We start from the raw sequence: 72089 nt of genomic DNA on the forward strand, positions 1-72089 counted from the left end.
TAATGTAAACAAACTATAAGACCATTCAGTGCATTTGTACACCATCTTGCTAATATCCTGTCTTATAAACTAATTTTTATAACTGTCTGGTTAAGGAACATTATGTACTTGCTGAATTCAACAACAAATGTTGTATTCTATATATATTTTATCACTATAGTTTTGTGGTATATAACTTTGGTTTGCTTATGACTAATGCATGTAAATGCAAGTTATTGAGAAAATAAAGGTGTGTGCATACTGACTTTATTTTTTTGTTCTTGCCTATAGATGTGTCATTTAGATTACAAATTCATAACACAATTGAAAAAACACTTTTGAATAAAGACCAAACAGACTTTCTTGTGTCTTATTTATAATTTCCTGTAAAAGCACTTATTAGGAATTGCATAACCTGCAAATATATTTGTGACCGGATGGACCGTCTATGTCACCCTGTCTGTTGTTGCTGGGAATCGGCTGGGCTTACTTTGCCTTTTTTTTTTATTATTATTTTTTTTTTTTTTTTTTTATCCAAAATGTGCCCTCTAACTGCAGTAGGAGGGTCTTGAGCAGCTGCTACCACTGGACTCCTTCCCGGCATCCAGAACCATGTTCCTTCTGGGTAACTGTTGCTACTAGTGTACCCCCTTCCTGGTGCATCTGTGCTGGTACCCTTGACATCTTCCTATAGATCAGGGTTGCTGTGGATGGATTCCCCTGGCCTATCCTACTAGCCACAGCTGCTGGGTAGCAAGCAGAGCGGTGGTACTGGAAAGCTGGGTCCAAACCTCATCACAGCCAGAAACAGATTAGGGTTGGGTCTAATCTGTAGGTTACAGGAAATTACAGCATGGAAGAGGTTGTCAAGCAGGCCTTGAAGCAAGTGATGTTTGTTTAGCTCAAGTGACCTGACAAGGACAGTTCTCACTGGTTGAAGATACCGGTGTTTAGAAAGTCAGATAGAACAATAATGATTAATTTCAGTACAAACCAGTGCTGTTTTGGACACAGCTTAGCAGGGCCTAAGCAACCCCCTGAACTATTTGCTGGCCCCAAGAAGTCGGAGTTATTAGTAGGAGGATGCAATATATTTCCCCAAACATGGATTTAAATGCGATTTATACTTAGCAAGATTTACACTTAGCATGGTAGGTAGGATATTACAGATGTCTACCATATTCAGACACGTTCCTTTCCCTTTATACAGGCAGGATACAGGTAATGACTCCCTGTTGTGTTGGTCACTCACATTGAATAGACTTAATAAGGACTTCCTCTCGAAGCTACACGAGACTCCTCAAACAAATGCTTATTGCATCAGACATATACCTCAGAAAGGAATGCATTTCCTATAAAAAGTGCCACACGATACAACAAAACCAGTACATCTGCACTTATATAAATAAGCACTATTTCTTTTAAATAAACTTATACAAGAAGTTATTTTATAAGTGATCCAGCCACAGTCTCCCATGGTAAAATAATAATAAAATTGGAAGAAAACGAATAATGCTACCACTGAAAAGTTCAGCATCTTTCTATGAACAGAGACTGAGCTTGGAGAGGGCAAGGTTAAGGTGTTGCAAGCAAATAGAATATGGAGGTTTGAAAATGATAACCTCATTGTTAGTATCAAGTTCTTATCAGCATTATCTCATACTATTTGCTCAACCTCGTAGTACTGACAATAAAATTATGTTGTTCATAGGTAGGCAGTTAACTGTTAACAAAAAGCAAACTGAGCTGTTCAAACGTTTACTATTAGCACGAACGTGTGAGACACGGTTTTCAAAGCCTACCAACCATTCACCTAACCATCTCTCCATGCTTGATCTCCTCACTTCTATCTTTCCTTGCCCCATTACTTGCTCTTCTTGCGCTAGATCCTCTCCACTGACTCCCTATTGTGCCTGCTGTCTGTTTGCCCTCCCTTTAGAATGTAAGTTGTTATGAGCAGGGCCATCTTCCCTCCTGTCTATCTGCCTATTCTACTGCTCCATCGTCACTATACTAGCTATGCTTGGAGCTTCTGGAGTCCCGGTATTATTCTTTTATTGTTCTGTACTGTTTTACCCTGTATGATCCAGGGTATGTATTCTCTACAGCACTGTGGAAATCTTCTGGCTCCCTATAAATAAAAGATAAAAATAATGGTTAAAAATGAATTACATAGATGTCCTATAACCTATGACCAGCGCCACTTTGCAAATCACTGTTTCAAATCTCCCCTGGGAAAGCTTGATGAGTAGGCGGCTCTTGGCAGCTGACAGGAAGGGGCTTATTGAGCATGGGTTAGAGCCTGCAGGTGTAGCAGCTCAGGTGGGACTGGATGACAACCATGCTGCTTTTGCATGTCTTTGATAGTACCATGGTTGTACCACCATGAAGCAACAATGCTAAACATCCTTGATCCTTCGTGCAGGGCAAGATGAGGAAACTTTCTTCCCGATGCTGGTCAGAGGTGGTGGCCATATAATTAACAAGTACAAAAATAAATAAATCTATATTCTATTTAAAGACGTAGCATAAGGTACATATCCATATATCTACCTATATATACTATTTTCTATGTCGGCATTAAATACATAAAAGTAAGTACAGTATGCAAAGTATTTAGGGAAAGTTTTTATTGCAAAAGCTATCGTTTGTTTCATTTTGTGCCAAATGGAGAGAAGTTCTGAGTCTAACAAAAACTGGACTTTATGCCAGATTTAGGGCTTCTCACTAGATATCAAAAGCCCTGGCCCACTAAGCCTCTGGCGAAGCTTCTCCATTCAAAGCATGCAGAAGTCTATTGAACAAGGTCAGCCGCGGTACAGGTACCGCTACTGTTCTCTGACTACTACGCCCATCTTGGTATGGTGACAGCAGAGGTTGCCCACAAGTAAAAAAGTATTTATTAAAATAAACAATTTTTTCTTTTAAATACAGTTTTGTTTTCTATTTTTTTAATTTATTTAGATAACTTTAAGATTAATTTATTTTATTTAGTGTATCGTGAACTGCATGTGCAACCTGGCTGACGCATATGCAAATTGACACCCATCTGGCGTGCGGCAAGACTATTGGAGTTTTCATATGATTTACTACTTTTTCCTGTTTACAAAAATTCATGGGCAGGAAAGACTATTGCCAGTGATAGCCATTGCCGGCCCTTCGGTTGTGCTTCCCCACACAAAGCATGGGGAAGCATTTTTAACATGGACTACTACATCTTCTATCTTCTATTTGCTATCCTTCTGGGGTACATGTGAAGACTCTGGGCCTATCTGGACAACTACATCCACTTTGTGCTTGCTGGCCACCGAGGGGTGAATTTCTATAACAAGGAAGTATACCCAGTATCTTCTAGGACAGTGTTGGCTAACCTGTGACACTCCAGGTGTTTGTGAAACTACAAGTCCCAGCATGCTTTGCCAAAATATAGCAGCTTATTGCTGGAAGGGTATGCTGGGAGGTGTAGTTTTACAACACCTGGAGTGTCACAGGTTAGCCAACACGGTTATAGGAGTTCACCAATCACTAATTCAAAGCAATTATCATGTACAACAGTACTTTTATTACTTTACAATACACCTGAATAAAAACACACTTTAAACAAATATCAGGGAGGTTAACACACAACCAAGTCCCTTACCTTTATAGCCTATAGGACTACAGTCACCTTTTACTCCTGGATCCTTCAGTTCTGGACGCATTGCCAAATTTTCTTCCCCTCTACCATCATGGTAGAAATCTGATTCAATGTCCCCCTGCTCCAGCAGTCCACCATTCTATCAGACTCACGGGTTGATGTGATGAGGAAACTTGAGTATGCACTAGTCTAGCAGAAGCCAAAAACGCCAACACTTGGACCATGCAAAATGACAACCTCCGACTTTACTTTTTTCGCTCCACTCTGAACCATCTGCCCACGGTGGGGTCCCTCCTTTTAAACACAATTAGATTTACAACACTCCTGGTATGGGTGGGCTTAGATACACTATATAGACAAATGTATTCAGACACTTGACCATTACACCAATAGGGACTGTAATGACATTGTATTCAAATACATATGCTTTAATATGGAGTTGGCCCCCCTTTTGCAGCAATAACAGCTTCCACTCTTCTTGGAAGGCTTTGTACACTGGGGCACAGTCATGTTGGAATAGAAAAGGCCATTCCCTAAACTGTTGCCACAAAGTTGGAAGCATAGCATTGTCTAAAATGACTTGGTCTGCTGAAGCATTAAGATTGCACTTTACTGGAGATAAGTAGCCTAGCCCAAACACTAAAAACAGCCCCATACCTCCTCCATCAAACTTCACAATTTGCATACTGCACTCAGACAGGTAACGTTCTCCCAGCATTCGCCAACCTAGACTCACCCATCTGACTGCCAAACAGAGAAGCATGATTTGACACTCCAGAGAACACGTTTTCTCTATTCCACAGTCCAGTGTCAGTGTGCTTTCCGCCACTCCATCTGACACTTGGCATTGATCTTGGGGATGTGAGGCTTGCATGCAGCTGCTCGGCCATGGAAACCCATTCCATTAAGCTCCCGCCACAAAGTTTTTGTGCTTACATTAATGTCAGTGGAAGTTCGGAACTCTTCAGCTATGGAGTCAGCAGAGCATTGGCGATTTTTACGCACCATGTGCCTTAGCAGTCGTTGACACTGCTCTGTGATTTTACGTGGTCTTCCACTTTGTGGCTGAGTTGCTGTTGTTCCTACACTATTCCACTTTGTAATAATATCACTTACAGTTGACCGTGGAATATCCAGCAGAAATGATAATTTATGAACAGTTTTATTGAAAAGGTGGCATCCTATCACAGTACCATGCTTGAAGTCACTGAGCTCTTCAGAACGACCCATTTTGTATCACTAATGTTTTCAAATGGAGACTGCATGGCTAGGTGCTTGATTTTATACACCTCTGGCAATGGGTCTGATTAAAACACCTCAATTCAATAATTAACAGGTGTGGCCAAATACTTTTGTCCATATAATGTATATCACTCATCAGGGATGTGGTTGTCACAACGGTCTGGGATAGGGCTGTACCTTCTCATATACCAATACACCCCTGGCAGTTGAGTCCTTGAACTGGACCCCACCTAATCCTTACCCATAACCCACCTGGCTACCTGTGGAGATGTCGCCGGTGCCCGAGAAGCGGGCGAAGATGCCCGCTGCCGCCGTGTTCCTGGAGGGACAGAAGATGCCCCTGGTTCCTGTGCCCAGCAAGAGGGTGAAGAAAGAAGCAAGAACTTACTTACCCATCCAGCGATCCAGCGGCGGTAAGTATGCGTTCTTTTCCCTAGGTTCTGGCAGCGGTGGAAGGATGAGCCAATCAGGGCTCATCTTTCCCCGCTGACCAATCAGCGGCCGGATACGCGAGCCAATTGCGGCTCGCGCCCGGCCATTTAAAAGATTGGCGCCGACACGAGCCAATAGGCGCTCGCGCCGGCTGATAACGTCACGCCGGCGACTATATAAGTCGCCGGGTGGCGCCATTTTGCCAGAAGAGAGTCAGCGGCGGAGAGAGAAGGACGTCGTGGGACGTCCGGAGCGGCGAGTCAAGAACAGAAGCAGCGGAGATCGTCGGCGGGGAGCCCTTGTAAGGGCTGAGAGCGCCCCCGCCTCAGAAGCAGCAGCGGACCCAGCGCCGAACAGGAGAAGAGGCGCCGCCGGCTGGAGGGTCTGGAAGACCCGGAGAAAGAAGGCAGAAGACGGCGTGGCAAATTGAGTATCCTGTGCAGAGCAGGTAAGTACACTCAACGTTAAATTCGGGCACTAGGCCCGTGGCCACGGTCGGGCACAAGGCCCGTGGGGACAGTAAATTAGGGGCACGAGGCCCAGGGACTTGGGCAGTAGGCCCCTATGAGTTAGTGGGCCAGTAGGCCACAATATTGTTGATAAAGGGGACAAGCCCCTGTTAGTAGTTAGTGAGGGGAGGCTGAGCCCCCAGGTGCAAGGGCACAAGGCCCTTAGGTAGGTAGTGGCCTAGAGGCCATAGGAGAGGCCACATGGCCTGGTTAGGGGCTGATTGCCCATAGTCTTTGTCACGACTAGTATAGCGTACCTGCTATCGTTGGCACTACTCGGAGGAAGGCGCGGAGTCTAACGTGCCCCTGGTGTTCACCAGGGACCCCCGCAAGGAGGTATGGACTTGGCTGCAGGAAACACGCAGGTCGCGGTCCTTCCACGAGTCAGATAGCGAAGCACGAGAGGGATATCAGACAGGCGGGTTCAGCAATGATGCGGGTAATGCAGGTACACAAGGAGAATTCAAACGGGGTGCGAGTCAAGCCGGGTCGATAACGTTCTGACAGCGAGGTACAAAGGGAGATCCAAAGGGGTAGTCAAGGCAATCCGGGTCACAATGGTCACAGGCAAACGGCAATAAACTGGAGGAAGGCAAGGGTCAGGAAACAGATAGACACAGGAACACTGGAACGCTGGAGGACAGGAAAGGACCTGAAACTCTGGCACAGGAGGTGAGGTCAGAGGGACTTAAATAGGGCTGCTAACCAATGCCCTCAGCACTAGTGGTGCTGTAATAGCTGTAGCGCCGTAGCGCTAGTCATTAGGCAGCGCCGTAGCGCTCTCTTCCTGCAGCGTCCCGTTGCCTAGCAACGGGGACGCTTCTGGGTCTGGGCCGGGCGGAAGGGGAAATGACGCGTCTGGTTGCTAGGCAACCAGACGTTCTTGTATGGACGGGCAGGCGGCCGCCGAGCGGCGCCTGACAGTATGCCCTCCTCCTTCTCCCCTTGTTTGGAGGAATCTCTTAAGTAACTGAGGAGCGTGAAGGTCCGGTTTATCCACCCAAGATCTTTCTTCCGGGCCAAATCCCTTCCAGTGCACAAGGAACTGTTGTTGCCCGTAGCGAATGCGGACATCCAGGATCCGGCTGATCTCAAACTCTGTTCCAGAGGAGGTTTGAACCGGAGGAGGTCGAGATGGAGGTACAAAGAACCTGTTAAGCACCAATGGCCGGAGTAGGGACACGTGAAAAGTATTATGACATCGTAGAGAAGCCGGTAGCTTTAGTTTAACACACACTGGATTAATAACTTGTGAGATGATGTAAGGACCAATAAAACGTGGAGCCATTTTCATAGATGGTACTTTGAGTTTTAAGTCTTTAGTGGAAAGCCATACTTGATCCCCTACCTTCAATAGGGGAGTAGCCCTACGGTGGCGATCTGCAAAGATCTTATGGTGCTGTGATGCCTTTTGTAGAGCTGCTTTGGTTGTGGCCCAAATGATAGAGAATTCTCGATAAAGTGAGTCCACCGCTGGAACAGAGGAGGAAGAATTGGGAAATGGATCTGGGATAATAGGATGCATCCCGGTCACAATAAAGAATGGAGAAAACCCGGTAGATTCATGGACATGGTGATTGTGTGAGAATTCTGCCCAGGGAAGGAATTGCGACCATCTGCTTTGATTATCAGCGGTAAAGCAATGTAGAAAAGTCTCTAAATCCTGGTTGATCCGCTCGGTCTGACCATTGGTCTGGGGGTGATATCCCGATGAGAATTTTAACTCCGTACCCAGTTTTTTACAGAAAGCCCTCCAGAACCGGGAGATGAATTGCACTCCCCTGTCAGAGATAATTTCCTTAGGGCAGCCATGAAGTCTGAAGATCTCCTTGATAAATGTGTCGGCTAAGTGACTGGCTGAAGGTAGACCTGAAAGAGGAATAAAATGCACCATTTTAGAAAATCGGTCAATGACAACCCAGATAGTATTGAATCCAGAACTGCAGGGAAGGTCAGTAATAAAATCCATGGCTATACTCTCCCAGGGAGCATCCGGCGTAGGTAGGGGCTGGAGCAACCCAGCAGGAACCTTCCTGGAAGTTTTGTGTTGGGCACAAATGGTACATGCTGCAATAAAGTCCCGTATATCAGCGCGTATGGTAGGCCACCAGAACCGACGGCAGAGAAGGAATGTGGTCTTCTTTATGCCCGCGTGACCCGCGATACGGGACGAATGGGCCCAACGCAACACCTTGAGTCGTAATTGTGGTTCCACAAATGATCGTCCTGTGGGCGGAACATCCTTCACCGTATTGGTAATAGCAATGATGTTCGAAGGGTCAATAATGCAATGAGGAATTGATGGGTTCAGGCGGTCTGTATCATCAAAAGAACGAGACAGAGCGTCTGCCCGCCCATTCTTAGCACCTGGACAGAAGGTAAGAATCATGTTGAAGCGAGCAAAGAATGATGCCCAGCGGGCCTGCCGAGGATTCAGACAGCGAGCTTCCCGAATGAATGTCAAATTTCGGTGGTCTGTAAAGATGGTAACTGGATATAGGGCTCCCTCTAATAGGTGCCGCCATTCCTCCAAGGCTGCTTTAATAGCGAGAAGCTCCTTGTCTCCGATTCCGTAATTAATCTCGTTGGGAAGAAATCGTCTGGAGAAGAACCCGCATGGAGAGTGGGTACCTGAAGGTGTCTTTTGGAATAACACGGCTCCAATGCCTATTGAAGAGGCGTCCACCTCCACAAAGAAAGGTCGCTGTTGATCCGGCTGAGAGAGCACAGAGGCAGAGGAAAAGGCTTTCTTCAGAATAGTGAAGGCAGAAACAGCTTCTGGAGACCATATCTTAGGGTTGGCAGATCTCCTAGTTAATGCTGTAATTGGAGCAATGATGGACGAGAAATCTTGGATGAACTGTCGATAATAATTGGCGAATCCAATGAATCTTTGGATACTTTTAAGACTCTGCGGTTGAGGCCAATTCAAGATGGATGACACCTTGGTGGGATCCATCTGTAACCCGGAGCCGGACACAATGAACCCAAGGAAGGACACTTGGAGAACTTCAAAAACACATTTTTCCAATTTGCAATAAAGATGATATTTGCGCAGTCTTCGTAAGACCTCCCTCACTTGTTCTTGATGAGAACTCAAGTCTTTAGAAAACACTAGGATGTCGTCTAGATAAACGACTACGGAGGTGTACAATAGATCTTGAAAGATGTCGTTAACGAAATTCTGGAAGATGGCGGGGGCATTGCAAAGACCGAAGGGCATTACCAGGTATTCAAAATGCCCATCCCTCGTATTGAAGGCGGTCTTCCACTCGTCACCCTTCTTTATACGAATGAGGTTGTAGGCCCCTCGTAGGTCTAATTTAGTAAACACTTGAGCCCCGCTGATTCTGTCAAATAGGTCAGAGATAAGAGGTAACGGGTACCGATTCTTGATGGTAATACGATTCAGGGGTCTATAGTCAATGCATGGGCGCAGGGACCCGTCTTTTTTTTTGACAAAGAAGAATCCAGCCCCAGCAGGAGAGGTAGACTTGCGAATAAAACCACGTTCCAGATTCTCCTTGATATATTGGGACATTGCCAGGGTCTCTGGGCGAGAAAGGGGATACGTTCGCCCCTTGGGTATAGGTTGATCGGGAAGCAAAGTGATGGAACAATCCCAGGGCCGATGGGGAGGTAATAACTCGGCCTCCGTTTTACTGAATACATCTTGGAAGTCAGTGTATGCAGCTGGAAGGCTAACTTCCGTAACCGTGGACTGAGCAACAACTTGGGAATCAGGAGGCAGAACACTAGGTAGACATCTATGATGACATTCTGTACCCCAACGAGTAACCTGAGCTCGGTCCCAATCCATCTGCGGAGAGTGTCTTCGTAGCCATGGAAGCCCCAAGATAATGGGATTGATGGATTTTGGCAACACCAACAACTGAATCATCTCGCTATGGAGGGCTCCAACCATTAACCGAATAGGTGACGTGATGTAGGAGATGGAGCCACTGCTGACACGGTTCCCATCTACTGCTGTTAACGATAATGGTTGAGGCAAGGGGAGAGTTGGAATTTGAAGCCCAGCAATGAGAGTGGCAGAAATGAAGTTCCCAGAGGAGCCAGAATCCACAAAGGCCGTGGTGGAGAAGGGACCTCTAGGGGTGCTCAGGGTGACTGCCATAAGAAGCTCAGGGGTGTTTTTTGAGTAGGGAGCAACTGTGGATACTCCTAAACAGGCCTCCCTGCTACCGTTTAGGAGGACGGGTTTCCCGGTTTCTTAGGACAGACCTTGAGAACATGTCCGGAATCGCCACAGTAAAGGCAGAGACGCTGCCTGAAGCGCCTCTCTCTTTCTTCTGGGGATAAACGGGACCGTCCTACTTGCATGGGTTCATCCATAGGCAAAACTGGGTTTTGAAATTGAGGAGCCAGACGAGGAACCACCCGCTTAGAGACAGGACGTTCCTGGGTGCGTTCTTGATAACGTAGGTCTACTTTAATGCATAGCGCAATTAGGGTATCAAGATCAGAGGGGAGATCCCGAGAAATTAGTTCGTCCTTAATACGGTCGATTAGACCTTGCCAAAAAGTTGCGACCAGCGCCTCGTTGTTCCATTTCAGCTCTGACGCTAAGGTCCGGAACTGGATGGCATATTGCCCAACAGATAAGTTGCCTTGACGCAGGTTCAGCAAGCTGGTGGCCGCAGAGGCTACTCTCCCAGGGTCATCGAAGACTCTCCTGAAAGCTTCAATAAAGGAGCCGGTGTTATTAAGAAGAGGGTCTCCATTTTCCCACAAAGGCGAAGCCCAGGCTAGTGCTTGACCACTCAGGAGGGAGATCATAAACGCCATCTTCGTTCGCTCTGAAGGAAATGCTCCTGCATTGCACTCAAACTGGATGGAGCACTGGTTCAAGAAACCCCTGCATTTCTTGGGATCTCCATCGTATTTTTCAGGTGTGGGGATACGCATGCCAGAAGTTGCAGTGGATACCGTAACCACACTGGCGGACGCCCCTGGGGCAGTGGTAATGGCAGGAGCAGCAGGCAGGGAGCCTTGTAAGGCATCGAAGCGTGTAGCGATACCTTGAACACATTGTAGGAGATGTGCTTGGGCTGCTTCTTGCTGTTCTACTCGCTGAGCCAAATGAATGAGAAGGTCCCGGGCTGAGGGTTCCCCCGTTCCTTCGGTAGTCATCGCCAGAGTTTACTGTCACGACTAGTATAGCGTACCTGCTATCGTTGGCACTACTCGGAGGAAGGCGCGGAGTCTAACGTGCCCCTGGTGTTCACCAGGGACCCCCGCAAGGAGGTATGGACTTGGCTGCAGGAAACACGCAGGTCGCGGTCCTTCCACGAGTCAGATAGCGAAGCACGAGAGGGATATCAGACAGGCGGGTTCAGCAATGATGCGGGTAATGCAGGTACACAAGGAGAATTCAAACGGGGTGTGAGTCAAGCCGGGTCGATAACGTTCTGACAGCGAGGTACAAAGGGAGATCCAAAGGGGTAGTCAAGGCAATCCGGGTCACAATGGTCACAGGCAAACGGCAATAAACTGGAGGAAGGCAAGGGTCAGGAAACAGATAGACACAGGAACACTGGAACGCTGGAGGACAGGAAAGGACCTGAAACTCTGGCACAGGAGGTGAGGTCAGAGGGACTTAAATAGGGCTGCTAACCAATGCCCTCAGCACTAGTGGTGCTGTAATAGCTGTAGCGCCGTAGCGCTAGTCATTAGGCAGCGCCATAGCGCTCTCTTCCTGCAGCGTCCCGTTGCCTAGCAACGGGGACGCTTCTGGGTCTGGGCTGGCCGGCCGGGCGGAAGGGGAAATGACGCGTCTGGTTGCTAGGCAACCAGACGTTCTTGTATGGACGGGCGGGCGGCCGCCGAGCGGCGCCTGACAGTCTTTAAAGGGCACAAGACCCTAGTAGTCAGATAGAGAGGCTATAGGGCCTATGCAGGCAGGGGCTAGTGCCCCTAGGTAGCAGGGCACAAGGCCCTAGTTAGTGGGCTCAGAGCCCTGAGTTAGAGAGGGGGCTGAGGCCCATTAAACAGAGCACAATGCTCTGTGTGTAGCTGGGCAGAGGCCCATGGTGTGTAGGGCATAAGGCCCTGGTGGTGTGTGGTAGAGGCGTGAGAGCCTCGTGAGTGTAGGCGCGGTCCTGTGTGAGGTGAGCACACGGAGTTAGGAGGTACAGTAGAGCGGAGGCTCCTGTGGGTGCTGTAGCAACCGGCTGGTTGGCTAGCAGCGGTGTGCTCTGGTGAGTAGCGTGCAAAGTACGGTATACTGTATTTATTCTGTCTGTGCGGCGAGTATTGTTTGTATTACGGTATTTTGGGGTGTGCTACATAACTGTGTCCAGGAGCAAGATGTCAGGCCCCCATTAAAGGTAGGCTCTTGTTTCCTGTGTTTCCTGTACTAACCCGTGCTGTGGGGACAAGTGTAGTTACCAAAGTACACATAGTCAGGGAAGAACACACGTAGTTTTCCCGTCCCTTAGGTTCCTGGGGTCGCACTGGTTTCCAGAGGGGGTGACTGAGTGAGTCAGTGGCAGTTCAGCACAGCTCAACGCAGTTCCAGGGGCGTCCCGTGGTTCAGGTTGAGTGTCCCAGTCCTCAGTTCCGTGCAGGTTCCCTGGCGGTTCCGGAGTGGGACACGTGTTCGATACCCTGGTGCAGGCAGTCGGGTGGTTCAGTTCGATCGGCTGTTCCGGGCGTCAGTCTGTACGCGGGTTAGTGGGCTGTTCCAGTGAGCCTCAGTCGGGCCTGGTGCAGCCGGTACTTAGGATCCGTGGGTGACCCCATAGCAAGAAGGCAGCTTCTTGGTACGACCTGGGTGAGGGGGTTAGGAACCGCCCTCCGGTATAGTCCGTGAACACCGGCTGGTGATCCCCGTAGTGGTTAGTGAGCAGTTCCGTTAGTGCACCACACCTAGTTAGTTGTAGCTGTATAGTTTAGTTGCGTTGCCGACCATTAGAGTGTTGTTAGGGTCGGGTCGCTGTTGTAGACAGCTTAGCATTTGTGGGTGCCCATCTTAGTCTCACTGACAGCGCAGAGGGAGGCTGTGTGTTCCTTGTCATCCGCAGGTGTCGGGCAGGTGCAGGAGAACTGGATCGGAAGTGGGAGTGTCCCGGTGAGTATCACGCTCGATTCCCCCTTTCGGTTAGGCCCTCACCGGCAGGTGTGCAAGGTACTTGAGGCGGGACTAGTCCTGGTCTCAAGTGCCTGTAGTCCCCCGTGCCTTGGCAAGAGCAAAGTGAGGAGGCGGCAAGGGAGCTTGTACTGAGAGTGTTCTTGTTCATTGCCGTATTCTCGGACAGCCCTTACCTGGTAGGCACGGCCGTAATCTCTGTCTCTTTCTTAGAGGGACGTGGTTGGAGGTGACAAGGGTTGCGGCTGCAGATCTGCTGGGATCGGATCGCAGCTGGGATATCGGAGGCGGACTGGAGGTGACCATCGCTTACAGGGTAAGTTCTTTAGGGTTGCGTCTGTCCTGTTCCCCGCAGGCGCTACATACCTTTAAGAAAATATACATACATTTCAACACTGTTGATGGCATTAGCATACATAATTACAAACCATACCACAGTTGCATAAAAACACATTATAAACACTACGTAAAGTTACCCCTAAGTAATGGGACACTGCACCCTCACTTTGCACCTTTGGGATCTGGAGAACACTAAATGCCCATAGGAAAAAAAAATATTATTGGTAGACTAAAGCATTTTTCCTGTTTTTTTTTGTTTTTTTATAATAAAGTTGTTTTTTTTAATCTATTTTTCTTTTAAAACACTTTATTTTGGAACTGGAAGCCAAAGTCCAGCTCATGCCCTGAATCACCCACCACTGGCTTGCCAGGGATAAGTCCTCTTACCACTGTCCCGACAGTATCGCAGGGGAGCTGAGCATCATTCAGTTACTAGAGTGATATTTTTTTGATAAATTGCTTGAAAAAAATCTTGTTATTGATAAGTACAGGGCAGGCTGGTCCCATAGTGGGCCACCTGCATTTTTGTTTCTTTAAAATGTTCCTAATAGGCTGCCAAGTCATGTCTTGCCCCCGGGCTAAAATATGCCAACTCTTTCCTGGGTAAGTAGACCCCTAAGATATTAAAAGGCTATTCACAGCAAAACCAACATAGCACGAAAATGTAAAACTGTTGGTGACAAAGGTACAGTCACCTGAAAAACAAAGTAATGCAGAACTAAACAAAATGAGATTCAAATCATAATGTACTATTTATTTCTGGAGACTTTAATATCAGCTCACTCCTAACACACCTCCCCCAACTGCACACTAAGAGGGCCCCTCTGCTCTCATGTTTCGAATTCCTGGACTTATTTCCCCTTTATCTCCAGGCTGCTGTAATTAACTAACAGATTCCCAGAAACCGGCCACTCTTTCTAACCTTCTGTCTTCCGTTTGTTGCCATCAGTAAGTGCTGCTGCTGCTCCTCCTCCGGGTGACGCTGGTGTCAAGGTGATTAAGTGCTGTATTTAAACTACAGCAGGGAGAGATGTTGTAATAGAACAGGGATTATATCACAGAAAGGTGAGTAACATGAACACACACTCACACGTAGGCCTTGGCTAGTCAGTGCAATTTCAGATGTTTATTTTATTATATTTGCATTTAATAGACTGTGTTCTGTTTTTTGCTTTCCTTTTACAGCATTAGGAACTAAAACGCCATTTGTGATTGAGACATCAGTGAGCCTGCTGAAGCTGCTGTGCTTCATCTCCAACTCCTCCTAGTGCTTTATCTCTTACTCCTCCCATTAGTTTTTATTTCCCAATGAACTTCCCTTTGCCAGAGCTGGGAACTAAATGCGTTTGTTCACTTTGTAGTTTAGTTCATTTTTAACTGATCATCCAGCAACTACCCATCACTGTTTGTACAGTGGTGAAGCTGAGCATACTAAAGCAAGCGGAGGATAAACTTCGTAGTCTGCAGGAAGAGGCGAGTACCTGAGTATTTAGCTTTCTGTAATATTGAGTTCAGTCTGTGTTTTACATAGACACTAGCCTGTAGTACGAGGTTATAGGGTGGTACAGCTTTGTTAAGACGTCAGATGTGTTTATCTATTACATTAATACAGCACTCCCCCTCCTGTTGGAGTGCCTCTGTGTATATGTTTTGGTGTTTTTTGGCAAGATCAGGGTGTTTTTTTGTTTGTATAGAAGAAACGTTTCTGTTGTTAAAGTTACGGTAAGTTATATTTTATTTTACTAAGAGGTGATTGTTGGTATCTCGATGATGTTGAAATCCTTAAAGTTTTGATAGTCTATCCCCTGCATCTGTTATTTCCAAGTAGTCCTAGACCAGTGATGGGCTGTGTGTCTTTGTATGTATAATTATTTTTGGACAATCTGCTTTTGTTGGTATGTACCTGTGCTTTATTTCATCCCACTAAAAACTATTAATCTTGGCTCTGGAGTGCTGTATGTGAATGATACCTTCATATGGTATATCATGTTATTAAGGGCCAATATTTAGGATTTGTAGCACACATTTCTTTATGTAAGCACTATTCAGGAAGACCACTTTGTACTTCAGATTTACATATTTGAAAAGGTATATTTATCACATTTATTACGTACATAGGAATTTCTGTCAGTTATGCTGTCCTTGTATGAAGCAATTCAGATGAGACGTCCTTCAATTGTGTGTGGACACCTCATCCTGATCACACAGCAGGGTGTTAATGAGCCTCATAATGTGCATCCTTTTCTACTTTTGATAAATATTTTGAGTTGGGCAGCACGGTGGCTAAATGATTAGCACTTCTGCCTTACAGCACTGGGGTCATGAGTTCAATTCCCGACCATGGCCTTATCTGTGTGGAGTTTGTATGTTCTCCCCGTGATTGCGTGGGTTTCCTCCGGGCGCTCCGGTTTCCTCCCACACTCCAAAAACATACTGGTAGGTTAATTGGCTGCTAAGAAATTGACCCTAGTGTGTGTGTGTGTGTGTGTGTGTGTTGGGGAATTTAGACTGTAAGCTCCAATGGGGCAGGGACTGATGTGAGTGAGTTCTCTGTACAGCGCTGCAGAATTAGTAGCGCTATATAAATAGCTGATGATGCTAATGCAAGTAACACTTGGGCACTGTACCAAAGGGACATTTCCTGCTTCACCCATGGGTGAAGCAATACCCAGGGGCGTGTCCAGCAGGTGGAACCTAGATTACTGTGCACTGCATGCTGCCAGAGGAGGTTTCTGTATGAGCGACACACTGCCAGAAACTGTGTAGTGCAGTAGGTCTAATGGGAAGATTATTTTTACTTTACTGTAAAAGTTATAACAAAGCAGGCGGTAACCGAGCAGTGAAATTATTGTCACACTGATTGTTAAGTAATAAGGTTTTGGAGCCCAATTGCTGGTGATAATGGGGTGAATAAATACAGCAAAGCAAAAAAAAAAAGCTGTACCGCTACAGTAAGTGTTTTATTGTATTGATCGGGCTTTATAAATATACCCTAAATTATTTGATTATCAAAAATCTCTATCAAGCTTTGACAAGTAGATTTGAACTTATAATAAATTATTTTAAATAAATATAAAAGAACAACAAAAACTTACTTATGGTGTTTGTAAGGTGCCACAAAAGGTCTGCAGTGTCATACATGACAGATACAAAATGCAATGATCAATAACACATTTAGAGGATGGAACTAGCGCGCTGTGGGCCCCAGTGTGGGGAGGAGGCAACCGCTGCAGCGGGTCCTATTATATCCATAGGCCCCGGTGCATGGCACCAGCCGCACAAATGGTAGTTCCACCACTGAGCACATTACATGAAAAACAAAATACAAACACCAGACAAACTAAATAAATAATGTACAGATAAAAAGTTAATGCAGAAAAAATATTTATGGGACATATATATTCTTGTATTGTCTCTTCTAAATTTATCTCCCAAATTGTCCAATATATAGAATAGAACACATTAAAACAGTGACATATCTACTGAGCAGGAAATACAAGAAAATAGCCATAGCTCTCCAGCACATAAATTAAGCTATTACTTATCCTTCTCTGTGGTGGCCAGAGAGTGGTATCCTGAATAATGTCACCTGACCTGTTAAACTTGCTGCTTCTGTCTGCCTGGCTTCAGGCTCTCTTGGGAGTCCAGGAATTAACTTGCTATTTTGGGAGTCTCGTGACTTTGCCATTCCGGCAAACTCGGCAGCTATGACCAAGAGTTGTATTTACACACTGCTCCGAACATTGGAACTAACCAATGTTCCTCTGCACTGGCTGGGACCCAATCAGGGTTGGCAACTCTGAAATGAAAAACAAGCCCAAACCAATACTAGGAAGCCCAAAAAAAGCCCAACTTACAAGGACAGGGATGTTGTTGTAGTGAAAACTAAAGTACATTGTTTATTATTAAATAAATATAAAGATTTCTACAATCTGTCTTCAGTGTCTCTATAATGATATTTCTCCGCATACATTGGATTTTAAAGTTTACCAGAATTTTCATAAATATTAAAGGTAATTTTTTGTAAGATAAAGACTAACAGTTTTGTAAATATAAGATTTTATTTTCATGTTTCCCCCAAAGACACATTTCAATTGGAGGTGGACATTACCTACTGTATATATTTTCAAACAGTCAAAATTAAGGAAAAACTCAAGTCCTAAGTGTCATGTGCAAGCTCATTTTTAGGCATAGAAATCTGCAAATATGTGTTTGTGAATTAGTTCCTAGAAATAGTGTGACATGGCTCAGAAAAGCTGTTTAAATTGGAGATGCTCACTGACCCGCGTGAAGTGGTTTTTGTTCTGGTTTTGGATCTGGATTAGCTTTGTGTTTCCGTTTTGGATCTTTATATTTTTTTTTTTTTTTTTTTAAATAGCTAAAATATGCTAAAATCACATAACTTTGCTCTTTTTTTTTTATCCTACATTATTATTAACCTCACTAACCCTAATTCAAAGTCATTTGCAGTCAATTTTGACCACCTCACAGGTCACATTATTATTTTCATACACTTTCGGACAAATACTGCAGCGACCTGGCTGGATGCTAAGCGACAGAGCAATGACACATGGCAGCTCCTACCACATCTAGGACACATTGGCAGAAAAGAAAAGTGGTGCAAGATGGAATTGTCCTTGGATCATGAAACCAGTTATGGTTCATTTGATCGCACCACCTATTTTCTTAGATAAGTGAGCTAATTCTACAGCTAATACTCGGAAACGAGTGCTGACCCCCCCACCAATTGTTTGAGCAGCCTGTAAATGGTTTTAATATGAGGCATCAGTGTCACCAACAATTCAGCATTTAATTTTTGCAAACTCCAATTATTGTAAAATGGTCCATATTCTGGCCATGCATGAAGATTTGTATGTGGCCCCTATATCATTGTAATGCCCGACAATGATCTTGGCAAGATTGACAGTATAATTATTGTGTGTGAGGGTAAATGCAGTCAGTAGAATGGTGATCCTGTCCCTTGGTTCTTGTGTTGAGTGACTGGATCACAGTCTGTGGCCAGACATTCGTTCGTTTTTACTTGTCTCTTTTTTACCTTCTCTTATGGAAACGTGATGTCATCTAAGCTCATTATATATGGGGATGAATAACCAGCTCAGGCAGCATGTGTTATCTGCTATTGTCATTGTATTATGCTCTAGTGCGGTGGTTCCCAAAGTGTGCGCCGCGGCTCCCTGGGGTGCCGCGGCGCTGTCACAGGGGTGCCGCGATCGCCCTAGCAATAGAAAGAAGGGAAAAAAACAACAACAAAAAAAAACCACTTACCAATCATCCAGCGCCGTATCCTCCTCCTCACTGACTGCCGGGCGTGACCTCATCACGTCCGTCAGCCTCAGTGAGGAGCAGCAGCAGAGAGGACGTCAGGAAAGAAGGTAAGTAAAGGAGAGTGAAGGGGGCACAGAGAGGGAGAGTGAAGGGGGCACAGAGAGGGAGACGCTGAAGAAGAGGGACATTGTGAGATGGCGAAGAGGCGGGCAGAGTAATATGGTGAAGGGGCGCAGTGATATGATGAAGGGGCACAATGTAATGGTGAAGGGGCCTAAATACATCTTACGTCATTCTGACCCAACTACTTAAAAAACGGGACTACCCGATAATTATTTTGGCTTAGGGGTGCCTTGGAAAGATTATGGTGACCCTAAGGGTACCTCAAACTGAGAAAGTTTGGGAACCACTGCTCTAGTGTATATTACAGGAGTTTAAAACTCATGAAAATCTGTGTAATCAAATTACTATCTAAACCAGGGATTGGCAACCTTTTTCTATCCGTGTACTGGCTAAAATCTAGTAAAACTCAGTTGCGCCAGTCGCTTATATGTATGTATTACATTTAATTATGTCTTTATGGTGCTAACATCATAATATTAATAGTAATTGGACTGACAAACGTTGTGCCCCCAATTTATAGTATTCCGCATACTTGTCTCCTCCACTCCATAATGAAACCTGGGAGCTGCTTCACTAAAGCAGCCGCTGATGGCCGAAATGGAGCTGCTGTGCATGCACAAAAGCTCAGTCTCGGCCGTCATTGGCTACTTTAGAGAGGCAGCTGCGAGCTCCAGTGTGCCAGACAGAATTGGTTGGTGTGCCACGTTTGGCACGCGTGCTGGGGGTTGCCGACACCTGATCTAGACTGACAAAACATGTTTACAAATTTTATTGTGCTTCTTTTCAAGAAGAAATCAAGTATTCTAAAAGTTGAAAATTCATTGATTGTATTTCAACTGTAAATTAATATTTAAAATGTGCATGGAAACCTTTATCCTGCAATATGTTACTTGCATTTATGATAATTGATACAAAGAAGAGATTTTCAGCAGGGATGATGAATACTTGGTTTATAGAGTTAATTATTATCTAATTAATTAATATCTGGAATGACTCTGCTGTGGTTGAATTGTTCTACGTTGGCATTTGTCAACGCTACAATCGCTAGGTCTTGAAGGCACGGTCCTATCCTGGTTCTCATCCTACCCAATTGCTCTTTCAGTGTTTATTTCTCTGGATTCCCCTCTGCTCCACTTTCTTTTAGTTGGAGTACCAAAAGGCTCAGTCCTAGGTCCTCTGCTATTCTCTATCTACACTACTTCTATTGGAAAACTAATAAGCTCCTTTGGATTTCAGTATCATCTCTATGCGGATGATGCATAAATCTATCTATCCTCTCCTCATCACTCACCAACTATCTCGCATTACTGACTGTCTTTCAGTCATTTCATCTTGGATGTCTTCTTGCCAACTCAAACTCAATATTTCATAAACAGAATTAATAATATTCCTACCCTAAAAAATAGAAGCTTCCTGTATGGATTTATAGTCCTGTTATCAGCAGAAATAAAAATGTCAAGCTTGCTGCCTAGGTGTAATCCTTGACTCGCAACTATCCTTTGTTTCCCACATTGACTCTACATCTTAATAATGTTACATACATCTAAAGAACATTTCCAGAATTCACAAATATCTCACACAAGACACTGTAAAAACCTTAATTCATTCACTTGTCATCTCCAGCATCGACTATTGCGATTCCCTCCTTACTGGTCTTCCCAAAAACAGACTCAAACCCCTACAATCAATTTTGCACGCAGCGGCTAAATTGATATTCCTTACAAACCTTTCTTCCTCTGCTGACCCACTCTGTTAGTCTCTACGTTGGTTGCCTGTTTTTCATGAATCCAATATAAAATTCTTCAACTAACAAAACTGCACCAACATAAATCTCCTCACTTGTCTCAAAATATCTCCCAACTTGACACCTCCGTTCTGCACAAGATCAGCGTCTCTTCCACTCATCCTCCCATTCTCTGTTACAGGACTTTGTGGAATTCCCTCCCTTGCACAATAAGACTTTCCTCTAGTCTTCAAATCTTCAAGCATTCTTTGAACACCCACCTCTTCAGACAAGCCTATAATATTTCTCTACCAGCCTCTTAATTTCCCTAGGTTACCCTCTTACCACCCTCTATACAGCTAACACAAGACAACAACCCTCTGACCAACATTCATCATCAACATTTATTTATATAGCTCCAGCACATTCTGTAGCGCTTTACAATTGGGATTGATCACACAGCTGCTCTTTTTATCTTTGCATTCTAGCTGGACCAATGTGCATTACGATGTTGCACCTACCCTTGTGTATCAAACTCCCATTGTCCCATAGATTGTAAGCTTGTGAGTTGGGCCCTCTTACCGCTTTTGTCTGTATGTATTACCCAGTATTGTTTTATTAATGTTTGTTCCCAATTGTAAAGCGCTGTAGAATTTTCTGGCGCTATATAAATTGATGAAGGTTGCAAAAAGTGTCATACACCTTGTTATACTGTATATCGGTGACATGCTTTGCCATATACGTGTATTTTATTTAAAAACTTTACCGCGCCATAACATTGAAACTTATCAAGATAAAAAAAAAAAGTTTATCATTATAATTATCTAAGGATATTTATACTACTGGACACATGGATGAATGCATACATGTTATGGTATATCCTGTTCAATGTTTCATCTGTCCCTGCAGCAGAATGGACAGAAGGATGGCCATAATCTGTGTTGAGTTATCAGCATTCCATGCTAATTGGGTACCACGTGATCCACCAAACAAGCAGATTGATCCAAGTTGGCATTTTCATCTCCAGAAGATTTCAATGAGATCTGTTGTACATGTTGGGCTCCTGTTATGCAGAGCCGTAACTTAGAATTCTAGCGGCTGGGGCGAGAAAGACAAATGCCGCCCCCCTATCCTTCAATTTTAACCAAATGAACCTAAAATATTCCTAAATTGCGCCCTGGGCTGTTGCACAGCCCTAGTTACGTCCCTGCTGTTATGATTTAGTTCCACAGAAATACTAGCAGGCACTGTTTTAAATGTCATTTCCTCATGAACTCACAGGCTGCATTTGCAATTTCCTGGAAATCCAAACCTAGGGAGGGAATGTGAAGCTTTGTCAAATAAGTAAAATAAGCTCTGCCTCTTATGTAGCAATGACAGACAAGCTCGTTTTTCCACAATATGAAATACTGGAAAGTACAGGCTCTTATTTATCTGTAGACTAACTCATTTGCTGATGGATATCTGTTGCAACTTGTAATAAAATTAAATTGGTAAAACCAAACATACAAGGTCTGTTAACTATTAGCAGATTTAAAGATTCACAATGCTACTTTATTTAATATACATAAATGCCTAAATCTATTTAGATGAAGACAGCCTAAAACAGATAAGTACAGAATGAGATCACCTCTATTTGTCTTTTCTCTCTACTGGAACAAGAAAAAATAACAATATTTTTGGTTTCTGTATGCCAATCTTTTTTATTGATTAAAGGGAAATTATTAACAGAATAAAGTAGAATTTTAGAATGTTTAAAAAACAAACAAACTGGTTTGCTAGTTTATAATGTCTCAAACATGAATTATCATGCAATACAGTCTTGAAAATACCAGATGCCCCCCCCTCTTTCTTGCCTGGGGGGAGATTCAGTTAGAAATATGTGCAATGTGTATTCTCGCATGATTTTTGTTTGTGTGAAATACCCACCTGATTTTTTTTTTTCTTTTTTTCTTTTACCGTACGAACAGTAAAAACACGCAGCCGCGATGTTCCTGAGAAAAGCTCGGCCAATTGAATCTCCCCCTCACAATATTGTTTTTTACAGACTGTTGCAAACCTGGCATTTGCTGTAATTTGGAAGTCTAGAAATGTGTGATTGCTTTGCTCTAGTTCTGAAAGCAGGGATAAATATGACCATTGTTTTGCATTACAGATGTCTTTATTTAGCAAACAAGAATAAGGTTTGATCTAAGAGTTTAGAAGAGAGAAGTGGAAAAAAGTTTTGTTTTTTTTCTTTATGTAGTTTGTTTATATAATGTCTAGAATAAGTTTAAGAAAAATTCAAACTCTTTTTACTTCCCCTCTACTAAGGAGAGACTTGGGAAATAGTGCCCACTGTATGCAAATGTAATGCTGTGGTCTTGTCCTCAGCATTGCAGTCAGCAACCTTATGTCATGCCTCCCCTGTTTCATTACCACACCAGGAGGTGAGGATGTCAGTGCTTGAATGAACATAGCTTGGGGGAAGGGAGATGCTTGTAAACTGTGTCTAGGCTCAATCCAGCTTTTGCAGTGTGATGCCTCAAATAACGTGTGAATGACCATACAATCCTTGTAAGGATCAATCATCCCTTTTTATAGCTCTGTTTCAGCTATATTCCTTTCTGTTCAGTCTCCGTGTGGGAATATACATATTGAATCTACATATCCTTTAACCTCTCCCTGTTGAAAAATAAATGAAGGGTTTAATAATTTTTTGTTTAGTGAAAAAGCTATAACACAATGATGTCCAGAAATGCCACTCTCAGATAGCAGTATAGTCTCCAGCAATGGGAGGATTTAGTTTGACATTATAGTTTTGGCTACCCCTGAAGTCTATAGGTAGGATCTGACCAGCATGGCATATATTTATTAACTGTTAGTGTCCTGGAAGTATTTGTCACCATTGAAGTACCAGTGACAGCATCTGTGAGATAAGCTGACTGTAGTGTAATCCCATTATCCACTGGAAGTGATATTTGATCTATAGTACAACACTATTGCTCTCCTTCCTTCTAGAATAGGTGATCCTTTTGTTGGGTGCTGAAAGGGAATGGCATACCCTAAAAAAAACTTTTATAATTATCAAGAATTTACTAAATAGATCACTGTTATTGGTACTGAAGGTTAGCATTGTTGCATTTTAATGTCCAGCAGTAGAGCAGTGTCTAACGGCTTAATTCATTAAGGAACTTAGGCAAGAGTTTGAGTAAGTTTTTTTCTTTCTCAAGTTTTCTGGACAAAACCATGTTGCGATGTAAGGGGTGTAAATTAGTTTATTTTGCACATAAGTTAAATACTGACTATTTTGTTCAGAAAACTTGAGAGAGAACTTACTCACTCTTGCCTAAGTTTCTTAATGAATCAGGCCTAAATTACTAAAGCTGGGTACACACTACACTGTTTTCGCCCAATAATCGCGTCAATCAGCCGACATACGACCGCTTGTTCAAAAGTCGGGTCAGTGTGTGTGTAGTGACACGATGGTCGAAAGTCTGCCCAAATGGACGATTGTCGCCTCATTTGGTTGGTCGTACCGTTTAATATTTTGTTTCCGTTGTGTAGTGTGTATAAACTTCCGACCGATCTACAACAGTGAGTACAAAATTAGTCATTGCTCACGACAACATGGCTGCAAAAAGTCGCTAAAGGGACGTCCGCTCTTCCCTTTATCGTCCTCAACAAGGCTAGTGGCCAATGACCTTCGCCTCTCCTCCACTCTGATCACCTCTTCCCACTCCAGAATCCAAGACTTTTCCCATGCTGCCCCCCTTCACTGGAACGGCCTCCCTCGCTCCATCCGTCTCTCTCCCAATCTGTCCTTCTTCAAGAAGGCACTCAAAACTTACCTGTTCCTAAAAGCCTACCAACCTTCCACCTAACCCCCTCATCTCATCTCCTCCGCCTGTTCTTCCCCTCTCTCCTCCCAGCCCCCCTGTTCTCTCCCCACTTCTTCAACTTGCTCCCTGTGTGCCTGAGTTCTGTCTACCCTCCCTTAGGATGTAAGCTCATTGGAGCAGGGCCCTCTTCCCTTTGTTCTCCATACCTGTTCTTCTGCTCCGTCTTTACTGCATTAGCCTGCCTGGAGTCTCTGAAGTTTTGGTATTTTTTGTTTACTGTGTGTAATGTTTCACCTTGTTTAGTCTACTGTTTGTGCTCTGTACGGTGCTGCGGAACTCTTGTGGCGCCTAACAAATAAAGGATAATAATAAAAGTGTGTATGCAGTCCATGGACCGATGTAAAATCGCTCGCCATAAAAAGTTGGCTGAAATTTCTGTAGTGTGTATCCAGCTTAAGAATGTTTTTGTTCTTATCAAGCTAAATCCCCTGCAGGAAACATACTGATCTGTTATATATAAAGGGGCATGATAATAAATGCAAGTCTCCCATTCCTTTACTTCAACAAAAATACGTGCTCAGAATGCAGTGTTTCAAAAATAAGTTTTTTTTCAGTGTGTGGTTTAATTCCCATTACTCTAATGGCCAATTTTAAACCAAATTTTCTAAGAGGTGCATAAATAGAAATGTATTTGTATATTTATAATGGAATCGACATGGCAAGAATAAACTATCCTATAATGAAATAAGCAGGATTCACCCCTGAAATCAGGAATGATGACCAATAATGGCAAATACATTTGCTGTAGATTATGTTGGGCTGTTGTATGTTATGCAACATAAAATACAAAATAAATCCATCTGTGTGACTACACAATTCTTTGTACAAAGTGTACTTTTTTTTGAAGATCCTTTTAGGTATGGCAAACTTAAATTGAAGTGGTGTTAATACACTGCGATTGGAGTCAGGAGCAGTAGAAATGGGTTCTCTAGAGTAATCTTGCTTCACGATCTGGCAGTCGAACAGACAAATCTGGGTTTGGCAGATGCTAGGAGAACACTTCCTACTAGAGATGAGCGCACTCAGATTTCTGAAATCCGAGCCTACCCGAACGTTGCCGATCCGAGACAGATCCGGGTATTCCCGCCAATTGCAAAACTGAAACCGAGGCTCTGAGTCATAATCCCGCTGTCGGATCTTGCGATACTCGGATCCTATAAATTCCCTGCTAGTTACCGCCATCTTCACTCGGGCATTGATCAGGGTAGAGGGAGGGTGTGTTAGGTGGTCCTCTGTACCTACTATATCTCGTGCTGTTCAGTTCTGTGCTGTGCTCTGTGTTCTGCTCAGTCCAGTGGTGCTGTGTCCTGTGCTCTGTCCTTCTAAGGGCATTGTTATTTCCCCATTATTACCAAATTATAAAAAAAATTCAAAAAAAGTTATAAAAAAAATTATATAAAAAAAAAAAATATCCCAAAACAATCCTGCAGTATAAGTCCAGTGGTCCTACAATATTACAAAGTTCACTGATTCAGCAGTATAAGTCCAGTGGTACTGCTATATTACTGGCAGGAAAAAAAGGCAGTTTGAAAGCCCCTGTACAAACTGGCTCTATTTTACTTGAGTTGTCACCCCTCCAGTGTGTACTCTGAAAGAGTTTTTAGTGCAGCGGGGAACCTGGTCAGTGAGCGGCGAAGGAGGTTGCTTCCTCAGAACGTTGAAAAAATGATGTTCATAAAAATGAATAATCAATTCCTCAATGAAGTACAGCACTGCCCTCCAGATAGTACAGAGGGACCTGTGGTTGTGGAGTCCAGCGGGGACGAATTGATAATGTGTGAGGAGGAGGAAGTACACACTGTAGGGGGAGAGGAATCAGAGGTTGAGGATGAGGACGACATCTTGCCTCAGTAGAGCCTGTTTAGTTTGTACAGGGAGAGATGAATAGCTTTTTTGGTGTGGGGGCCCAAACAAACCAATCATTTCAGCCAAAGTTGTTTGGTAGGCCCTGTCGCTGAAATGATTGGTCTGTTAAAGTGGGCATGTCCTATTTCAACAACATGTGGGTGGGAGGGCCCAAGGACAATTCCATCTTGCAACTCTTTTTTTGCCATTATGTGACCATTCAACAGTCGTTTGCCATGAGCACAAAGTAAAACAAAATTAAAACAAATTAAACCAAAAGTAAAATGCCCTGTCATAATAAAAAACAAGAGGTATTGACGTGCTTGAACTACTGTAGTGTTTAACTTATAAACACTACACTTGAAAGCTTGAGCCTTTAAATGAAAAAGTCACTCTTCATTGCACGAATATTTGCAACAGGGACAATTTTTTGGTTAACAAAGTCAACAAATAACACTTCGACGCTGTCTGTCTTTCACATACTTGATGGGATCTCAATGATGAATGCTCTGTACCATGGTCGTCTAAAACAAGAGTTATTGATGTGCTATAACTCAAGTGTAGTGTTTATAATTTATAAAAATTACAGTAAAGTTGGAGGAGGTATTGTGGCCCCGGTACCAAATTGGGTACCGGGGCCACTCCACTATGCAGTCCAGATAGAGGCGTATCAGATATTAAACAACGTTGACTGTTGCTGCCAAATCATAAATTAATGAAAATGACCTGTCATCGTCAAAAACAAGAGGTATTGACATGCTCGAACTACACCCTCTATATGCTGCAGAGGATGTAGGAGCAGGCAGCTGTGCAGTGGAATTCAGACCATTTGAAGGCGGAGGTATTGTGGCCCCGGTACCAAATTGGGTACCGGGACCACTGCACTATGCAGTCCAGAAAGCTACCTCGGTGAAACGTTTTTTGACTAAAAACAATATTGTGAGGTGTTCAGAATAGACTGGGAATTAGTGGAAATGATTGTTATTGAATGTTATTGAGGTTAATAATAGCGTAAGAGTGAAAATAAACCAAAATACTTGATTTGAACCCTTTTTATGTTTCTTTCAAAATAAATCCGAATCCAAAACCTTTCGTCAGGTGTTTTGCGAAACAAATCCGAAGCCAAAACACGAGACACCAAAAGTGGCCGGTGCACATCCCTACTTCCTACCTGAACGCGTACTGCATACTGTAAAGTTTGGTGACTGAGGAATAATCTGTTCATGGTTTGGCCTTGGTCAATTAGTTCCAGTAAAGAGAAACCTTAATGCTACAGCATTCAGTGACATTCTAGAGAATTGATGGGTGGCACACAAAGCGACATCCATCAAGCATTGGCTTCCCAAGTTTGGTGTGGAAGAACTAGACTGGCCTGCACAGAGCACTGACCTCAACCCCATCGAAACACCTTTTTGGTGAATTGAGTTGCTGACACAGCCAGGCATTTTTGCCCAACCTATCAAATACTCTTGTGGCTGAATGGATGCAAGTCCCCGCAGCTATGTTAAAAATCTAGTAGAAAGCCTTCTCAGAAGAATGGAGGCTGTTATAGCAGCAAAGATAGGATTAACTCCATATTAATACCCATAGATTTAGAATGAGATTTTTCAACAAGCCAACATGGACGTGATGTTTGGGTATCCACATAATTTTGGCCATGCAGTATATTTATACTTATTTGTAATTCAAAATGAGGAGACATTGCCAAATTATGAGGCACTCTGAGATGCAAAAATTAATTAAAAATTTACTTTTATTGGATTTTTTTTTAAAAACAGTATTGCAAATTTTATTAATTCATGGTGAGGAAGTGTGCAAAGAATATAGTACAGTGGATAAAAATAAATGCCGAGATCCATAGTAATCTTGTAATGTGTTCAGTTGGTACATCCAGGGATTGTGTTGATACTAGAAGTGTATATGTTCCCTTTTTCTAATATTTATCGTGAGTCTATTGATTTATTTATCCAAGAACCACCCCACATATCTGGCACTCTTTCTATTTAGTATTTGGTTTACACAATATTTGCCTACACTCCTGGAATATTTAATACTTGAGAAAATATGTGAAGATAAATGTATATTATACTCTATTTCATTATAACCTTTAACTTTTTTTTTGTCCATCTATTGATACTGAAAGCACTTCAGTCATAATCTTGCAGACTATCCATTGCTTGTTATGCTTCAGCTAGGATAGTTTGTATGGCAAAGACCCTATTTTAATTACCCTGATTAAAACAAAATGGAATAAATTAAAGCTTGTAAATGGTGATCACTAGCATGTTATCTATATTGGATGCAGATATTTACTCCTATTAATTCCGATTTGTGGATTGGTTGACTAACACCGACGGGTATCAAAAAATGACTGGCCGCAGCCTTTTTTTTTTTTTTATAAATCTGTTTCCCACTAGTTGGGTTGATCTGTGAACCAGCATTAGGCAACATGGGCTTCTGTGTATGCAGAGATGGCTGTGCTGTGTGCATAATTAAATGTGAATAGTAAATGGTGTGATGTTTTCAGCCAGGGTTAATTACAATTGAGTATTGTTCACCAGGTAGCAATACACCTCTTAGTGCTAGCTAGAGTTTATCTGGGGGTACAGGCAGTCACTTTCAGTGTGGACTAAAGGGGATCCAGCTGTAATGTAATGCCCTAATCAATCACTCGCAGTTAGTGAGTGCCCTGAGCCATTAAGAGAGATTGTTATACAATTACCAATACCTAATTAAGTTGGCAAGATGTGGTGCAGCAAAAAACACAATGACTCTCTGCAAGTCCAATCTCTGTCTGTTCCTGTAGGAGGCAGAATCACAAACGGATTTAGAAACTCATCACTCAGGAACAGTGGATATAGGATGTTGTCAATGTCACAAGATTAATACAGAAGTATATCTGCTGCTGTTGGCACAGCTCTAGAGGGAGGTGCGTAGTCTAACGTGCCTCCGGTCTTCTCCAGAGACCCCCGCAAGGGAGTATGGGTTGTTCTGCGGGAGTCGTGCAAGTCGCGGTCCTCCAACTGAACCTCACTGAGGTAACAGAATAGAAGGTAATCAGGTAGGCCAAGTCTGTAGCGGGCAGACAGCGAAGGTACACTAGGATCAAGCAGCAAGCAGAGATCAAATACTGGGTAAGCCAACAAGAGAAAGTCAGAAGAGTAGTCAAAGGTCATCCGAGCTCACACAGAGGCTCTAGTGATACTGAATGCAACAGGAACGCTGGAGCTGGGGGATCTAATATTCTGGCACCATACTGGTGCCAGAGGCAGCCATAAAAAGAGAGGGTGCTACTATGATTCGTGCCTGTGGTCAGGGTGTGCCGATTTAAATCAACTTGATTTTAATCATGATTTAAATCGCATGATTTAAAAAAAATTAAAAAATCATTGCTTTAAAATCACCATTAAAAAATTCATGGATTTAACAAGCTTTTAATGGTAACTGGCATACTGTGCGATATGGACCATAGACCTTTTATCTTTGATTAGCCCTATCTATTAATAAAATATCTTTATGTGGCTATTGCTTGCTGACCTAGTTTATTTATGAATTGTGATACAAAGAGGCACAGGGAACAGGCAAAACAGCTGAAAGTAACTAATCACTTACAGATTGCAAAAGTCATGGCCGGCAGAAAGAAAGATCCTGTATGGATTTATTCTACTGAAGAAAAAAAACTGAATTGGTAAAAGGAGTTAAAGCCCAATGTATGAACTGTGGTACAAAAATGATGGGCTTGTTGCCAGAATGAAAAAAAAAAAAACTTCCAAACATGTACTCTGGGCCATGAGGCCCAAGATGAAAGTAAAGAACATTTTTCTATTGTGTATTTTTTTAGTGCAGTTTGCTGTGCCATGCCATGATTGGTGACGCGGTCAACTCATTGAAATGGAGTATATTAAAGATACAGTATTTTAAAAGAACTTTGTATTTTTACTGGGTTTATTTGTTTACTTTATCATTTAAAAAAAAAAAAATCATGATTTTTTTCACTCTGCCTGTGGTGCAGCGTCATCAGACGCTGTAGGAGCTTACAATAGCATCCCGTTGCCTAGCAACTAGACTCTCACGTGGTAGAGCTGGTGCGAGCGTCAGAAGAGCCGCGTCTGGTTGCTAGGCAACCAGGCTCATGAGCACAACAATGAGAAGGCAGCCGTCCCGACATGTATGAGGGACGGCACCTGACAGTCAGCAAGATCTGCAGTATAGAATTTCTCATTCTGCCTCAAAAGAACAAGTTTGTCTTGTCCTGAAAGTCATCTTCCCTCCTAGAGCTGTTATGGCCACCAGTGCCTCATAAACTTGTAGAACTAGTGGAAGAGGTCTTCACCTATAATAGCCGCCTTTCCTGTAGAGACTGGTTATGCTCACAGGTACTCGGATGCCCCAGGTCTTACACTCCGTATAGTACATGTTTATGGTCATACAGCGGCACACAGGAACAGGAGGTAATATACGGAGTAGAGGTCTGCGGACTGGACAGAGATAATGTCTGACTGGCCTGACAGAGCACAAGCGGAGATGTCGGGTACAAGCAGGGCCACAGGCAAAGGTTCAGGGTCCGGGTACAGGCAGAGGTCATACACAGAAAAGCAATCCAAAGTTTTTCACCAACACGGCACAGAAGCAGATGGCAAACTGGAACAGAACGCTATAACCGGCAGTGAGGCTCAGTCCGCACTGCCTTAAATAGTACTGGGAACCAATGAGTGCCCAGCAGTAATAATCAGCCAGGCGGCTGTAATAATGTGTCCCTCCAATCAGCCCTAGAAGGGCAAGCCTGAATAGCCCTGCGCGCGCCCAGCTGTTTGACAGCTGGCCGGGCGAAGTGGCAAGGAGCAACCTAGGTAACCAGGACGAGGAGGTCTGTGGTGACGTCCCAGTCATCGTGGAGACGTCTGGGAGCCCAGAGGTAGCGAGTCGCAGTGGTGCCCACGGCCGCTGCAGTTCCTAACAAGAGCAACAAGTTTTAGAAGACCTTCTTCAAAACCTGTTGAAAGCAAAAGTTATTGTTACTGTTGCCATAAATCATGAAGGCACAGGTTTTAATTTGAATTTTTTTTTTCCTAGTTCAAAAGTCATCAGGAGGTTTCAGAACAGTTTTGGACAAAATCTCAAGCGTTCTGTGCAAGCAAGACATTTTCAAATACAATCAGTCAACTCCATTCTCAATAAAATATGGAAAGGAGATTATTTAACCTCAATAAATCTGCAGGATACATATTTTCATATCCCTATTGCATTTCAGCCCCATCAGTTTTCTAAGACTCTGTATCCAGGGTTGTCCCTTCCAGTTCAATTTCCTTCCGTTTGGCCGTTCTTATGCTGGCTCTCAGAAAGCTTGGCATAACGCTCCCCCGCAGCTTAAGTGTTTTTCCTGTGTGTTCGGAATGACTGGCTGTAAGTATGCCGCTTCCATCAGCGGTCTGGAGCTTCGGTGTTCAGGCAAGTCTCCTTTTGTATCTTTTTCCTTAGAATTCTGGTTTGTTTTTTTGTAGGAGGAAAGTCTGTCGGAATTTTCACTATGGTAAATAAGATTACCACCGCAAATTCACCCAGGGTAATGTGCCTTGCACAGAGAAGTCTTTCAACTGCTAGGCCAGAAGTTCAGGTTCCCTGACTTAAATCTGATGGCAATAAGTCAGAATGCCAAGGTGTCCCAGTTTTACTCCTATCACAGAGGCAACAGGGCTTTCTGAATAGATAACCGTTTGAAACCACATGATTCCGTTAGAGCATCTGTTCCCTCCTTTTCCATCATTGCTCACATTCTGAGGAAGATCAAAAAGACAGTGGAGATAATGGCAATTGGACTTGACCTCCCTGGCTTGCAGTTGCTTGAAGAATGGTTTAAGAACCTCTACCATGCAGCCTATGGGGTATATTTACTAAACTGCGGGTTTGAAAAAGTGGAGATGTTGCCTATAGTTACCAATAAGATTCTAGTTATTTATTTTGTACATTCTACAAGATGATGGCTAGAATCTGATTGGTTGCTGTAGGCAACAACTCCATTTTTATTTTATTTTTTCAAACCTGCAGTTTAGTAAATATACCCCCAGATCTTCTACACCAGGGACCAGTTCTTCACCCGAATGCCGACTCCCTTTCTTTGATGGCATGGAGATTGAGCAGTCACTTTTCTAACTCAAATGTCACTCTGAGAAAGTTATTGAGATATATATATATATATATATAAAACAAAGCAAGACAGGCTATTTCGACTACCATATATTAGAGTCTGGAGAAGGTTCATTTTGTGGTCGAAAGTCAGATAAAAGATCCTGTGTCTACCAACATTCCAACTATTTCGGAATTTCTTCAAGATGGTTATGTTACAGATCTGACTCCCTCTACAGGGAAAGTACAAACATCTGTACTCAGTATTCTTGATGCCAAATTGGCATCTCAAAGCCTTATTTAAAAAAAAAATTCAAGCAGTAAAGCGATTACGACCAAGAATTCAATTTTATTTATTTTTTTGTCACCTGGGGATCTCAATATTATTTTGGAAGCCATAATTTCGGGTCCATTTGAATCGCTGCAAGACCTTTCTCTCAAATGTCTCACACTTATACTATTGCTTCTAGTACCAGTTACATCTGCTTGTAGAGGAGATCTACATGCCTTGTGGTGTAAGGAGCCTTTCTTGAACATCTATGCTGATGATAAATTAGTCTTGAGGACTAATCCTGCTTATTTACCCAATGTTGTTTGTTGTTTTTTTTTTTTCCTTTCATATTAATAAATAAATACTGCAATCTTTGCATTCATTTGAGCAAGAAGAACAACTTCAGATTCTAGGTTTGGTTGGAGCGATATCTATTTATCTCTCCGAAAAAAATGAGTAACTCTTTATTCTTCCTGGTGGTCCCTGCAAAGGATGTTCTCCAGCAAAACCTACCTTTGCAAGGTGGATAGTGGATGGTATTGTACAGGCCTACAAGGGAACAATTGTGAAGTGCCTGAACTATTAAAGGCAATGGGCATGCAGGGCTCAGGCATCCACAAATGACATCTGCAAAGCAGCTGGATGGTCATCAAAACACACGTTTACCAAGTATTCTTTGTTGGATGTCTCATCTGCTGCTGACAAAGTTTGGGAGAAGGATTCTCCAACAATTGGTTCAATAAAATTCATTTGTGCACTATCGGTGTTTAGCCCACCCTGTTGATTATTCAGCCTTGATACGTCCCATTGTAAAGACTGCCATGGAGTTTGAAAGGGAAATTGGAGAATTGGTCTCACCGCTAGTTTCCTTTCCTTTGAAATACTCCATGGCAGTCCTATGTTCCCACCCATGTTATATGTTCGTCTTTGTAGAACAGCTTTGGAACTTAGTAAAGACACTTGTATGGAGGAGTTTTTTTTTTGTTTTTGTTTTTTTTTCCCTTTTTTATACCCTCCAAGGAAATTAGCAGTGAGTATAATCTCCTCCAATTTCTCTGAATCCTCATTAAATGAGATCAGTTTTATTATTAACCATGCTACTGTCAGATGGTGCCTGTGGACCTTATTATATATCCCATATATAGGAGTGTAAACTTATATCCTTAACAGACTGTCATCTAATTAGACTTTAACTTGACAGCTGTGACAATGGCCAAACAGGAATCAGGACACATACATGCAATATATATTAACAGTGTGATTTACTGAATGAATAATTAACACTACAGTAGTCTGCTAATTATGAAATTTGGATAAGCACACATTTAACAAGTGTAGGATTTGCATATTCACAGAACAGTGTGTATAATAAACATTTGGGATTTCCATATTTTGAATACAGATAACCAAAAAGTATTAAATAATGGGAGCAGACCAATATGGCAACTTTATTACTGTTTACAGAATGTTAAATGGGGCAGGTTAGACTTGGCGCAAGGTACCGTGTCCGGCTGCGCACATAGTCGCACATTGAGATTAGAAGTCTCGTCTTATTTTCTGCGCAAATCAATGGAGAGTGAAGGGGAAGTTTGTTCAGGAAACGCATTCTGCTGAATTTAATAATTTACACTGAAACTGGTTGCATATGATCTGGACGGAGTATGTCCTCCAAAAATAAACAGAATATAGATAGGTTTCAAACAATTGATTTAATCACTAATATTACAATTTAAAAATGGCACTTGGGTACTATTATGAGCCCATTATGGTATGACCTGTCCTCACCAATATGTCCAAGAAATGTTAAATCACAACTGAACAATAAGAAAAATCTATCTGATAATTCTTCTTATCAGATAGATAGAAGACTCAGGGATTTGAGTAATTAAATGTCCTCTGTGTATGGAGTGGATCTTGGATAATATACATTTCCTCAATCCTCTTATGCAAGCAGTTTGTTAAATTTTTCCCAACTGTTTGTCTGGACTAGCAGTGTTTTGTGTCAGTGATGTACAGTAGCTTATAACAAATGTTCAAAATGAATCTGTAAGGGGGAAATGTGGTCAGTGGAGTCAACCGCTACTCTGGTCAGCTAGCATTGAGGAAATATGGTAGGAGGTCCCATGAGACTAAATTGTGGTGCCCTGTCGCTTCTTAAACAACTGTTAAGCTATAGATTTGAATACAAATAGAAAGCACAAACAGGGTATTCAGACATCTTCAATGTCGATAATCCGTCTTTGGGGGCAGCACGGTGACTTAGTGGTTAGCACTTCTGCCTTACAGCACTGGGGTAATGAGTTCAATTCCCGACCATGGCCTTATCTGTGTGGAGTTTGTATGTTCTCCCCGTGTTTGCGTGGGTTTCCTCCGGGTGCTCCAGTTTCCTCCCACACTCCAAAGACCTACTAGTAGGTCAATTGGCTGATAACAAAATTGACCCTAGTCTGTGTGTGTGTGTGTGTGTGTGTGTATATTCGGGAATTTAGACTGTAAGCTCCAATGGGGCAGGGACTGATGTGAGTGAGTTCTCTGTACAGCGCTGTGGAATTAGTGGCGCTATATAAATAAATGATGATGATGGGTGGAAAGACTTAATTGCAGCAATGCATGCTAATAAGGTCCTTATTTAGAGTTTGGCCCAATACTAAAAGGACCAGATTTGCTCCTTGACAAAACCATGTTGCACTGCAGATGGGGAAAATGTAAAATGTGGACATATTCAGAGTTGGGAGGAGGCTCCACTCTAATTTGCAGGGTAAAAATAAAGCTGTCCATGAGTCCCAGTTTTTCTCTGTAGATCCTGGAAAGCAACTGACAAGGTTTTCAAAATATACTTTTATGCTTATGCCAGGTAAAGGGATGTGAATAATTTCTGTTTATATGATGCAACTAAAATACTTCTATAACATCTTGTGAGAGTAGTAAAGTTTGTGCAATTAACTGTTCAGATTTCTTTGTGCCATGGAAACAGTGCATGTTGTGTGCATTCCACAAAGTTAAATAATAATTTTTTGTGTCTTAGGGGGGTATTCAATTGTCAACGAGTTTTTTTTTTTTTTTTTTTTTTTCTTTGTTTGTTTTTTTAGCGTGTTAAGTCATTTTAACGCTTTTTTTTTTTTTAATGAAACGGTCCTCTCGCGCTCCAGTTGAAGTTCTATTGAATGTATAGGGTGTGCGAGAGGCAGCCACGTTTAAAATCTATTCAATTGTTTTTTAACGTGGCAGATAAATATGCTTTATCTCGCACCTCCTTGGGGTGTGTTAAAAATAAAATACCTCTGAAAAGTATTTGAAATCATGTAAAAATGGGGAAAAAAAGTTAAACTTATGTTTAGCACTAATGCCTAACTTGTGTAAGTTGATTTGATGTTCTTGTGAAAAAATAATGAAATTAAAAAAAATAAAAATTAATAAAAAAAAATCTAAATCACTAATTATATCTATGTATGTTTTTGGTACAAATATGAATGTAGTCATGTGTTTTGACATGGTATAGATGATTGTATGGTAAAACATAGCTCAATAAAAAAGTAAATATGCTAAAAGAAAGTACTGTAATGTAGATATTATCATGTGTATCAATGTGTAATGCAATTTAATGTATGGAAATGTATGCAAAACCGTCTTTTTGTGTTATACATTACAGCGTTAAAACTCCCCTTCACTCCCATAAAACACACTTTTTAACTTGCGGGGGCAGTGTTCCCTCTTTCAATCGAATTTCAAGAGTTTTCCCGCTGTGCTAATTGAAACCGGTCACTATTGTCGTCAAAAAAACTTAGGAGATTTTTTTTTTTCTTAACACGACGGGGGGACGGGGGGGGGGGGGGGGGAATTCTTGCTAACAATTGAATACCCCCACAATGACTGTCACTTTCTCAGATATCTTGCAATGTTTGTATACTTATGTTCTATTTTTTTTTTTTTTTTTTTATTATTATAGGTGTCTGTAAGACAATGGAAATGAAAGGTAAACGTTACTCTTCTAACTAACCTTGTTTGATTTTCGTTAAATCACTAAATAGTTTCCTTGTTTGATCTACACGGTGGTTTAGATTTGGCTATCTTTTCCCACACAGACTGTTTGGAGAAAATATTAATATGGTCGCTATTTGTATTGCACAGATACAGCTAGTAGCATAATTTTACGAACCTCCTCTCAATTACCCGACCCCCCCCCCCCCCCCACCCCTCCCAGAGACTAGGTGAGCCCAGTAAAAACAGCTGCATGGAACAGCCCCCAGAACCCTCAGCAAGAGGAAGGATAAGGTTAAGTTATTTAGTAGGAAGGTGTTAGTCAAGTGTGTAAATTACATTCGGTACTAAAACTTAACTCTCTATAAAGTACATTTTTACAAAATGCAAAGTGTTCTATCAGCAATTAATTTCTACTGCAGAACTGAGTTGCAGCTTCCTGTTCTTTGTATGTGTTGATGGAATGGGAGGTGAAAATGTAAAGCTGGATACACACTGAAGAATTTTTCTGACCGACGTGCTATCTCAAACGATTATACATACGTCTGAAGGTCCGATCAGTCTGGCGATTCACTCATACACACTGACACGATTTACCTTCAGATCTGTGTTCTTCATCTGGTCCTTTATCTGGTCCACTAGTCCGGAGAATGACAGCACAATATTCATTCATTCACTACTGTCACACTGATTAAAACCACCTTGTTACAGCTATCCACATGTACTAACGAATTTCGTTAGCTTCTGTGACTCTGAAGCGAAATATTCTGTCTCAGAACGAACAAATTAATTATTCCTTCTACAGCACTCTCTATATTTATTCACTCTGACATTCATCGCTAGCATCAGCTGAAAAGAGCCCGACTCTGTAAACTCTATGGAGTTTGCCAGCATGAGTGTATACACACTACATGATCGTTAGGTGATTGATCGGAAAATATTGAACAGTACGACCAACCAAATGAGGCGACAATCGGCCATTAGGGCAGAATTTCAACAATCGTGTCGCTACACACACTCGCCTGACTTTCAAACGAGCGGTCGTATGTCGGCTGATTGAGCTGATTATTGGTCAAAGACCCTGTAGTGTGTACCCAGCTTATCAAAGGAACTGGCTGAAATGTGGAGTGTTTCTGTTTACAGGATATGACTATAAAATGATCTTCTTTTGTACAATTAGATGGCAATAGTGAATATAACCCAAACGCTGGCACAAATTACCCTCCTGCAATGAACCCAGGTGCGGGACATATGGCTCCAGGTTACCCACCTCCAGGTATGCCTGGATCTTATGGATATGCACAACTACCGCAAGGATCATACCAACGTAAGTTGTTCATACAGAGATTTTCAGGATCTTTTTTTGTTGGTTTGTTTTTTTTACATTTGTTGCTGAAAATTTCAGTGCGACTAGTTTCATGGCGGAACTGACCTTTTAATACAGGTGCAAATTTTTGGTGATACAATATTTTTCTACTCTTGCTTTGCCATTCCGCAGTGTAGTTGTAAATTTGCATTTTGTAGATTTTATAAACTATAAATAGAGGTGAGATGATGGCCACAAATTCATTCTGCTGTGTTTTGAAGTAGGTTTAAGACCAAATTCTGGAGGAATGAGCTGCATGTTTTCTGGAACGAATATGGAAATTTCACTTGTCTTGTTAACATGAATAACTTTAAAACATAGTACACGAGTTTCAGAAAATAGGATTAATCTGATTGGACTTTTGCGGTTACGTTGTGCACAATGGACAGTCATATTTGAAGACTTGTACTAAATGAAACAAGTTAGGGAGTGTTTAAAGCAGCTTGGGAAATATATGCAAATTGTAAATCTTTGTTTCTGGGACATAGGCCTAGTTACTGATGCATAACATTTAATATTATTTTTAGAACTGTTACTATGTTGATGTTGTGTGATATGTTGCCTACTCATATTTCATTTATCTGAAAATAAGATACCAAGCTATGTGAAAGACTTGACGTGTTTAATACTCTGAAACAGGCCCTTATTTTGAACTACAAGTTACTCAAAGCCAAAAAAATAACTGGAGTGCTCTTTAAACCAAGTTGGATTTTCACATTTTCCAACTTGTATTATCCTACTTAACTATAAAATTAGTTTTCAGGTGTATACTCACTTGCTCAGTGCGTGTGCAGATGGTGCACTTGGGGTACACTTCCCTATAGAGGAAGGGGCTTTTTACTCTTTCAGCCATGGAGCCATAAAGTCTCCTAGGGAGCACAGAGCTTTAGGCCCCCCTTCTGCAAGGTATGTGTGAGGTGGGGAGGTGGGGGGGGAGCACATGTTGCCCCAAGGTTTTCACTATACCAGTCCTCTCCATTTGAGTGAGGGTCATTAATCCAAAATTTCTGGGGGGTTTTGAGGTATGCCACTGGAATAAGAGTGGAAGCTCCTACACTGTGTGTGTGTGTGTGTGTGTGTGTGTGTGTGTGTGTGTGTGTGTGTGTGTTTGGTTTGAGTGGAGACAAGAAAAGCTACTGGTGGAACAATTTCTTGTACTGTGATTGAAAGCCCTGGAGAAGGGAGTGTTAATAATGCTGATAGTTGAACTTTTGGAAATTGACATATGTGGAGAGGACTTCATTGGGTTTCATCATATATTATGCTTGTTTATCTTGGACCTTTAATTATATTCAATAATACTGGTCATTCATTATATATTTGGACAATAGTTCCATTATAGTAAACAACGTATTTGTTTCTCGGACATTTAATTCCATTGATTAATATGGGTCATCTATTACTCTACACCAGTGTTTCCCAAACCCAGTCCTGAAGTACCCCTAACAGTGCAGGTTTTCCAGGTCACAAGTGAGATAATTAGTACCACCTGTGGAGCTTTCAAAATGTGTCCGTAATGAATACATCTGTGATCTAGCAAGGGGATATGGAAACAAGCCCTGTTAGGTGTATCTGTGGACTGAGTTAGGGGAACAATGATCTACACTATTGGAAATTTGATCCATTATAGTATACATAACTCGTGTTGTAGTGTATTTGGTTTATTAGAGACCTATGAAATACCTTGTGTATTAAGAAGGCTATTGCAGTTTCTTGTACAATTTCAAAATGGTTGATAGATGTTAGCTACTGCCACCCTTTCGATACTCCTGTACACTTCCACATGGCACATATTGGCTCTCCAAGCCCCACAAAAATGTTCTGCTTTAATATAGCTCAAATAGTGCTTTTTGCTATAGTTTTGAGGCATGAGCCTTTAGATGAAGGCAAGCCATCTTAAAGTGAAACTGATCAATAGCTGACAACTGTAATAGCGTACTCTTCACAGATATTTCCTGGGGGGTTGTATGGATGCAGCTGTTGGAGTACATTCCAAGGCTATATCTAGGGTTATGCATTGACTAAGTGATGTGGTTTTACTGGCTAATGACTTTAAGAATACTCATTATAGGCAGCTTACCTTTCACTGCGTTGAAATTAAAACCTAATTGCATTGCTATCTGTATCCATTAGCTCTGTTCAACAAGAGTGTATCTTTAAGCCCCAAACATTTCCTCCTTCCCTCTCCTGTTCTTCCACCTCTTCGTATCACAAGCTAATGTAAGGGAATTATTAAAAGTATCTTCTACAGTAAATGGAGACTTTGTAAGATGGCTAATATTTGACATATAGGAACAGGCAGAAGGGTGGTGTATACAAAAGCATAAAGTGACAGCACAAATAGTCTAATAACTTGAAATCCCACGTGCTGCTATAGGTAGACTCTTGAGTTCTTCTTGAAGTAAAAGGAAAAGACCTTTGGCGCAAAGTAGGTATTATTAATTTCAATGTGAATATAAATAGTCCCATCATCAACTGTTTATTTTTTTACCAGTAATTCCGCAGCGCTGTACAGAGAACTCGCATCAGTCCCTGTCCCACCGGGGCTTAGTCTAAATTTCCTAACACACACACACACACACACACAGCAACCAATTAACCCACTGGCATGGTGGTTTTTTTTTTGTTTTGCGTGTGGGAGGAAACCAGAGCACCAGGAGGAAACCAACGCAAACACGGGGAGAACATACAAACTCCACACAGATAAGGCCATGGTCAGGAATTGAACTCATAACCCCAGTGCTAGGAGGCAAAAGTGCTAACCACTGTGCTGCCCAATCATGAACATATACATAGGGATAGGAAAAATAGAAATGAAAAATGGAGATAAGAATGAGATCAATAAAATGATGCAAAGAAACAATCTGTTTGTTCAGAATGGAGGGGGGGGGGGGGTGTTGGTTGATATAGGAGAACACTATTCAACGTTCTATTCATTATCCTCGGATAAGACAACTCAGGGCTATTCATTAAGTGTTGTTGAATCTACACAGCAGATCTCTTGTCTCTCAAGTGCCTTCAGAGGAAATGGTCTTCCAGGCAAACTTTGTTTTCTTTTTGTAGTCTTAAGTGTTTAATGGTTTTATTTTAACTAAATGTTCTGTTTGTTCAATTTGTAAGCTAGTTTAAATCGGTCAGAGCTATGATAAGTGTCATGAAAAAATTGGTGCTCAGTTATCCACTATTACGTTTGCTTAATTTTCATGGGGGGAGGTGTGTATTTTTTTTGTTTTTTTCACTAATGTCAAATTGTATAAAAGTTATTTAACTTTTTAAAATTTCAGTAAGAATAGGGTTCACTAAAATGCTAAGGGGTAAATGTATGAACATGCGGGTTCTTCAACACCCGCGTGTTCGGCGATTAAATTTCAAGCGGCGCTGCATTGTAAAGGGAAGTTTCCCTTTACAATGCAGCGCCGCTTGAAATTTAATCGCTGAACACACGGGTGTTGAAGAACCCGCATGTTCATACATTTACCCCCAGATCTTTAAAAGGTAATTTGCTGTCATTTACCTGATGGTCATGGATTTTCTCTGGTGCCGATTAGATTTTTTTATTTTTTTTTTGCTGGAAAATTAAAACCACATGAAGGTAAACGACACTGCTTAAGTGTTGAGGGGATTTGGTAACCCGTGTAGTAGGGACTATAGACATTGGATACACTCTGACACGTTTGTGGCGAACTATAAATGGTACAAGAAATTTACTCTAATTGAATTCAGCAGCCCCACCGGGTCAGCCTAACTATGGTCCATATGGAGGAGGACCCCCTGTTCAAAACCAGCCAATGGTGCCAGGTGGCCCACCATCTGCATGGATGCCCGCACCTCCACAAAACCCAAACTGCCCACCAGGATTGGAATATCTGTGTCAGGTAACTTATTTACTGTAAAATAGAACATTTTTTTTTATTTATTTTTTTTAACCTTTTTTTTTTGGATGATTCTAGGTCTTTAAAACATAATTCTTATTACTACCCTTTTTGCAAGTGTTATATATTTAATTATAGGAACTCTGAGGTTGGGGTGGGGGGGGGGTGATTTGTGCTCATGCATAGAGACTTCATGCTATACAGCATTCTAATTTAAGCACAGGGCTCTTTTATCTTGTAACAAAGGGCAGTATTTGTTATAACAAGTATTTTCCAGTTGATGAAGGCAATGATGTCACTTTAGTAAATGTTGAAGAGTGTGCTAGATATCATTGCTTTGGGAATATTGAATCCGACTATTCTGAGGAAACTCTTAACATGCATCCAGATCTGGTACTGGAAAACTACTGCTACTAAATCTCCCTCCCCAAAGTAACCTTTATTCCCATTTTTACTCTAACCAGCCTCTTCAAAACTTCAAAATGTCCCCAATAACCACTTCATAAAAAAAAAAAAAAAAATATGTTTTATAGTTGTAGCTTACACTACTCATTTAATGATTGTGTATCCTTATGTTTTTGGCAGATAGATCAACTTCTTGTTCATCAACAAGTGGAGCTACTAGAAGGTATATTATAATACATTGTATTGTCATTATTCACAGGGGAGGGCTGGCAAAGTTTAGCCTGGGGGACAAGACTCAACTCAGTAGCCTATTAGGATCATTTTAAAGGAAAATAAATGCAGGTGACCCACCCCAAGGTAGTCTACTATGGGACCGGCCCCAGGGGCGCACAGAGGATTGTCGGGGGGGGGGTTTCATGCGCAGCAGCTCTGTTTCATCAGCTCTGTCCTATACAGCAGCTGCGGCGCTGTCTAAGAAGTGTCCGCGGCGGTGCTGTATAGACTACAACACCGCCGCGGACGCTTCTTTGACAGCGCCGCGGCTGCTGTATAGGACAGTCGCCACTTAGTTAGCGCAGGGGGGGTTTTCTAGAGACTCAGAAACCCCCCCTGCGTGCGCCACTGGGCCCAGGGGGACAGATGCTTCCCTGCGCCCAGCCTGCCCCTGATTATTCATGGGCTAATGCAGACAATTTGAGATTGTTTGACAAACAGAACCCCAGAGAGAAGCTGCTGCATGTAGTCTAATGTAATCTAATGATATAAATAATTTCAGGACAGCTTCTCAAACAATTATTTATATCAATAGACATTCCATATTTATTCCCACAGTAAAATATCTCCTAATAAAATCAAGGATGTAAATTCTTTGCGAAGCTGTCCTGAAATTATTTATATTAGTAAAGATGTTATAATTATAGTTCAATGACATATACTTGACGGAATAGCAGATTAAGTGTTGTAGAGCTGATTAATAAGATTGTTATAGGGCAGTTTGAATCTTCTCACATGTGTACAAACAATGTGTTCGTTACATTATGGACCCACCCCTTCTTAAGAAGTCACTCTGATAAACAGCGTAGAGGGAAGTGGGTCTCGTATGACAATCTGTTTTTGGTGCCGGATACTAAACGGAGACACTTGGAGGATTATTAGTGCTCCATTGTCATATGCCTTTGGATAGCTGGTACCTGTGAAATTTAAAACTTGTAATAAATATTGCTTTTAATGAAGCTACACAATGGAAGTATACCCGACTATTTGAATGTTGTAGATCTGTGCCTTTTTCCTGTGGAGATTGGGTATGTGTAGGGCAGTGATGGCTAACCTGTGACACTCCAGTTATTGTGGAACTACAAACCCCAGCATGCTTACAGTAGGTAACTAGCTGATAGCTGGAAGAGCATGCTGGGACTTGTAGTTTCACAACACCTGGAGTGTCACAGGTTAGCCATCACTGGTGTCGGGGAAGACAACCTACTTGATGCAAACATTACAAGCTGGACTAGCTCTATAGTTTTAAAAATGTATAGGTAAAGAGCTTATTGGGGGCAGAGGGGGTAACTTTTCTTTAGATACACATAGCAAGACAATCCTTTGGCAGGTGCTTGGAGATGAGCAGTGACATCTGTCAAAAAAAAATGTCTTATTGATATGTATATAATCTGGACATATAAAAGGAATAGAATTATCAATCGTTTTGGGTTTTATCTTTTAGCCCAATTTTATATGTAACTTTTTTTATTTTTTTTATTTTAAGCTTTGATTGGTTATGAGACCAATAACAAATATGAAATCAAGAACAGCATGGGCCAGAGAGTGTACTTTGCTGCCGAGCAAAATGATTGTTGTACTCGAAACTGCTGTGGAGCTAGTCGACCCTTTGTTCTTACTATTGTTGATAACTCTGGTCGTGAGATAATCCGGCTGGACCGACCCTTCAGATGTTCCTCATGCTGTTTCCCCTGCTGCCTACAGAAAGTAAGTGCAACCATTTGAGCATGTTTCAGAGTAGGGTATGTTCAGGGCCTGGTTAAGGCATACTTGCCGACTTTCTCCCATTGCTTTCCGGGAGATTCAGTGGAGGAGGTGGGCGTGCGGGGGGCGGGGATCCGAAATCGCGTCATTTTGGACCCGCCCCCCCCTTGACGCAATGACGCAAACTCGTCATTTTACAGTGGGGGGCGGGGCCAAATGCCGCGATTCCCGGAAAATCGCGGTATTGTGGCCCTATTTCTGTAAATGCGGGATTTTGCCATACTCCTCCGGGAGTCCGGGAGACTCCCCCAAAATGCGGGAGTCTCCCGGACATTCCGGGAGAGTTGGCAAGTATGGGTTAAGGGTTCCAGCCGCCCTGGGCAAATACTGCCGTAGCGCGCCCCCCCCATCCCATATAAGCATATGGGAATACTCCTGCAGCCTGATCAGCCTTTTGGTTGATCAGGCCCTGGGTATGTGGGGGTTTTTGGGTTTTTTTCTGAAAATGACCCAGTAAAGCATGTAGAAAAATTATTCTAATTATTTAATTTAACCCACCACCCCCAAGACAAATACTTCATATTTAAGATTATTTTTTTTTCCATAGCTTGAAGTGCAGGCTCCTCCTGGGACAACAATTGGCTATGTAACCCAGAACTGGCACCCATGTCTACCGAAGTTTACTATTCAGAATGAGAGAGAGGAAGATATCCTAAAAATCCAGGGCCCCTGCATACCATGTAGGTGCTGCTCAGATGTGAACTTTGAGGTATGTAATAACTGTTTGCAAGATGTCAAAGTCTAGGGTGGGTGGCATTAAGGAACTGCAAAAACTGCAATTTATATGAAAGTGATGCTAATAATATCAGTTTTCTCATCTCCCATCTTGACTACTGCACCCTCCTGCTATCTTGCGTTCCTGACACCCATATATTCACAATTCAATCCATCCTAAATGCTGTTGCAAAACTGATCTTTCTCACACCACTCCATATCTGCTGCACCAGTTTGCAAATCCCTACAATAGCTCCCTCTGTCCTCCAGAATCCAATTCAAATTACTCATTCTTGCCTACAAAGCCCTCAACAACTCTACTCCTGCATACATCTCACATCTCCTATCAAACTACTCTTCCTCCCGCCCTCTTAGATCTGCTTCTGACCTGCGCCTTGTCTCATTTCTGGCTGCCACCTCTCGCTCCCACCTACAAGACTTCTCTGTGCTGCTTCCCTGTTATGGAATTCCCTACCGTGCTCAATCAGACCACCTCCCCGATAATTCTATTCACACTAATGCAGTCTCGCAACTGTCCCATCTTGACTGAGACTCCTTTGCTCTTCTTGTTTCAGATGTTCCCTTCCACTTTGAATGTAAGCTCTCTAATGAGCAGGGTCATCCCTTTTGTTTTCATGTCTGCATTTATGTTGTCTACCTTGTATGTCCGTTTTATGTTTGTACTGTTTTCCCTACAGTATAGCTCTGCAGAGCGCTATGGCGCCTTACATCTAAAATAATAGTAATAATGATTGCTGGTCTTGTGAACCTTTTGAATACCCTCCTCTTTCCTCTCACTATTTAGCTGAAATCCCTTGACGAGAGCTCTGTGGTTGGGAGAATATCCAAGCAGTGGACTGGCATTGTCAAGGAAGCTTTTACTGATGCTGATAACTTTGGAGTCCAGTTCCCCATGGACCTTGATGTGAAGATGAAAGCTGTCATCCTTGGTGCCTGCTTCCTTATTGTAAGTTCTCACCTTTGTATTCAAATACATTGCTGACTTAACCAGGAATCTGTTTATATAATATACTTTTTTAAAAAGTTGCCATGAAAGTTCTCTGTATTGACCCCTAATGTATTTGTACATAGTAATCATATCTCCCCTTAGACGCCTCTTTTCTAAAGTAAAGTAAACATGCCTAAACTGGCTAACCTTTCCTCATAACTTAATGACTCCATAGTAAATATGTAAAAACTGTGAAATAAACACACCCGCATGCTATATATAGTGTATTAGGCTAGTAAAGTACTAAAGTTAGATTTGCAGAAATCATGGTATAAACCATGTAGTTTTTTTTTTTTTTTTTTTTTTTACTCCTGCCCTCCTCCCCTCCCGCAGTTTTCCATTACTGGGCAAAGTAAAAAATAAGGACTAAAACATGGATTTTTTTTTAATTGAAATATTTTATATAGTTCCATATACGCATTTCATTAGCTGAGAACACTTCTCACACCTCCTCCCAGACCAGGGCGGCCAACTGAAAGTAGATGCTAACCATGCTTCATGCTTAAAAAAAAATTCATATTGGCCACATTACAAACAATGCAAAGGTATTGTAAAATTGTATTCCAATTACTTGACTAGTGTGTCCTCAAAAGGCTGTATCTTTCCTGTCAGCTGACCGAATAGGATGTTTGCAATTCTTTACTTTTGGCACCTTGAGACTTTCCTGTCAAACAGGAATGAATAAATTAAATTGTTTGACACTATTGCCCTAGACGATCAATAATGGAATACACTTTATAGTTTCCATCCTGTCCGTTCTTCTTTGCTTCAAAATAATTCCTCTTTTTGATGTTCTGTATCTGAATGGATAAACGCCATATTCCACATGATGGCTACTTCAACTACCAAGTATATTGCTCAACCTTTTTAAGATTAACACTATCAGTATGGTTGGAATGGTGGTACAGTGTACTAACTGCTATACTGAAAAAGTAATTTAGAATGTCTTCTAAGCCCTGTGTGAATGAATATTCATCATGAACCCAGCACTCGTGTAGCCTTCATCTCATTCTTCAGAGTAATAGTGAACAACGTGAGCTCCCATTTGGCTCTGGGATTGTGAGAATTCTGAACAGTAATGGAATGTGTTAACCAGTAGGATAAGGCTGTCCAGCTCTGAAATCTGGGGTCATCTCATATAATGCTCATGCATCAAGAAAATGTAAAGATTTGTATAATACCCTAATGCATAAAAGTGACTGGTTATCTGCAATTCAGAATTTTGTAAGTGTATTGCCAACTGCTGCCTGGATCACATCTTAAACCCTAACTTCAAACGTCAACCCAGTTCATTGGATTGTGATGACATCCAGTAAAATGACTAAATGTCAAAGTAGAATACTTTCACATGAAAACTGCTGCTAAATGTCTAATTTTGTCTCCCACAGGACTTCATGTTTTTCGAACAGAGCGGAAATAAGAATTAGAGTCTACGTCTGCATCTTTGAGCACAACAAGTTTCAACAGCCATTTATATTATGATTTTTTTTTATTTTTTTTTGCTTTAAAAAAAAGCTGTTTTACAAATTTCAATTAACATTTTTTAAAAAATTTTTTTATCGTGGGTGAAAAATGTGAATTTAGTAATTTTTATGTTTTTATATAAACATACAGTTAAATTTTTATATAACAATACACTATAGACTAGATTGTGAATGGTTAGTTTATGTTTATCTTATTTTAAATTGTTCCTCCTTTGGCTCCAGTTTGGTTATAGCATATACCTCTGCTCCATAATAATCTTCTACCATTACTGCGAATGTTGGCCTGGAGAGGGAAACTTATGGCCAGGGACCAAAGTAGGTGACTTAAGGCAAGAGGTACACTTTAAAGAGTAGAGTAGCCATGTAACCAGGGCTTGGGCTACCATTAGGTGCCAATGGTTAGAATGAATGAGTGGCATAATGTCATTAACCCAGTGATTGTAATACCCCCACACAGATCCATGGCTGCTGACATGAAGGAGAAGTAGTCAAAAGCTATTTGCATGTGAAGCTGCTGGTAATGTGGTGCTTGGCTATGATGTCATGGGCAAGAATCACACTCCCAGGACGAGAGGGTGCTGTCCCCACCGCTCGTCTGCTGTGGCAAGCAGCAGGAGGTGGGGGCACAACGGAAGAGGTCACTGCTTCCAATGTGTGTGGTGGAAGAACACTCGTATGTAGAAATGAACATCTGCTTTCCAGTGCTCGTCGTTGGCTGTTTTAGAGCAATTGTTACCAGTATAGTCATAGCTTTCAGCTGTAATTGGGTGCATACATTTCTGTTTGTAACATGAATTGTTTTTAATTTGCACTGATCATGTCCCAGGAACTTTTTGTTTACAGGTTTTTCACATTTCTTATTTGCATCATGCATCCTTTTAAATATGCAACAAGCTAGGTAGTTGCATTTAAGAAAAAACACTACCTGAAGAATATTAAAAAAAAAAACATTTAATGAATGTAAAGCTTGAGACAAGGGCATTAAATAATACATGTAGTTTCCTAGGAGCATTGTGCCAAAATATTAATGTAATGTACACTTTTCTCTTTTTTTTTTTTACTGGCTATTGTTTAAAACACAATCATTGATTAGACCTTTCTAAAGAGTTAGTGGAAGGCCTTTCAATTCAGGTTTCTCAGTTATCCTACCTATGAATATAGTGTTTGCATTCCGCTCTTTTTGAGAAAAGCATTTTTTAAAGGATTTGTATAACCTCTGTTATTAGTAGAAGAGATAATTTGCCTTTTTTTAATACAGTTGGACAAATGTGTAGATTACATACATGGACTTTCAAAAGCCACTACAAGACAACATGCAGTGGGTATTTTCTTGGTTTGTTCTGTTTCAGTGTCATTGTTACATCTTCTAGATGTGATCTCTTTAGAGTGAATGCTGGTTTTGTTTTTGCAATTACACCACTGATTTGTACAGTAACCAATGTAGTGATCTTGTCTCTTGCTATGCTTTTTGAGTTAAAATCCTGTAATTTTAAGTTTATTTTGACTTGTCATATTCTAAGCATAAGCAATGACATTTAAAAATCATGCTTATACTAGCATCTAATATTACCCGTACGTAGTACAGATAATCAAGTTCAACATTTGTCCTTTATGTATAGTTTTTAGAATTCAGAAACATTGTACTTAAATGTTTTTTAATTTTTTTTATAAGCTATAAATCATATTACACCATTTTTTGTATTTTTAAATAACTTATGATAAAGATGACAGACTGTAGAAAAGAAATATACACCACTGTACTTGACAGTTTTCTTCCTTCCATAGTTTTCAAAAGCTGTTTTCACAAAACTTTTTTATTTTGTTCACGTTTTATAGCTGTTGTGTTTTTTTTTTTTTTTTTTTTTTATTATTCTTTGTGGAAAATGAACTATTTCTAAATATCCTACTTTGCATCTGGTATAATGTAAATAATGAAAGATCATTCAGCACACTTTTAGTAAGATGGTGTAAATCACCTTGGGTCTTTTAAACTAGATTTTATAACCAATAAAGTGCCTGGTTAATGAACATTATGTGCTTACTGAATTCAACAACAAATGATTTTATATTCTACATATAACTGTGGTTTCTTATGATTGTAATACATATATATGCAAGCTATGTATTCTCCTGTATTGAGAAAATAAATGTGCATTCTCAGACTTGTTGTTTTTTTTAAATTGTATACATGTGTGTATCATTTAGAGAACAGATTGGTAGCACTATTTAAAACTTTATTGAATTTAGAACAAATATACAGCGTTTCTTGTGCTATATTTATAATTCTTCCATAGCCTTTAAATATTCTGTTATGAATCAGATGTACTATAGTTTAATGCGGTGGTAGTCATTTTACAGATTACCACAATTCTGACAGCTACTATAAGAATGGACCAGAGATGTAGGGTTTCAGTGCACAGAAGAGTGACACAACACTCTAAATAGTAATGATCAATCTCATTCCCAATTGTAAGGCGCTACAGAACTTGCTGGCACTAAATAAATGTTGATTACCATACATGTCTGCCCTCGTTCCATCCAGATGACTATTTATTCCAGATGCTCTAAAGTGTGATAATGGACTTCATGGGCACCTTACTTAAACAAGTAAGAGACATTAAAAAAATGTGAATTGTGAACTGCTGAATGCAAATGAGCTACTCTAGGAAACTATTTAAAGTCACATCACATCAGTTGTTACTTATGTTATGAGTAAAAACAATCAGTTCTGCTGCAGGGAGAACTGTAAGCAATGGTAGTGTGTTATATGCAGAACTTAATTCCTCTGCCTTCTTAAAGAGTTATGTGATGGCTCACAAAGAGAAGGGTAGTAATGGTGTAGTGCAGCAGTGAGCTCAGTAGCTCTGTGCTGGTTGATATCACATGTCCTTTTGACATTCTGAAATGCTGTGGTGGGGTGGAGTGGGGGATCCCCTCTGAGCATTGCCTCAATCCATTCCCCTGCACTGAGCTCTCAGTGCAGAGCTCTGTAATAAATACGTTCTGCACAGATAGGATTAACGGTTCACTCTGAGCTGGATGTTAAGGTGGTGTTGTACTCTTTATATGTGGGGGTAGGAGGGAATTGAAAGCACAGCTTAATGCTTTTAGTTCCATTACCACCTAAAGTGGAAAACCTTTTTATTTCACTTTTTTAAAAAATAATACCTGTGGAATGGGGGTGTGAGCGGGAGGACTGCTCAGGAGCCACAATGTCATATTGAATCTCATGTTCACACACCTCTCTTCAATGTCGAACAGCCCTTGTTTCTGGGCCGGCCTGAGACACTAACTATGGAGCCCTAGAAAAAGCAGCAGTATCTGGAGTTCAAGAGAGGGGGAAGAATTAATTGGCCCCAGATTGATGATACGCCATTAAATAACAAAATAGTGTATGAATCATTTTCTCAGTGATTTTGACAAGTTTTCGTTATTCATTCCCCCCCCATACTAGGCATAACAATCAAACAATTTAGTCACAAGCGCTCTGATTGGATGGAAAAATCTCAGCATGTATGGCCAGCTTTAGACACCATGCACATGTTTGGGCCTGCTTCACACACTAGTCACCAGATTAGAGGTCTACTTTATATAATAGCCACTAGATTAGAGTTCTGCTTTTTATATACTCGAGAGATTATATCTATAATATGTTACAGCCACCGGATTAGAGGTTCATTTATATATTAGTGTCACGGGCTCTAGGAGTCTTGCCCAGGATTTCACCAGTTGACTATGCTTACCAGGGAGGCGGAGTTTGCACAGCGGTCCTCTGGCAGCAGGGTGAATAGTGGAACGTATATAACAGCAGATGGAGAGAGGATGCCAATGGAATTGATGATTGTCAATGACTTGCAGCTATACTGGTAAATGAGTCAGCGACTTGCATCTATAGTGGAAAGGCATGTTTGAACCACGGAGACCAGGGTGGACGTGAGCAGGTGAAGGAAGGCAACAGGAGAGTCAGTGGTCTGCGGATAGCAAGTTGTACCACTGCTGTGAAGGGAAGACTTGCCCAAGTGCAGGTACGTAGCGGGGAAGTCAGTGGTCTGCGTAAAGCAAGTTGTACCACTGCTGTGATGAGAAGACTTGTCCAGGTGCAGGTAGGTAGCGGGGAAGTCAGTGGTCTGCGTATAGCAAGTTGTACAACTGCTAGTAAGTGAGGAGTAGTTCAGGTGCGGATGAGTGGAAGCATGAAAAGAGTCAATACCGGTATGAAGACACTGAGCAAACAGAGGAACTTGTTCCTCGCAGATATGCAGCGTTTACAGCAAATAGTATTAAACGGTATGTATACCGCTGCTGAGTAGAGAGGCTTGCACAAAGCGGATATGCGGGATAATAACTGATAGTCAATCACAAGTATGCATATCTCTGCTGAGTAGAGAAGCTTGTTTCAAACTGATATGCAGCGTAACAACAAATAGTCTATAGCTGGTATGGATACCGCTGCTGAGTAGAGAAGCTTGTCCTAGGCGGATATGCAAAGTAACAGTTGATAGTCAGTAACAAGTAAGCATACCGCTGATGAGTAGAGAAGCTTGTCCACGAGGATATGCAGGTACAGTGGGAGCGCTGAACGGCTGTAGCGGGTATGGGAACCCCAGGTGAGCAGAGCAGGTAATCCAGCAGACAGCTGAGGACATTAGCAGAACACAGGAGACACCTTAAGAGACTCACAGGGAATGAGACTCAAGATCAGGCAACGAGGTAATGAGCACAGGTGCCTTAAATAGGGAGAGGTGCCTGATCCAACAATGAAATTAAAAGCAAAGGTCATAAGTTCTTGGATGCTGCGCATGCGCAGTGCATCAAGATGGCGGACGGCCGCGGTTCAAGACAGGCACCGGCAGGAAGGCTAGAGAACCACGCACCAGTGGAGAGGCACTCACGGTCCGGTGAGTGACAGTACCCCCCCTTTTAAAGGTGGGCACAGAACACTTGGAGCCGGGTTTGCCTGAATATTTGGAGTAGAATTTTTTGGAAGAGCTGGAGCATTGAGATAATCTGCGCAGATCCAAGAACGTTCCTCTGGACCAAAGCCCTTCCAATGCACAAGGAAGCGAAGAACTCGCGAAATTTTAGCATCTAAAATATGAGTTATTTCAAACTCTTCCTCTTGATGAACTTGTACTGGCCGAGGTGCTGAAGGAGGAACAGAGAAACGGTTGATGATAAGAGGCTTGAGTAATGACACATGGAAGGCGTTGGAGATACGAAGGTTCTTAGGTAACAGTAGTTTGAAGCACACCGGATTTATCACCTGGGTGATCTTGTATGGACCAATGAAACGGGGAGCGAACTTCATGGACGGAACCTTCAGGCGAATATTTTTGGTAGAAAGCCATACGCGGTCTCCAATCTTAAGTGGTGGAATAGCTCGCCTCTTTTTATCCGCAAAACACTTGTATCTGGCAGATGTCTTTTTTAGGCAGGATTTAACCTGAGACCAGATATTTTTGAAACTCTGACATACACTCTCCACTGCAGGAACTTGGGTGGGAGGGAGGGCAGGAAATTCTGGGAAAGACGGATGGTGACCGTATACCACAAAGAATGGACTTTTTGAAGATGACCCGTGATACATGTTATGGGCGAATTCAGCCCATGGAAGTAAATCTACCCAGTTGTCTTGGTTGGCTGAGGAGAACATCCTTATGAAAGTCTCAAGATCTTGGTTGACTCTCTCGGTCTGTCCATTTGATTGAGGATGGTAGGAGGATGATAGTGACAATCGAATACCCAAGGTCTTGCAAAGAGCTCGCCAGAATCTGGAGACTAATTGCACTCCTCTATCCGAAACAATCTCAGATGGACATCCATGAATTCGGAAGATCTCCTTGATAAAATGGTCAGCCAGAGTAGATGAGGAAGGTAAACCGGTCAAAGGAACGAAATGTGCCATTTTCAAAAATCTATCCACCACTACCCAGATGGTATTGCACTTTTTACTCTGAGGAAGATCGGTGACAAAGTCCATACTAATATGGGTCCAAGGTTTGGAAGGAATGGGTAGTGGTTGAAGTAATCCTGCCGGTGTACTGCGGGGAGTTTTAAACTGGGAACACACCTCACACGTGGCCACAAATTCTTTGACATCTCTCATAGAGGGCCACCAGTAGCTTCGAGAAAGGACTTCTAAGGTCTTGCGTTCACCCGAATGTCCAGAAAAGCGTCAGGAATGATACCGGGACAAAATTTTCCTCCGTAGAGATGGAGGCACGAGGGTTCTCCCAAATGGTAGCACCTTGGTGGAAGAAGTGGCCAGAGTCACACATTTGGGATCTAATATAGGATGGTTAGGACCATCTTCAACGTCTGAGGACGCCACAAACACCCGAGACAAGGCGTCTGCTTTTCTATTCTTGGAAGCTGGTTTGAAGGTTATGATAAGCTCAAAACGGGAAAAGAAAAGAGACCATCTTGCTTGACGAGGATTCAAACATTGGGCTGACTGCAAATATAACAGGTTTTTGTGATCCGTAAAAATAGTTACAGGATGACGAACTCCCTCCAGCAGATATCTCCACTCCTCTAATGCTGCTTTTATGGCCAACAACTCCTTGTCCCGGATAGTGTAATTTCTCTCCGCAGGTAGAAGACCTCGAGAGTAGAAGGCACAAGGATGGAATTTTTGTTGCTCCGATCTTTGGGATAGTATGGCCCCTAGGCCAACATTAGAGGCGTCTACCTCCAGGAAGAAAGGAAGGGTCACGTCAGGCTGTCGAAGAACAGGAGCGGAAGAGAAGGACTCCTTGAGGAACTGGAAAGCTTGCAGGGCCTCGGAGGACCATTGTTTAGTGTTAGCTCCCCTCCGGGTCAGAGCCACTATTGGAGAGGCGATGGATGAAAAACCTTGAATGAAACGTCTGTAGTAGTTTGAAAAACCTAAAAAGCGTTTGATTGCTCTGAGAGTAGGTGGCTGGGGCCAACGTAGTACAGCGTTCACCTTTTCAGGATCCATCTTGAGACCAACTCCGGACACAATATATCCCAAGAATGGAATCTGGGATAACTCAAAGGAACATTTTTCTAACTTGCAGAATAAAGAGTTTCTCCGGAGTCTGGAAAGGACCTCTGCCACATGTTGATGATGAGTGGGCAGATCCTGGGAAAAGATTAATATGTCGTCCAGGTAGACGACAACACAGACATACAACAAGTCCCGGAAGATCTCATTCACGAAACCCTGGAAGACAGCGGGGGCGTTACACAACCCGAAGGGCATAACTAGATATTCATAATGGCCATCCCTGGTGTTAAAAGCTGTCTTCCATTCGTCTCCAGACTTGATCCGGATTAAGTTATAAGCGCATCGAAGATCAAGCTTGGTGAAGATCCGGGCTCCCTTAATGCGATCAAAGAGCTCGGTAATTAGTGGAATAGGATACCGATTTTTGATGGTAATGGCATTGAGTCCACGATAATCTATACAGGGTCGTAATGATCCATCCTTCTTCACAAAAAAGAACTCCAGCGGAAGAGGTGGAAGGACTGATAAATACTCGCTGGAGGTTCTCCTTGATATACTCAGATGTTGCTTGAGTTTCTGGTAGCGAGAGTGGATACACACGACCCCTAGGAGGGTTCTTGCCAGGTTGTAAGTCAATCGGACAATCCCACACCCGATGGGGAGGAAAGCTTTCAGATTGAACCTTATCGAATACATCCGCAAAGGAAGCATACTGTGGAGGAAGACCCGGCGGGCAAGGTGAAATGGAAGACTGATGTATTTTGACTGGAACAACTTGAGAGAGACATCTATGACGACAATCGGGACCCCAGGAGGTGACTTGAGTGTTCCAGTCAATCTGAGGGGAATGAAGTTGAAGCCATGGAAGGCCAAGTACGATGGGACTGGTGGTAACAGGAAGGACCAGTAAAGACATTTTCTCTTGGTGTAAGGCTCCAATTTGAAGAGTCAATGGAGACGTACTTTGAGTAATGAGTCCATTAATTATACGTGACCCATCGATAGCAGTAACAGCTATAGGTGCTTTTAAAGGATTCACTAGGGAACTAGAGAGAAAATTTCCAGCAGCTCCAGAATCTAGAAGTGCTTGAGACATAAATGATTTGGTAGCAAAGGAAACGGTAACATCAAAAGCACAGACTTTAGCATCTGTAGAACATGGAGAGGACTCCAGGGACCCTAACCTTACCTCTCCAGAACTGGTTAGGGCCTGGCATTTCCCGACCGTCTAGGGCATGAGTTCAGCATGTGAGTAGAGTCAGCTCAATAGATACAGAGTCTATTCTTCACTTGTCGCTCTCTCTCTTCAGATGTTAATTTAGAGCGACCTACCTCCATGGGTTCTACTGGAGGTGGAAGATGACTAACGGGATACTGAGCGAACAGGCGCTTTGGAGAAGTTACTCTTTCGGAATCTCTCTCGCGAAACCTCATGTCTACACGATGGCATAGAGAAATCAAATCGTCCAAGGAGGAGGGTAACTCTTGTGAGGTCAGTGCGTCTTTGATCTTGTCGGCAAGCCCCTGCCAGAAGGCGGCTATCAGCGCCTCAGTGTTCCACTGAAGCTCAGAGGCAAGAATCCGAAATTGTATGACGTACTGAGCTACAGACTGAGATCCTTGACGTAGTCGGAGAATACTGGAAGCTGCAGAGATAACACGACCAGGTTCGTCAAAAATTCTTCGAAACGTAGAAATAAACATGCCACTATCTTCCAATAAAGGGTAATTTCTTTCCCACAGAGGGGAGGCCCATGCAAGAGCCTGTCCGGAAAACAAAGAGATGAGAGAGGCCACTTTGGAACGATGAGTAGAAAAGTTATGAGGTTGGAGTTCAAATCGTATAGAACATTGGTTAAGAAAACCCCTACAGGTTTTGGGATCTCCATCATACTTAGAAGGAGTAGGCAGGTGTAGCGTGGAAGCGGTAGACACCTGGGATAGCACTGGGGAAGAAGATGGAGGTACTGGAGGATCAACAGTAGCTGCTACATTTTGCTCAGGGATTCCTTGGGCGGCTAAAGCCTGACAACATTGAAACAACTGTTGCTGTCAAACATCTTGTTGTTCAATCCGAGTAACCAGGTACTGCAGCATCTCTTTAGCTGTTGGTTCCGATCCTGGGTCTGTCATGGCCTGATCTTACTGTCACGGGCTCTAGGAGTCTTGCCCAGGATTTCACCAGTTGACTATGCTTACCAGAGAGGGGGAGTTTGCACAGCGGTCCTCTGGCAGCAGGGTGAATAGTGGAACGTATATAACAGCAGATGGAGAGAGGATGCCAATGGAATTGATGATAGTCAATGACTTACAGCTATACTGGTAAATGAGTCAGCGACTTGCAGCTATACTGGTAGATGAGTCAGCGACTTGTATCTATAGTGGAAAGGCAGGTTTGAAGCACGAAGACCAGGATGGACGTGAGCAGGTGAAGGAAGGTAACAGGAGAGTCAGTGGTCTGCGGATAGCAAGTTGTACCACTGCTAGTAAGTGAGGAGTAGTTCAGGTGCGGATGAGTGGAAGCATGAAAAGAGTCAATAACGGTATGAAGACACTGAGAGCACAGAGGAACTTGTTCCAAGCAGATATGCAGCGTTTACAGCTAATAGTCTATAACGGTATGTATACCGCTGCTGAGTAGAGAGGCTTGCACAAAGCGGATATGCGGGATAATAACTGATAGCAGAGATATGCATACTTGTGATTGACTATCAGTTATTATCCCGTATATCCGCTTTGTGCAAGCTTCTCTACTCAGCAGAGATATGCATACTTGTGATTGACTGAGTAGAGAAGCTTGTTCCAAACTGATATGCAGCGTAACAACAAATAGTCTATAGCGGGTATGGATACCGCTGATGAGTAGAGAAGCCTGTCCACGAGGATATGCAGGTACAGCGGGAGCGCTGAACGGCTGTAGCGGGTATGGGAACCCCAGGTGCGCAGAGCAGGTAATCCAACAAACAAACTGAGGACACTAGCAGAACACAGGAGACACCTTAAGAGACTCACAGGGAATGAGACTCAAGATCAGGCAACGAGGTAATGAGCACAGGTGCCTTAAATAGGGAGAGGTGCCTGATCCACCAACGAGATTAAAAGCAAAGGTCATAAGTTCTTGGATGCTGCGCGTGCGCAGTGCATCAAGATGGCGGACGGCCGCGGTTCAAGACAGGCGCCGGCAGGAAGGCTAGAGAACCACGCACCAGTGCAGAGGCACTCACGGTCCGGTGAGTGACAATTAGACTAGTAGTCTATTATATATGTTAAACACCAGATTGGGGGCCTGCTTTGTACACTATGGGCCTGAGTCATATGCGGAGTAAAGCATAAAAAGAGCAACTTTGCACCAGGGCAAAACCATGTTGTATTGAAGGGGGAGGTAAATTTAAAATGTAGGGACATATTTATGGTTTGGGTAGGGCATGTCCTAGATCAGTGATGGCTAACCTGTGACACTCCAGGTGTTGTGAAACTACAAGTCCCAGCATGCTTTGCCAGTAGATAACTAGCTGATAGCTGGAAAGAAGGGTTTTTACCACTGCAACCGGTGCATAGCCTGCAGAACAGCGAAACACAGCTCAACCAAACCCACCACCAGTTTTATCTCCAATTTCAACGGAAGCACACACAAGATAGAAGAAAAAATAACTTGCGACTCCACGGGAATCATCCATCTGCTATAATGCCCCTGCGGACTACAATACGTAGGAAGAACAATTAGAGACCTCAAGACCAGGATTCCAGAACACATAAGAAACATAAAAAGAGTACAGAATCACAGCGTCTCAGAACATTTTAGGACAAACCACAACCAAGACCCCACAGGACTAATAGTTACAGGCATCAAACAAGTCCCAAAACCATGGAGAGGAGGCGACTTCATCAAACTCATCTCAAAGGAAGAAGCAAAATGATACACAAAATGGGAACCCTAACCCCGAAAGGCCTCAACATAGATTTCGATCCTGGAACTTTCCTTTAAGTAAGTATGAAAATCCATAAAACAATCCGAAACTCTGAGCTACTCCCAAAGCATCTGCCACACCCCCCCCCCAACAAAAACAAACCAAAAAGTGCATCATACAGTCCCCCCCCCCAACTAAAAAAAAAATATAAAGCCACCTAAAAAAACTTCCTTAAAATCTACTCATACAAAGACCATTCCTATCACTGTATCCCCCTCCCCAATAAACCCCGTAATTGCCAACTCCAGCCCCCCACCAAATCCATCCACTTAAATCCTTTAACAGTTAATTATACCAAATACACTAATAATATACTCCTGTATTATTAGAACCCCAGCGAATAAATCACTCTTAAATTAGCAATTTCCGCAAATGAAAATACCATTCATCCACATTGAATAGACCAGCTGTAAAACATATCATCCACACTCACTAGACTCGGTTAACACGCCCCCGTAAAAGAATTTTCATCCCATCAAATTATACATGTCCATAATAAAATACTACACACCAGCAACACAGAAATCCTAAAAACATGTAAAAAAATATGTGTAATAGAAGCTAAATCATCAATTATAAAAGACCTGTTAAAACACGCCCCCCCTTCCCGTCCCATAAAATAAGATACAAAAACATATCCTAATCAACAATGATTGCCCATCCAATCCCTTCTCCCTCCCCACTCCCAATTTCCCTCCCATTCAAACCCGAATGGACATCTCATCCAATCCCTACCACATTGAACCCCATAATTGCCAACCCGTCCCTAGCCCCTCCTCAAATCCATCCACTTAAATCCTCTAACAGCTAATTATACCAAATACACTAATAATATACTCCTTAATTATTAGAACTTATCCTTTAATACAGCCCCAGCGAATAGATCACTCTTAAATTGGCCATTACGCAAATAAAAATACCCAATCATCCACATTGAATAGAACAGATGTAAACTAATCACCCACACTCATTAGACTCATTTCAACACGCCCCCGTAAAAGAAATATCATCCCATCAAACTATACATGACCACCATGTCCATAATAAAATATTTTGCCCCAGCAACACAGCAATCTTAAAAACTTGTCAAAAATTTGTTACACTGAGCAAAATCATTAAATAAACAAGACCCGTTAAAACACGCCCCCCCCCCTCCCGTCCCGTAAAGTAAAAACACATCCTAATCCATGATAATTGTCCATCCAATCCCTTTTCCCTCCCCACTCCCAATTCCCCTCCCATTCCAACCCGATTGGACAACTCGCCAAATCCTAGGAATATAGATACCAGCACACAACACCACATCCATATCATTGAGGAAGTCTCCGTACGAAACGTGTTGGATAAGACACATCACCTACACCAGAAGACTCCAAAGAATCCCCACGCCATCATCGGACCATTGGCAAACCGCATCCACCACCTGCACCAAAGAACTACCAAGGGGAAAGTGAAGAAGAAGCTAACGGTGAGCACAAACATCAGTGGAACGCACAGCGTCTGTGCACTCCACCAGAAACCCAGAAGTTCAGCATTTGAACGCACAGTGCGTTCCAAGTGCCGAATAAGGAAGCCGCTCCGCCAAGCTACCCCAGCAAAAAGAACCGAGAAAGAGCTACGCACCCTACAGATCTCCACCAGAGAAAGGAAGTGGACAACAATACAAAACTGCTCTTAAAAAAAGCAACCATTCAAGAGCACGCCAGTAATATCCGCAGTGCATGCACACAATAAGCAACACATCACACCCACCTACACAGACCATTCAACCACCTATTACCCACATATACACACATCACAAAAATCACAGCTATAAACGTTGGCTCTCAAAAACCAACAAAAAGCAATTACTAAGAGCTATAATACAAAGAGCTATAAACGCCTGATATTTCTCTCCCAGAGCTAAAACGGAGAGTTAACAGAACCTAGTAGCCCTTAAACACTACAGTCAATATACACTGCAATAGAGCTATAAACAAACAGAAAAAGAGCTATAACGTTTAAATCTGCAAATAGCTATAATCACCTGGCTGCAACACTCAGTACGCCAGTATATTGTCTGTACCGCTACTATTCTGGTTTTTCCCACCCCACCTCCATATCTCTCTCCCCTTCCTACACCCTCTTCTCTCCACTCCCAGGACCCTCAAGTTGCGCCACGGCAGAATCAACAAAATACAGTATTTAACTTATGTGCAAAATAATAAACTAATTTTCTCCCCTTGTATTGCAACATGGTTTGTCCTGGGGAATATTTACTACTTTTTTTTGCCTTACGTTCCTTAATGACTCAGGCCCTATGTGTATTGTTCAATTGCCCACAGAAGAGCTTTTTATACTATTAACTAGAATGGGCTCTGTTTTGTATTTTAGCCCAGATTTTGCTTGGATGATATACTTTCCCCAAGGAGGACTTTGTTTTGCTGTCACCAGAAAGGCACGGCAGAAGACTTCTGATGGTGATACTGGATCCAGCCAATTTGTGCTCAGGCAGGGCATTTTGGCAGTGTATCTAAAATCACTGGCATGCTGACTTGGATAAAATGCAGATCTCAGAATCGCTAACATATGTCAACATTTATATATATATATTCAAACCGAAATATTAGCATTCAGTGGGATATTGAGAATTACATTCTTGGAGAACTGAGCCTTAGGTCATACATATCATAAGTGTTCATACTAGTGACTGCTAACTTTTGTGAGCATTTTTCCTATGAAAATGTTATAGTTGTTCTAAATATTATAAAATGTTATAATCTTATGACACTTAAGGGGGGAATTCAATTGTTAAAATATCCTTGTGAGATGCCTCCAGAACAGTGATGCAGATATTTTTTTATTAACGCAGATTTCTGCTTGAACCCCATAGAGGTGCGAGCAAAAATCTGCATTACTTTTTACCGTAGTAACGGTAAAAAGCGCAACATCGCGGACAACTGAATTCCCCCTTAGGTTGTGCAGTCCCATCTCTGTCTGATCTCATCTGTTACAGAACTGCCTAGCATACCCTTGTATCTGCAGCATCCAGGACCACATTGCTATTTTCTAAGTATTCTCTAGTGAATGATGTATGTATGTCTTAATTGGATTATTTTTACCCTCCTCTAACATATACTCCGGGTCGGACTAGCCCACCAGGGTGGGCCCTGCTGTCTGACTGCTAATACAAGCACTTAGAGCCTATATACAGCTCTAATGCAGAGGAGGTTCCTGATCAGACAGAAACTCCTCTGCAGACTTTAATGTGCTCTGATTGGCCAAGTGACATCACACAGTCATTCAGTCAAACATCATTTGGACCTGCCCCTTACCTACAGCAGAGCCATGGAGGAAGGTGTAGACAGCACAGCAGAGAGAGGTATTATGGAGTTTGTGTTTTACTGTGTGTGTATGAGAGAAGGAGTGGGAGTCTGTATGTATGAGAAATGTGTGTGTGTATGAGAAGGCGTGTGTGAGTTAGTGTGTATAAGAAATGTGTGTGTATATGAGAGAAGAAGAAATGGTTTATTTTAGCCTAACTTACTTTTGTTGTGGTAAATGAAAATTCTGCATTAATATAGCTGAAGCACTTGTCAATCACAACAAGTATCTACACTAGAAATGATGAAGCAATTACCTGCTGGAGGCACTGACTTCTTGAGACCTTCAAATAACTTCCACAGGAGTTAAGAACTATTACATATAAGTTGGGGTTTTTTGGGGGGTCTTTTGTTTTTTTTTTGGGGGGGGGGGGGGCGGTTTGTTAAAAAGGACAATTAGCCCATCCTCAATATTCAAAAGCAGAATGTGGCAATCCCCTTTACCTTTGATAGTTCTTATTAATGTCCTTCTAAGGGTGCAAGTTGAATTAAATTAATTAAGTCATATATTGATCCAATTAGTCATAGTTACCTTAGTTTCTCCTGCAATTACTAAATGGATGGATTGTTAACTATTGTGTGACCCAGAGATACTGATGAAGATGTCGCCACAACGTCCAGTTTACTGTCACATTTTCCCTGCCCACTAATTAATTTTAAATGTTTACTTTGACTCTCATTTACATTTTATATCACTTCTGAATGTCAGCAGACATTGGGGCTGCCTTTATTTCAAAAGACATTTTTTTTTATTTTTTAATACATTGGTTTGTGTGTGTGCATTGCATATTGTTTTGTGCCCAGATGTGGCAAGGGAGTTTAGTTGAAATTATCGTGAAAATGCTGATTTCTGCCACCTCTGTGATCATGTAAGTTTTGGATCAATTTTTATATCTAAATAACCCCACAATACCAGGAACACTTTCAATTATGCTCAATCTCTACCTATGCTGATCACTGACATATCCCATCTTGTAAAACATTATTTCATTACATTATCTTATTCAGTTTGTGCACCTATCCTAAAGTGATGAGAAAGATCCTATCATCCTTCCGTGTGTGTATGATGGAGGGAGTGTGAGTGTACTTAGATGTAAACAATTCCATGAATTATTTTGAAACACAAAGGAAATATAGAGCTATCATTATATCTAGTAATGTCCCTCCCCATGGACTGGTGTGTGCCTCCCTCTTATATCTATATGCAGCCCCCCAGACTGTTGTACATTGGGGTGTCCCCCTTAGATTTGTATGCCCCCCCCCCACCCTGCTGCCAAATATCCCATCTGCCACACTCGCCCTTCCTGCTGCCAGTTACCCCGTGCTACACTGACCCCACCAGCAACATTGCTCCTCACCTCTACTGTGCCTCACATGCCACTATTCTCCCCTACTGTACTCTTGACTGGTCTCCCTACACCAATTTTGTAGATGTGCTGAAGACACCAGAAGAAAGAAAACAGAAGAGAGAGAAAGAAAACAAAAGTAAAAGATTACATTAATCTTTGACCTAGGTAACTGTGTGTGTGTAGTGCTTTATATATTAGTATTATTATGATAAAGATGCAAAATATTTAAAATATAGATAATATATAACTATAAAATGTTGTGTTTTATTTAAACAAATAACTTTTTTTTTTCTTTTGGTACTTGTTTATTATATGGACACCACGGTAGCTCTGCCAGCTCTAATCTGCTATGTTCACTTGAGCTGTTGTTGGCAAAATCTTCCGCTACCTGGCTATTGTGATGACTACTCTGACTTGAGGTTGTCTGCAGGAGATTTGAAAAAAGCAGCTCCAATGGAAGAAATGTAAAATATAAACTTTATGTTGTGGTCTGATCACATCCCTTCTAATGGCCGGCATTGCCTCTTCTTGGGCCCCTAACATTGCATTCCCCACAGTCCGATATTGCATATACTTTATGGACCGTTAAAATGGCAAATCGGGTGCACTTATATATGGTAAATCACTTTTTTGGATCACTACTATCAATGAAACAAACAAGAAAAGTGACAGTCTATCTGTGAATTGGGATAAGACGGTGGCGCTGTGTCTGAGAGAGAGGAATGGGAGTCTGGAGTGGGGCCATGACTTCAATTTCCGTTGGATGCTCAATCATTTTACATACTTAGAAATTCAGTTACATAAAAAAAATTCTAATTTGTACCCTCTTAATATTTCCACTTGAATAACGGGAATGGAAAAGGATTTAGAGGGGTGGAGAAATGTGATGCTCTCTTTTACAGGAAGGGCACATCTCATTAAGATGCTTGTGTTTCCGAAATTGCTCTACTACCTGCAGACACTCCCTATTCTGCTTTCTCAAAAAGATATCACACAAATTAATGGTTTATTCAGGAAGTTTATTTGGGCAGGCAAGAAATCACGCATTGATTAAATTGCAACAAAATAAGTCAAATGGAGGGATTCATTTCCTGAATATTAAAACTTATAATCATGCTTCACTACTTCGATATGTCAGGGATTGGCTGCAGAGTAGTGATATATATACCCCCACGTTTCTGGAGAGTGAATTCCTAGATGGCTTGGACTTAGTTAGATTCATACATTTGCATGACCAGGAGATCACCCAGGAAATGCGTGACAATTCTTTCTTATGGACTACAAGGAAGATTTGGCACATTATTCGCCACAATGCTGGTCTGAATAGGTAAAAATCGGTTCACCTACCATTCCTGAGGAATCCTGACTTTCAGGATGGTGCGGCGACGTATCCCTTCTCCATTTGGAAGGTGAGGGGAATCGGAACAATTGATCGTCTGATACACAAGACAGACAGACGTCCTTTAACATTTACTAAGGCGGTATCCAAATTTTCTAATGTTAAAGCTTTTTCCTTGGCATTCTTTCAGGCTAAGCAATATATAAGTTTTGTGCTTAGGACACTTTCCGAATCAGACTGGAATAATCCGGTGGATAAGCTTTTGAATTCCCCTAATGCCAAGAATAAAGCTATTTCTCTACATTATAGCCATTTACGCACTCCTATAGATCTTTCCTCATCTGCTGGGGGTTTGGGTAGCTGGTTGTCTTTTTTCCCTTCTCTTTCACTTAAAGAATTATTGCGGGCTTTGGAATTATCTTGTAAACTTCTCCCATCCAGCATCTATATAGAAATGTTTTTAAATATTTTCCACGGTTCTTATCTCTCTCCTCAAAGAAGGCAACATATGGGACTTATTACCCATTCCCGATGTGATAAATGTGGGGTAGATGGTGCAGATTTGTTTCATTGTTTATGGCAATGCCCTCTGGTAAGGAGTTTCTGGCTAGAAGTCCGAACTATTGTATTGAGGGATTTGGTTAATTATATCCCCTTCACTCCCGAATGGGCTGTATTTGGTATTTTTCCTAAAAATCAAAAAATCACTATGGGCAGAAGAAAATTGTTATTAGCCATCAGTGTGGCAGCACGAAAAACTATACTGCACACCTGGACACACCAGGGCTCTCCTCCAATAAAACTGTTTAAAGGAAAGCTTTTCTTTCTTTTCAGAATGGAATGGGTGGAAGTGTCACTGGATAAAGAGGTAAAAGCAGAACACTTTTTTTCAACATGGGAAAGCTATATTGATACACTACCATTAATTACGAGGAAGCAGATTCATGAATGTCTTAAATTCACTTTCTGGTTTAATTTAAGGAAACTAGCAAGGGATCTGCCTATTATCTTTTAACAGTTCTTTTATTCAGGGATTCATAGATACCAAGGCCTGTTGTTTGCTTCCAGCCGCGGGAGATACGTTAATGGGTAAGCCGAGAAATCCTATATATTTTATGAACACATTGATACCCATGTCATGCTGTTTATTAGTCTCAATGAATATTTGATTCAATTGTATCATTAAAAATCAGACTTTTGCGAAGGTTTTTTTTATTTATTTTTTCTTAGATAACTTCCTATATCTAAACTGATACATTTATTTCCTTTACAACATTGTAAAACTTGTGATTGATGTTATGATCTTTGTATGTACAAAATGCTTCTAATAAAAAAAATATTGTAAAAAAACAAAAAAACAAAAGTGACATATAGTAAAAACTGTCCCAATATCTCCTCACTCATTATTAATGCTAGGCATAAATGAGTCTGAACTAAGTAGTAGTTTGTGAGAAAATTGGAAACATTCAAATTACAGTAGTGGTCCTAAAGAGGTAGTTGGTCTTTGCTCTTTCAACCATGTTCACTTCCTGTGAGATCCACAAACCTGAAGAAGCTTGATAGAGGTTTTTTTTACTGAGAAAGTTCCAAAATCTGTAATGCAAGCATGCTGTGTCCATAATCCTTTATCTGCAACCAAACTACCCCTGACAGTCTTATGCCCATTCTTAGCAGTCATGGATTGCCCCCTCAGGTTCGATAGTGCTGATTGACAGATTTGCACTCTGCTGTAGTGGTTTGGGCAGGGGAATGGACTGAGCAAATGCCAGCATTGGAGAAGGGGCGTAGCTACTGTAACAGACTGCTCTAAATTGTGTAATCTTATATTATTACTTTTGTTGGATTTATTCTGTGTTTGTTGCAATACTTATTAGTCCAATAAAAAAATGGAAAAAAAAAATTCCTGTGTGGGTATGGGTGGTAGTCACTATTCCAATAGTGATATCACCAACACTGTATTGCGCAACATGAAAATTCTGAAGGCCAACAGGGCAGAAATCCTGACTTACCATTACACAGGCACACCACATTTCCGACCAGGCTACAATAAATTGCGACTACACAAAATGGAGGCGGTTGAAATTGACGTTTCCAGTTTTAAAGCGGCAATGCACGGACCCAGCGCAGTATAATCTAATCTAAGGAGTTGGTTTAAGGTTAGGGTTATGGTTAGGATTAGGGTTGACATTGGGATCAAGCGCCGGATCTGTGCATTGCCTCTTTAAAACCGCAAATGTCAGAGTTGCGTTTTGACGTCAACTTCAACTGTTGCCTTTTTGTGTAGTCAGTGTCGGGGATATCACTGACTGCACTAACATCAAAACTATTCATTAGAAAAATCATTTTGGATACTCTTTTCAAGAGCTCCTGTTTAAGGTCACTTCTTCTTATACCTAAAGTATTTTTTTCGAATATAAAGGCCTGTAAACTTAGGTTTGCCTTCATGTTGATATAGAAAATGTCGTGCAACAGCTGTCAATGGTTCATCATCTTCATTTATATAGCGCCAATGATTTCATAGCACTGTACAGAGAACTCATTCACATCAGTCCCTGCCCCATTGGAGCTTACAGTCTAAATTCTCTAACATATACACACAGACAGACAAAGAGACTAGGGTCAATTTTGAAAGCAGCAAATTAAACTACTAGTATGTTTTTGGAGTGTGGGAGGAAACCAGAGCACCCGAAGGAAGCCCACACAAACACGGGAAGAACATATAAACTCCACACAGATAAAGCCATGGTGGGAAATTGAACTCATGACCCCAGTGCTGTGAGGCAGAAGTGCCTACCACTTAGCCACCGTGTTTCCCGTGGTTTCAATTTGTCTTTGTCCCTGTAGGCATTTTTAATGTTTACCACATGTTTTAAAAGCCTTCTCTTAAACGATCTTGTGGTCATGCTTTTATATTTATATCTATTTAAGATTACAGGGACATATCAACCAATAAATAACCCCTGTCGAGTTGCAGTTGACAAAATTTTAAATTTTTCACACCTTGGAATATCTATCCGTGTATTAATCTATTTGGATTGTATATTGAAAAGCCTTATGTCTCCCACATTTGTGGAAGTCGTTCCTCATGTAATTTGATGAGAGATAAAATGACCAGCCTGTCTTGCAAGTTACGGGCACTACGCTGAGTCATGGATACCCTCTAATCTAGTCGTTTTTGTAAATCACAGTACATTAAGAGGATATGCCAAAACTTCTGAAAAATGTGTATAATTTCTCTCCACTCAGAACAAAAAGTATACCAATTATCCTCACTTTGTTGTCCATATTCAATGTCTTAGGAGGTGGAAAAATCAACAAATCTCTTGTCCATTTATTCACTGAAGAGGCCATCCTCTGGATGAATTTTTGCTATAGCCATGTCTTTGTAATCTATTCTATAGTTCAACAGATCTTTCTTGAGAGTGTTACGAGCCGCGGCGGTGCCCAGCCGCCGCGACTCTCTCACGGGTGTTGCTGTGACGACCGGGACGTCACTTCCGGGGCTCGCCCCGGCCGTTGCCTAGGCAACGGTCGTGACACTGAAGGAGAGAGAGCGCCGCGTCCCAGCAAAGGAGAACTGATGGGCGCGTGCGCAAGTAGTAAACTAGCCTGCGGGCTAAATTCTGTTTAATTTATTTATTAGGCATAGGCTGGGGGCAGTTTCAGAGCTAGGCTCTGATTGGTCACACTGTGTATTTAAGGCAGGGAGGGCTTAGCCGGTTATAGCTTCCAGTTCCTGTGTTGCTGCCTGCGGCTGTACTCCTGTACTTTTGGTGTTAAAGCCTTTGGATTGTTGCCTGCCGTGTATGACCCCTGCCTGTTTCCTGGACTTGTCTTTAGCCTGTGCCCTTGACCCCTTTGGCCTGTACCTCCGTTTTATGCTGATTGTCCGTGACCTCGAACCTTGGCGTATTTCCTGACGATTCGTCCTAGCAAGTGACCCCTGACCTCGGCCTGTTCTTTGGAATTGCTGTCTGCCATTACTCTCTGCTCCTGGGTTCCCTGCAGCTGGTACACGCCACACGACCCTCTGTAGTCTGCAGCCAAGTCTGTCCCCACCACTAGGGGCTCCAGTGAACACCTGACTATCAGAGTAGACTCCGGGTGGTGTTGTACCGGTTGGAGGGGTTCCTGACAGAGAGATATTATCATCCGAACAATTACATTTCGTTCTCAGGAGCTCCCCCTTTGGGGCCCCCTTGAGTACAGGCGAAAAATGTGCACTCGTATAGTGTAAAAGACTATTAGTGGCTGTTTGTTTTATATATCGCAGTCTACATACTAATTGCACCTCTTGCAAAGTATTTAAAGGGTTAACATTCTGTCTCATTTCACTCATAGTCTCTCTCTGTCATAATGTACTATGGCCTCGTGGCAGCAGGCCATGAACCCGGGACATCCTCTCTGTTCCAGGTCCCCAGCTGTCACTCTCCTACCAAATATTTCTCTTGTGCTCAACTCACCTAAGCTTTCTGTTGCTAAGCAACAGTTCTTTGTGCCTCTCCTCTGTGTTTTATTGCCAGGGTCACAATTCAGTCATCAGAGGTCATTACACATGTGTGATCATTTCAAATGCAAAATGAGCATGATGACACCCTATTGTGCAGCTCTAAATCTTTGGCTCCCACACCTATTGTGCAGCTCTAAATCTTTGTCTCCCACACCTATTGTGCAGCTCTAAATCTTTGTCTCCCACACCTATTGTGCAGCTCTAAATCTTTGGCTCCACCATCACACATTAGCCACAAAATGTGAACAATCAAAGTGTAAAGCTTCAGCTGTACACATTTATGTGCAAACTCATGGGACACCCACTAATAGACATGTATGAACATCATCATACATGGAAGAAATGGATTGCTGTGGTACTGATTTCTTGAATTCCACCTGTTAACATACAAAATAAACCTGTACAGTATAATGTATATACTCACGAATACGAATTACAATTAATAACTAAACATGTTTATTTGGCATGCAAATAGCAACATTAACAGAATTGTGTTCTTATTTAAGGCACAGTCAATATCACCTTGCCCAAATATACAGTAAGGTGAGTTGTGAATGTTCATATAAATTTCCAATGCATTGTTCTATAGGTGGATGAGTAGTGTTCACATAGGGCAATATATTGTTAACCAGTGCTTATTTTATTCATTTTAATATATATAATGAAACCACTGAATAAGAAATAGCTCTATGATGTAAATATGTTATTAGTTATTGGTCCATCATCATCATCATCATCATCTTTGCTGTTGTGTAATTATTATCCTTTATTTATAGGATGCCACAAAGTGTCCACATCGCACACTGTACAGAGAGCTTACGACAAAACAGTATATGGAATTCTGGGACAATAAAATAAACACATAGCAATAAAAATCACGACACACCTATGAATAGCCGTCCTGGGTTACTGATTATACTAGGGGTATAATCAACGCATGCTGAAACCTGTGCCCATGAGCCACTGATTGAGGTGCAAGTACAAGGAAGGAGGAAAGACCACGGGCAAAGAGCCCAGGTAGGAGCTGCAAAACAGAGCTAGCGTGCTGAAGGAATAGGTAATGAAAAAAGAAGGACAAGAGGGAAGAGAACCCTGCTTGGGAGAGCTTAAATTCACTGCTACTCTGCTATGTAGAGCGGCAGTGAACATAACATACCTACAAACCCTCTGACCCTATTGGGACGGTGCAGGGACAGTGCTTTTAATTATCCTGCCTGAATCAGAACAGTCTAAAGGTTACTTTAGAATTTGACAAGTGCCTTACTACTTTCAATTGATGGGCTGTATTCTCAGAGTGGTTCAGCATAATTGTCTCTCTCCACTGTGTGCAGGGACAAGTATACTCTGCATTTGCACATTTTATCTGGAGATGTTTCCAATTGAACTTTGATGCCATATCCAAAAAAGTGAGAGCCTTCTGAGAAGAGAGATACCCTCTGTTAAGTTAATACTCCACCAAGCTTTACAGTTGGGAAAAAAACAATAATAAATCAAGACTTTACATTAAGAAACAGACAAAAAGGTAATAGTGACTTGTTCACCAGATTACAATTTATACTATAGCGACCAAGACTCGAACTCTGCAGTGCACAGAAAAATGCTTCCCTTGCTGCAAATATCTTTTGTTGCTGAAGATTTGCGTATTTGTGGAATCCTGCATAGCAACACAGCCAAAATAAAAATGTATCTATTCAGTCCTTTTTATTAAAATAATTGGAAACAATGTGATGGGCTTGGAGAGCCCCATCAGCATGTGTAGATGAAATATGCATTACAAAATTCAACCCCCCCACCCAAAAAACACACAATTGCAATATGCCTATTAATCATTGACTGTAATTCTGAAACTTTTTATAGCTGTGATATCCCTAAATGCGGTATAAAGTCCACACTATTACACAAATCATAGTTAATTATTCTTCATATTTTAGCTAGAAAAGTTAGTTGTGTGTAAACTGACGTAAAAATTTCATGAATCATTTTTGTACATACATATTTTATTTTTTTTTAAAATATATTTTAATAAAGATTTTTGTCAAAGATAAACGGTACAGTATTTGTTATGCTCAAACAATTCATAACAATATTAACAACAAGAGTTTGCAAAACAGGTGAGGCATAGAACTCGGGGCCACCACAAACGTAATGGTCCGTAGGATTAGTAGAATGCAGATAAACGAGAGCCAACAAAGATATGGTTATGAGATATCCGGGGTACCATGAGGGGAAACTGGAGAGGGGGAAAGGGAGAGGAAATAGTGGAAGTGGAACATGGAGGGGAGACAGTTTGGGGGGGGGGGGAGGAGGGAATGTTAGTAAGGGGAAGAGCAAAGAAGAAGGAGGAAGGGGAAGCAGAGCCTAGCTAGACTCAGCGCTGACAATTACTAAGGTAACGTTGTTTTCATTCTTAAAGAAGGGGAAGGTGTAGCAGAGAAGTAATCTTGCCACCTGTGCCATGTGGAGAGAAATTTGTAAGGGCGATCATTAACTACACTAGTCATGTGCTCTAGGTTGTGTATTTGCCAAACACTTTGAATTAGTTCTGAAACAGAAGGGCTCTCTGACTGTTTCCATTTCTTGGCTATTAAGCATCTGGCTGCGGACAGGATATGGGCCGGGAGTAACCACATAATTTTGTGGGTGTCAGGGGGTAGTCGAGGGAGGAGAAAGTATGAAAGATGGAATGGAGATCTTAGATTAGACACTTTATAAATAAGGTCAGCTACCTCCTTCCAGAAGGGGATGATTTTCGGGCAGCTCCACCAGATGTGGGACAGGGAGCCACGCTGGCCACAGTTGCGCCAGCAGAGGTCCGAAGATGCCGGATAGATTGTTTTCAGTCTGGATGGGACTAAATACCACCGGAACAAAAGTTTGTAGGAGTTTTCTTTTATATTTGTACAGGATTTGGCGACAGCCTCGCGTATCTCAGTCCCTTCCTCAGGATCTAGAGACTCGGCCATCTCCTCCTCCCAGCGGAGCTCATGAGTCTCCTTGTCAGGCAGATTATGATTCAATAGTAGAGAATAGAAAGTAGATATCAAGCCTTTAGAAGACGTTTTGTTTTTACAGAAGGTTTCTAGGGGGGAACGATTGTGAGGAGCACGAGGGTCTATTAAGGAGGTGAAAATGTGACAAATTTGAAGATATTGGTAAAACACGGAGGACGAGAGATGGAAACGCTTGCGAATGTCAGCAAAGGTCGGAAAAAAACCCATTGGGACA

At 42.0% G+C, this 72089-nt stretch overlaps 1 protein-coding gene across 4 annotated transcripts; it reads left to right on the forward strand.

The window, feature by feature from the left end:
* Window positions 1-14204: 14204 nt before the first annotated feature.
* Window positions 14205-49525, forward strand: LOC142143777 (phospholipid scramblase 1-like). 4 transcript variants are annotated; one of them, XM_075201917.1, is made up of 10 exons: window positions 14624-14719; window positions 18576-18639; window positions 36445-36471; window positions 37657-37803; window positions 41566-41717; window positions 42300-42342; window positions 43879-44099; window positions 44704-44865; window positions 45676-45837; window positions 47268-49525. In XM_075201917.1, the coding sequence occupies exons 3-10, from the start codon at window positions 36459-36461 to the stop codon at window positions 47304-47306; spliced, it is 939 nt and encodes a 312-aa protein (XP_075058018.1). In that variant the 5' UTR covers window positions 14624-14719; window positions 18576-18639; window positions 36445-36458; the 3' UTR covers window positions 47307-49525. The 4 variants fall into 4 exon arrangements, with proteins under 4 accessions (XP_075058016.1, XP_075058018.1, XP_075058015.1 ...); XM_075201915.1 differs by lacking the exons at window positions 14624-14719; window positions 18576-18639 and adding an exon at window positions 14205-14311; XM_075201914.1 differs by lacking the exons at window positions 14624-14719; window positions 18576-18639 and adding an exon at window positions 14874-14968.
* The last annotated feature ends 22564 nt before the right edge of the window (window positions 49526-72089 follow it).

The sequence above is a fragment of the Mixophyes fleayi genome, chromosome 3 (genome assembly GCF_038048845.1).
Source record: "Mixophyes fleayi isolate aMixFle1 chromosome 3, aMixFle1.hap1, whole genome shotgun sequence".
NCBI classification, from domain to species: domain Eukaryota; kingdom Metazoa; phylum Chordata; class Amphibia; order Anura; family Limnodynastidae; genus Mixophyes; species Mixophyes fleayi.

Coding starts and splice junctions, on each gene's coding strand:
- LOC142143777 (XM_075201915.1), top strand. Junction 42,343..43,878: donor ACAAGTGGAGCTACTAGAAG/GTATATTATAAT, acceptor TTTTATTTTAAG/CTTTGATTGGTTATGAGACC. Junction 44,100..44,703: donor TCCCCTGCTGCCTACAGAAA/GTAAGTGCAACC, acceptor TTTTTTCCATAG/CTTGAAGTGCAGGCTCCTCC.